The sequence below is a fragment of the Mesoplodon bidens genome (assembly GCF_964165515.1).
Source record: "Mesoplodon bidens genome assembly, chromosome: 17".
NCBI classification, from domain to species: Eukaryota; Metazoa; Chordata; class Mammalia; order Artiodactyla; family Ziphiidae; genus Mesoplodon; species Mesoplodon bidens.
The window spans coordinates 31,126,366-31,198,454 of record NC_138174.1 but is presented as its reverse complement, the minus strand read 5'-3'; positions in this window follow the sequence as shown (position 1 = coordinate 31,198,454).

Sequence of the window (72,089 nt, the reverse complement as noted above, 5' to 3'; positions counted from 1 at the left end):
CGTTGAAAAACCCAACTTTTATATTTTATTTTGAGATGAATCTATGATACAAATTTGATATAATGTCAGTCCAGTTTGGGATTGATATGTATACGCTGCTATATTTAAAAGAGATAATCAACAAGGATCTACTGTATAGCACAGGGAATTCTGCTCAATATTCTGTAATAAACTAAATGGGAAAATAATTTGAAAAAGAATGGGAAAAACTAAAAATAAAAAGTCCAATTATTGTGATGACCACTCAGTTTCATTCCAAAATACCACTCAGTGGTAGTTGCAATATTAATCTTTAGAAGGTATAATGAATTGGACAACTGACAATCACACTGATCTCTATAATATAATTGTAGATGCAACTTAGTATTTATGACAGAAAATATATGATCACATGATATCCTGTAATATTGATTTCATTGTCCACCATTGACCAAATTAAAAAAAAAAAACTATAACACTTGAGAACAAGACGTGTTTATAATTTTATTGTTTTGTAAGTTTATGTATTTTTATATTAATATTTTTATTAGATTGTACAAATATATGGTTTAATAACTGAAATTATAAATAGGCATATAAGTTAAAATTCTCTCTTCTTGTCCTCATATACCTTGCCTTTTCCAAATTTAACATTGTTGTTGATTTACTGGAGATTATTTGCATTCATATATGAGTAAATGTGTATCAAGATATTTTTACCTCTTTTACTATGTAATTAAGTACTTCAAACATCCTTCTGTGCTTTCTGATCTTTTTGTTGTTGTTGTAGTTCACTAAAAAATATACCTTGGGAATTTTCTACACATAAAGAGATTTCTCAAATTTTATGACTTCATAATATTGTGTTATGTTGATAGATAAATATGTGTGTGTATAAAATTAGTGGTCTATTTTTGGATTTCTAGGCTGTTAAAATTCTTTGGCTTCAACAAACACTGTATTATGAGTAAAATTGTACATAAATGATTTTGCCTGTGTGTGAGTATATCTGCAGGATAAATACCTAGAAATGAAATTGTTGGTTGAATGTATACATATTTGAAATTTTGGTAGGCATTGACAACATTGCATTAGAGTGAATACCAAATACACTCCCACTAAGAGTGTATGAGAATTCTTGCTTCTCTATGGTGTCTTATACTAAATGTACTGCCAAAATTTTAGATCTTCCTAATCATAGAGAGATTTGCGTGGAAAAAATAAGATCAGATGATAGAGATATATGGTTGGTATCTGAGACATATGGTTGGTATCCGAGGTTTAATATTACCTGTATTTATTCTCAAAACCTGGTTTGCCTTGCTGGAAATATAGTGCTTTCCTGAAAGTTTATAACTTGACGCAGGCAGAGAAAGCAAATCCAAGGAGACTTGTAGAGACTCAAGATTCACTGTTCTGAAGTAAGCTATTTAAACTGGCAATGCTCTTATTGTTCTCTTCCCTGATGTATCTCAGGGATATGGCACTCTCCTACTAGTAGCAGTGTTTTTCTACAGCAATTAGTCTCAAGTATAGGACGACAAAACATATTGCCATTAGACATACATCAGAATATTTGTGGAAGGATGTGGCAAAGGATACAAATAGAATTTTCTAAACCACGAATCCACACACCTTTCATCATCTTGTGAAGATATGTGACTAGCTGAGTATGACTATCACACTCTGTGAAACTAAATATTTTTAAAAAGAATAGCCATTTACCTACGTAAGCCTGGAAGACAACTGGTCAGTGTAAGCAATAGTATGTTGGAGAACCTGACAGAAATGTGTTAGTGAAGTTACTAACACTGTGGACATCAATCAGTGTAAGAGAAAAAAAAATAATGTGAGTTTCATGAAAATGGGACATTCTTTACTGAATCATCTTCATTGATTAGAATTGTGTCTCCCATACAGAAGTTACTGCTTAAAAGTATTATTATATTTATTTATTTATTTAGAAAAAAACCCCAAAAAGCAAATTGCTATCTTTTAAGACTACCAGCTCATGAAAGTTCATGAACATGTGAAAGATAGTGGAATTTAGAAATAGCAAGTTGAAAATAAAATCCACAGGCAAGAGCAGTGAGTACAAATTTCAGTATAGACACCTTGAAGGATTGATGTTCAGCTGTATTTTTTTTCTACATCTTTATTGGAGTATAATTTCTTAACAATGGTGTGTTAGTTTCTGCTTTATAACAAAATTAATCAGTTATACATATCCATATGTTCCCATAGCCCCTCCCTTTTGCATCTCCCTCCCACCCTCCCTATCCTACCCCTCCAGGCGGTCACAAAGCACCGAGCTGATCTCCCTGTGCTATGCGGCTGCTTCACACTAGCTATCTACCTTACGTTTGGTAGTGTATATATGTCCATGCCTCTTTTGCTTTGTCACAGCTTACCCTTCCCGCTCCCCATATCCTCAAGTCCATTCTCTACTAAGTCTGTGTCTTTATTCCTGTCTTACCCCTATGTTCTTCATGACTTTTTTTTTTCTTAAATTCCATATATATGTGTCAGCACACAGTATTTGTCTTTCTCTTTCTGACATACTTCACTCTGTATGACAGACCCTAGGTGCATCCACCTCATTACAAATAGCTCAATTTCATTTCTTTTTATGGCTGAGTAATATTCCATTGTATATATGTGCCACATCTTCTTTATCCATTCATCTGATGATGGGCACTTAGGCAGCTTCCATGTCCTGGCTATTGTAAATAGAGCTGCAATGAACATTGTGGTACATGACTCTTTTTGAATTATGGTTTTCTCAGGGTATATGCCCAGTAGTGGGATTGCTGGGTCATATGGCAGTTCTATTTGTAGTTTTTTAAGGAACCTCCATACTGTTCTCTATAGTGGCTGTACCAATTCACATTCCCACCAGCAGTGCAAGAGTGTTCCCTCCTTTCCACACCCTCTCCAGCATTTATTGTTTGTAGATGTTTTGATGATGGCCATTCTGACTGGTGTGAGATGATATCTCATTGTAGTTTTGATTTGCATTTCTCTAATGAGTAAAGATGTTGAGCATCCTTTCATGTGTTTGTTGGCAGTCTGTATATCTTCTGTGGAGAAATGTCTATTTAGGTCTTCTGCCAATTTTTGGATTGGGTTGTTTTTTTTTTGTTATTGAGCTGCATGAGCTGCTTATAAATTTTGGAGATTAATCCTTTGTCAGTTGCTTTATTTGCAAATATTTTCTCCCATTCTAAGGGTTGTCTTTTGGTCTTATTTATGGTTTCCTTTGCTGTGCAAAAGCTTTGAAGTTTCATTAGGTCCCATTTGTTTATTTTTGTCTTTATTTCCATTTCTCTATGAGGTGGGTCCAAAAGGATCTTGCTGTGCTTTATGACATAGAGTGTTCTGCCTATGTTTTCCTCTAAGAGTTTGATTGTGTCTGGCCTTACATTTAGGTCTTTAATCCATTTTGAGTTTATTTTTGTGTATGGTGTTAGGGAGTGATCTAATCTCATACTTTTACATGTCCCTGTCCAGTTTTCCCAGCACCACTTATTGAAGAGACTGTCCTTTCTCCACTGTACATTCCTGCCTCCTTTATCAAAGATAAGGTGACCATATATGCGTGGGTTTATCTCTGGAATTTCTATCCTGTTCCATTGATCTATCTTTCTGTTTTTGTGCCAGTACCATACTGTCTTGATTACTGTAGCTTTGTAGTATAGTCTGAAGTCAGGGATCCTGATTCCTCCAGCTCCATTTTTCGTTCTCAAGATTGCTTTGGCTATTCGGGGTTTTTGTGTTTCCATACAAATTTTGAAATTTTTTGTTCTAGTTCTGTGAAAAATGCCAGTGGTAGTTTGATAGGGATTGCATTGAATCTGTAGATTGCTTTGTGTAGTAGAGTCATTTTCACAATGTTGATTCTTCCAATCCAAGAACATGGTATATCTCTCCATCTGTTTGTATCATCTTTAATTTCTTTCATCAGTGTCTTATAATTTTATGCATACAGCTCTTTTCTTTCCTTAGGTAGGTTTATTCCTAGATATTTTATTCTTTTTGTTGCAATGGTAAATGCGAGTGTTTCCTTGATTTCATTTTCAGATTTTTCATTGTTAGTATATAGGAATGCCAGAGATTTCTGTCCATTAATTTTGTATCCTGCTACTTTACCAAATTCATTCATTAGCTCTAATAGTTTTCTGGTAGCATCTTTAGGATTCTCTATGTATGATATCATGTCATCTGCAAACAGTGACAGCTTTATTTCTTCTTTTCCAATTTGGATTACTTTTATTTCCTTTTCCTCTCTGATTGCTGTGGCTAAAACTTCCAAAACTATGTTGAATAAGAGTGGTGAGAGTGGGCAACCTTGTCTTGTTCCTGATCTTAGTGGAAATGGTTTCAGTTTTTCACCATTGAGGACGATGCTGGCTGGGAGTTTGTCATATATGGCCTGTATTATGTTGAGGAAAGTTCTCTCTATGCCTACTTTCTGCAGGGTTTTTATCATAACATGGTGTTGAATTTTGTCGAAAGCTTTCTCTGCATCTATTGAGATGATCATATGGTTTTTCTCCTTCAACTTGTTAATATGGTGTATCACCTTGATTGATTTGTGTATATTGAAGAATCCTTGCATTCCTGGAATAAACCCCACTTGATCATGGTGTATGATCCTTTTAATGTGCTGTTGGATTCTGTTTGCTAGTATTTTGTTGAGGATTTTTGCATCTATGTTCATCAGTGATATTGGCCTGTAGTTTTCTTTCTTTGTGACATCCTTGCCTGGTTTTGGTATCAAGGTGATGGTGGCCTCGTAGAATGAGTTAGGGAGTGTTCCTTCCTCTGATATTGTTTGGAAGAGTTTGAGAAGGATGGGCGTTAGCTCTTCTCTAAATGTTTGAGAGAATTCGCCTGTGAAGCCATCTGGTCCGGGGCTTTTGTTTGATGGAAGATTTTTAATCACAGTTTCAATTTCAGTGCTTGTGATTGGTCTGTTCATATTTTCTATTTCTTCCTGAGTCAGTCTTGGCAGGTTGTGCATTTCTAAGAATTTGTCCATTTCTTCCAGGTTGTCCATTTTATTGGCATAGAGTTGCTTGTAGTATCTCTCATGATCTTCTGTATTTCTGCAGTGTCAGTTGTTACTTCTCCTTTTTCATTTCTAATTCTATTGATTTGAGATTTCTCCCTTTTTTTCTTGATGAGTCTGGCTACTGGTTTATCAATTTTGTTTATCTTCTCAAAGAACCAGCTTTTAGTTTTATTGATCTGTGCTATTGTTTCCTTCATTTCTTTTTCATTTATTTCTGATCTGATTTTTATGATTTCTTTTCTTCTGCTAACTTTGGGATGTTTTTGTTCTTCTTTCTCTAATTTCTTTAGTTGCAAGATGTTATTCGAGATGTTTCCTGTTTCTTAAGGTGGGATTGTATTGCTATAAACTTCCCTCTTAGAACTGCTTTTGCTGCATCCCATAGGTTTTGGGTCTTCGTGTCTCCATTGTCATTTGTTTCTAGGTATTTTTTAATTTCCTCTTTGACTTCTTCAGTGATCACTTCGTTATTAAGTAGTGTATTGTTTAGCCTCCATGTGTTTGTATTTTTTACAGATCTTTTCCTGTAATTGATATCTAGTCTCATAGCATTGTGGTCAGAAAAGATACTTGATACTATTTCAATTTTCTTAAATTTACCAAGGCTTGATTTGTGACCCAAGATATGATCTATCCTGGAGAATGTTCCATGAGCACTTGAGAAAAAATGTATATTCTGTTGTTTTTGGATGGAATGTCTTATAAATATCAATTAATCCCATCTTGTTTAATGTATCATTTAAAGCTTGTGTTTCCTTATTTATTTTCATTTTGGATGATCTGTCCATTGGTGAAAGTGGGGTGTTAAAGTCCCCTACTATGATTGTGTTACTGTCAATTTCCCCTTTTATGGCTGTTAGTATTTGCCTTATGTATTAAGGTGCTGCTATGTTGGGTGCCTAAATATTTACAATTGTTATATCTTCTTCTTGGATCGATCCCTTGATCATTATGTAGTGTCCTTCTTTGTCTCTTCTAGGAGTCTTTATTTTAAAATCTATTTTGTCTGATATGAGAATTGCTACTCCAGCTTTCTTTTGGTTTCCATTTGCATGGAATACCTTTTTCCATCCCCTTACTTTCAGTCTGTATGTGTCTCTAGGTCTGAAGTGGGTCTATTGTAGACAGCATATATATGGGTCTTGTTTTTGTATCTATTCAGCCTATCTGTGTCTTTTGGTGGGAGCATTTAGTACATTTATATTTAAGGTAATTATCGATATGTATGTTCCTATTCCCATTTTCTTAATTGTTTTGGGTTCGTTATTGTAGGTATTTTCCTTCTGTTGTGTTTCTTGCCTAGAGCCGTTCCTTTAGCATTTGTTGTAAAGCTGGTTTGGTGGTGCTGAACTCTCTCAGCTTTTGCTTGCCTGTAAACATTTTAATTTCTCCATCAAATCTGAATGAGATCCTTGCTGGGTAGAGTAATCTTCATTGCAGGTTTTTCTCCTTCATCACTTTAAATATGTCCTGACAGTCCCTTCTGGCTTGCAGAGTTTCTCCTGAAAAGTCAGCTGTTAACCTTATGGGGATTCCCTTGTGTGTTATTTGTTGTTTTTCCCTTGCTGCTTTTAATATGTTTCCTTTGCATTTAATTTTTGACAGTTTGATTAATATGTGTCAGCGTATTTCTCCTTGGATTTATCCTGTATGGGACTCACTGTGCCTCCTGGAATTGACTGACTTTTTCCTTTCCCATATTAGGGAAGTTTTCAACTATAATCTCTTCAAATATTTTCTCAGTCCCTTTCTTTTTCTCTTCTTCTTCTGGAACCTCTATAATTCGAATGTTGGTGCGTTTAATGTTTTCCCAGAGGTCTCTGATACTGTCTTCAGTTCTTTTCATTCTTTTTTCTTTCTTCTGCTCTGTTGTAGTTATTTCCACTATTTTATCTTCCACGTCACTTATCCGTTCTTCTGCCTCAGTTATTCTGCTATTGATCGCATCTAGAGTATTTTTCATTTCACTTATGTTGTTTTTAATCATTGCTTGATTCATCTTTAGTTCTTCTAAGTCCTTGTTAACTATTTCTTGCATTTTGTCTATTCTATTTCCAAGATTTTGGATCATCTTTACTATCATTATTCTGAATTCTTTTTCAGGTAGACTGCCTATTTCCTCTTCATTTGTTAGGTCTGGTGGGATTTTATCTTGCGCCTTCTCCTGCTGTGTGTTTTTCCGTCTTCTCATTTTGCTTATGTTACTGTGTTTGGGGTCTCCTTTTTGCAGGCTGCAAGTTCGTCGTTCCTGTTGTTTTTGGTGTCTGTCCCCAGTAGCTAAGGTTGGTTCAGTGGGTTGTGTAGGCTTCCTGGTGGAGGGGACTAGTGCCTGTGTTCTGGTGGATGAGGCTCGATCTTGTCTTTCTGTTGGGCACGTCCATGTCTGGTGTTGTGTTTTGGGGTGTTTGTGGACTTTTTATGATTTTAGGCAGCCTCTCTGCTAATGGGTGGCATTGTGTTCCTGTCTTGCTAGTTGTTTGGCATAGGGTATCCAGCACTGTAGCTTGCTGGTCATTGAGTGAAGCTGGGTGATGTTGTTGAGATTGAGATCCTTGGAAGATTTTCGCCGTTTGATATTATGTGGACTTGGCAGGTCTCTTGGACCAGTGTCCTGAAGTTGCCTCTCCACCCTCAGAGGCACAGCGCTGACTCCTGGCTCCTCAATTTGGGATTATTTGTTTTCTATTCATGTATTCCACAGATGCAGGGTACATCAAGTTGATTGTGGAGCTTTAATCCACTGCTTCTGAGGCTGCTGGGAGAGATTTCCCTTTCTCTTCTTTTTTCTCACAGCTCCCAGGTCTCAGCTTTGGATTTGGCCCCGCCTCTCCATGTAGGTTGCCGGAGGGCATCTGTTCTTCGCTCAGACAGGACTAAGTTAAAGTAGCAGCCTCTTCAGGGACTCTGGCTGACTCAGGCCATGGGGGAGGGAGGGGCACAGAGTGCGGGGCGAGCCTGCAGTGGCAGAGGCCGGTGTGATGTTGCAACAGCCCAAGGCGTGCTGTGCATTCTCCCAGGGAAGTCGTCCCTGGATCCTGGGAACCCCAGCAGCGACAGGCTGCAGAGGCTCCCCAGAAGGGGGGTGTGGACAGTGACCTGCGCTCACATACAGGCCTCTTGGTGGCAGCAGCAGCAGCCCCAGCATCCCACGCCCGTCTCTGGGCTCCGTGTTTTCAGCCGCGGCTCACGTCCATCTGTGGAGCTCCTTTAAGCAGCGCTTTTAATCCCCTCTCCTCGAGCACTAGGACCAAAGAGGGAAGAAAACGTCTCTTGCCTCTTTGGCAGCTCCAGAGTTTTCCCGGACTCCCTCCCAGCTAGCTGTGGTGCATTAGCCCCCTTCAGGCTGAGTTCTCACCACCAGCCCCTGTCCTCTTCCTGCGCTCCGACTGAAGCCTGAGCCTCAGCTCCCAGCGCCGCCCACCCCAGTGGGTGAGCAGACAAGCCTCTGGGGCTGGTGAGTGCTGGTCAGCAATGATCCTCTGTGCGGGAATCTCTCTGCTTTGCCCTACTCAGGTACGTGGGGAGTTTCTTGCTTTTTTGGAAGTCTGAGGTCTTCTGCCAGCGTTCAGTAGATGTTCTGTAGGAGTTGTTCCACGTGTAGCTGTATTTCTGGTGTATCTGTGGGGAGGAAGGTGATCTCCGTGTCTTACTCTTCCACCATCTTCCCCGGAAGTTGAAAAGTATTATTAAAGAATGACTTTTTGATCATGCTATATAGTACAGTAGAAAACAAAGACTTTTTAAACAATACTGAAATGGGTTCTAGTCCTGGATCTACAATTTTCTAAGTGTGCCAAATAAGATACCTTAACTCCCTGGGTGTTCGATGCTTATCTCTAAGATGAAGGTACTAATAGCTGTATTATAGAGTATTCATTAATTATATAAATAAAACTTCATCCTGCAGTAGCCTGAGGTTCCAGACTCCTGAAGTTGAAGAATCACATTAAATACCTTAGGACCAAGCAGATTTACCAGAGCTCTTCAAGTGGAGGGTAAGAGCACTCTTCCTGCCCTAGTACACCAAACAGCTCCATCCACAATTGTATTAATGTAATCGGGTAAAAAATTAACAATATCAACATCATTTTTTGTTTTTAAAATAACTGATTGGATTTTTTATTCCCTGGGATGACTGTTATGGTCTAAGCATTCCTTCTTTGGTAATGCAGCTTTAATTGGCTTAGTACAAGCTTTCCAAAGGTTTTCACTATGCTTAACCTTCTAAGGTCTCCCTAACTATTTTCACACATTGTAAATAAGTCTCTGGTATACTCAGACCCAAGAGTATACTGACTGAGGTTCATTTTAAGAAATAATCTTGATTTTTCTTGAAGTACTAAGATGGCTTACAAAACCTTATCTTTTCTCTTAAATAAATACCATGCATTTTTAGCCTTATTCCCAGTCTCCCAAGACTAAAGAAATTAAATATCAAAATTATATTTAACTGACATTAAGGCTTCAACACATATCAGCACAATTGTTTAACTGTCTTAGCTCTCATCTTTAAAAATCACATTTAAAGGTATTAACCTAAAATATAGCATCAGTTATTATTAAAATTTTCCTTAATTTATATATTTAGTATTATTTAGAACTTACTGTTTTCATCCAATATTTTCTCTATATAATTGTATATTTGGTGTTCAATTAAGTTATATAGAAATTGGTAAGAAAAAACAGAAAATAATATTGAAAAATGACTTAGAAAATAGAATATGTTTCAAGTAAAACCAAGTACTTCTGATAAATAGGAGTGTGTACTTGAGAAACCCCAGTAGTAAGAAGAAGCAGGGTAAGAATTGCTTTCACATTTAGCATTATCTTTATTTCAAGATGTCTGTGCTTTGAGCCTATAAGACAAAGATAATGTTTTTATCAATATGCTGGCATTGAAATAATCTCAGATATTTAAAAGAATATATTCAGAAAATCCCATGATTCAATTTTTTTTTTGTCCTCCTTGGTGCACAGAAAAGCAGAATTTTCATTAAACTTTATAAAATGATGATTTTCTGGATATAAAAATAGTAAAACTGCACAAGTCTACCCATGGTCCATGATCTCCATTTGAGATTCTCAAGTGCTTTCAGAGCCTATTTCATTTTAAGTCAATTATGTGTATCACTAGTGGCTCAATCAATTAAAAAAAAAAAAGTTCCTGCTGCTCTGTTCCTGGTTGTCTGCCCAAAGAAAACTCTTCTTTTTGCTTGGATTCCCTCTTGGTATGCACTTAATCAAATTAACTCCTGGTAGAAAAAGTGATATAAAGGTATAGAGATCAAGGGAAAATGCTTAACTATAAATTACCCGCATGTCTATTGGAAAAGGATTACCTCCCTTTAGATCAACTGTAGAAGGGTTTTCTTCCCATATACCCATTTTAAATCTGCCATGTAATTTTCATACCATATCAAGAAGACGATATGGAAAAATACAGTCAAAAGCTGTCTCCTAGGGCCTCCCTGGTGGCGCAGTGGTTGAGAGTCCGCCTGCGGATGCAGGGGATACGGGTTCGTGCCCCGGTCTGGGAGGATCCCATATGCCGCGGAGCGGCTGGGCCCGTGAGCCATGGCCACTGGGCCTGCGCGTCCGGAGCCTGTGCTCCGCAACGGGAGAGGCCACGACAGTGAGAGGCCCGCATACCGCAAAAAGAAAAAAAAAAAAAAAAAAAAAAAAAAAAAAAGCTGTCTCCTAGTTGCTGATTTTTCTCTAGGTAGTAGTTATCAAGATGCATGAGATAATTTAGGAAATGGCAAAAAATATGAATAAGATCTATATTATAGATTATATAATAAATTTACAGGATATGATGTGATCATACCTTACTTTTGTTTTGATGAAATTAATTGATGTAGTCTGAATTTTTTGGAGACCAGGGAATATTATGAGACTGTTTTGTATAAACTTGTTTGTGACAACTTTTGTGTTGCTTTTATTTTCATACAAAATGTGTTGATGTCAGTACTTTTCTTCCTGGTCAGATGCCCACATTCTCAGTCTACCTCTATGATTGACACTTGTTGGCAAGTCTTGTGGCCGTCACAGCTAGGAGATAAATTATTGCTGGACACAGGTGTTACATACAGGTTAGGGTTAAAGCACTGAGTTTGGAATCTATGCTACCATTACATTTGTGTTCACTGTGTTTCAAGAAAGGAGGATCCAGAATTTCTAGGCTGTCAATTTAAAATTATTCATAAGTATTATATTCTAAATTAGATATACCATTTAGTGACTTTTCTATGTAACTATTAGAACTAACAATGTCAAGATGAATTTTGTACGTCATCATTATCATAAACATAATATAAGGTTTGAAATCCTTTCTGGCATACAATTAAGAGACATTGTTATTCATTTACACAAAGTATGCTAACAACATGATCCTTGTTCCTTGACACAAACTCCTACTTGAGTAGGTGATATTGGCACAAACACTCAATGGTGTGGGAGTTTCAAGAAGAATGACACAGGTAATTGATCTCCAGACTTGGGCTTTACTCTCTGGGAGATTTTACTCTCCTAGCTTGGCCTGCAAATTGTCAAAGAAGAATTTCCCTCACCTTCCTTTCTCTCTATAAAGTACTTAGGAAAACCTCAAGTTTAAATTGAGGCTACAAGAATCATACAATTATGACAAGAGGGGAAAGTGAAGCTTTGGTGGCATAAGTGAAGGTTTGAGCTTCTTTATTTCTAGTTATCGTTTTTCTTCATTTTAAGAATGGTTTAAAATACCATGGTTTTAAAAGATATCTCATGTAGTAGGAGTAACAATGATCAAGGTGTGTATCAAAGAATAAAGAAACCTAGTACATCTCTAGAGCTAGCTCTTGAGGTTTCTACTTTGTTTAACTTTCTCGCCAGAGTAAAAAATGAGACAGGTATTCAGAACAAAGCCCTGTTAAAGTATGGTAGTTGGAAACCTAGACAGATCTAAATACCCTTTTGAATTGTACTCTAGCCACTTAAAACTGTGTGAACTGAGGCAAGAAATTTAACTCCTTCAAATTCTTATTTTCCCAATCTGTATAATGGAGATAATGTCACCTCACGATTTTGTTATGAAGACTATATGAAATATACAGAGAATAATACCTAAAACATCAGAAGTGATTAATAAATTGCAGCCAATATTATTAGTTATGAAAAAAAGGAAAAATGTGTCTTGCAAACAATCATTTTCCTTCAATATCATATAGCTCACAATACTTAACTGTGATGGCTTATAAATTGATGAAGTTAAGCAAGTTATAAACAACCAATTCCACAGCTTTCATAAGAAATGGAGAATTGTAATAACAAAGCTTCTTATTTTGGTTGGTGAATTCTTTATTGTGGCTTTCATATTAGTTTCTTTTTTATATATTTTATAGAAGTATAGTTGATTTACAATGTTGTGTTAATTTCTGTGTACAGCAAAGTGATTCAGTTATACACATACATTATTTTTCATATTTTTTTCTATTATGGTTTATCACAGGACATTGAATCCAGTTACCTGTTCTATACAGTAGGACCCTGTTTTTTATCCATCCTATATATACTAGCTTGCATCTGTTGATCCCAAACTCCCACTTTATCCCTTCCCCACTGCCCCTTCCCTTTGGCAACCACAAGTCTGTTCTCTATGTCTTGAGTCTGTTTTCTGTTTTGTAGATAAGTTCTTTTGTGCTATATTTTGGATTCCACGTATATCAGCATATGGTATTTGTCTTTCTCTTTCTGACCTATTTTGCTTAGTGTGATCATCTCTACATCCATTTTTGTTGCTGCAAATGGCCATTTCATTCTTTTTTATGGCTGAGTAGTATTCCATTGTGTGTGTGTGTGTGTGTGTGTGTGTGTGTGTGTGTGTATTACATCTTCTTTATCCATTCATCTATTCATGGACATTTAGGTTGTTTCCATGTCATAGCTATTGCATAAAAAAGCTGCTATGAACATAAGGATGCATGTATCTTTTCAAATTAGAGTTTTGTCTGGGTATCTGCTGGGGAGTGAGATAGCTGGACCATATGGTAACTCTTATTTTTAGTTTTTTGAGGAAACTCCATATTGTTTTCCATAGTGGCTGCACCAATTTACATTCCTACCAGCATTGTAAGAGGGTTCCCCTTTCTTCACACTTTCTCCAACATTTATTATTTATAGACATTTTAAGGATGGCCATTCTGACCTCTGTGAGGTAGTAAAAACTTTAGGAATGTGTAATTTGTTTACTTTCATGTCACAATTAAAAAAAATTTAAATTAAGATACTCATAAATCTTAATCTGATAAAGTACTATTAGATTGGTATATCGGATGTCATTTTTATTTAATTATCTCCATTTAGGTATGGCATAGAACTCAAGTACCATTAAGAGTTGAGGGTTTTTTGTCATCTGCCTCATAAATATTATAAACATTAACTTTGATCTTCACCCTTGCATTCTTTCTCTTCATATATATGATATATATATATATATATATATATAAACATGTGTATTACTTATTAAGCTTGAAATACCATGTATCTTTTTATTTAAGAGCTCATGATTTCTTCAAACATGGTATCAGACTTAAAAAAGTTCAAGTGAAAGATTAAAATCGATGTTCTCATTATTTTTCTTTATGTGATTTGTTTTACAGATGGCAAGTTTTTCAACAAATATTATATTCTTTGATCTATCTGTTAATTAAATACATAGACATTTTCTTTATTACTAGAACAAACAGTCAAGAAAGACAGTTGAAAAAGAACTGGGGGCTGGTTATTCATGGCCCAATGGCAAACAAAGAGCCAGGTTTTATATGGAATTTTCCAACAATAGTTCTGAATACACCGATATAAAAAACAATACTTGATAGGACTGATCTGTCTGAAAACTATGAAACTATGTCCTTTACCTATGTATCTATATAATTTTTGATCCCTCATATTTTTCATTAAAAAACGTCCTCAAGGCATTTCTTAGAGATATTTAGAATTACATAGAATTATTAATAAATTGCATACTTGCACTACCACTATATCAATGTATTATGTACATTACAAATTGCAAACAAATAGTAACTAAAACTGTATGAGAATCAATACTTATAGGAATTTTAATAATTTTCTCAACTACCCCAATATATCCCAAGTATGTGCATATCCCAAACTGGATACTAATCATTTGATAATGAAGTTTTCTATTGTTTGTTTGCTACTTGTATAATATCCTTAAATTCCAAAAATTCTAGATCTGCTGTAAATAAAAAGACGTTAGAATTTTTCCCTCTGTGTAAATATATATGTATACACATTTTTTTCAAGAAATATACCTTGAAAACATAATATAATTATCATTAGGTAAGTTGTTTTAAATACAATGTGCAAGTTGTTGCACATTGGATTAAAATGTGCTACAATCTAATTAATGTTTAAAAACTAATTTCAAAATAGAGCCTTTGTACATATATTTTTCTTCAATGATTTTTAATGTATACTTACCTATGTCATTTAATGATGGTTGACATTTATGAATTGACATAATACCTTGCAACTATCAATGAATTTTAACAGTATTTTTCATTAATTACATATTTATTGGTATTCTGGTAAAGATAAACAAAAATATAAAAAAAACAGTAGACAAGTACAAACTGGTCAACAATTACCATATCATTGGAATACAGATGTATAAAATAGAACTGGGAAAAATTAGATAAGTTTATATTACTTGTAGATAATCTGTGATTTAATAGTAATAGACCTCACACATTTTCAAAGTGACTTTGCTTTTAACTCATGATTCCTACATATTTCAGATGTCAGCAATCAGGAATTCACGAATATTAGGGCAGCCACCTCAAGAAGTTTGATTGACAAAGATGTGCTTCCAAAAAGAATGATATTTATTTAGTCATAAATAACTGCCAAAGTGTTTAACATCATTCAAGTCTTGGTAGCTTTATTTCTACAAGCTGCTGGTGTAGTATATTTATAGCATACCAAAAATTGCCTCACATTTATCAGAAAATCATTTTAAATTTCAAGAATGAGAACTGGGAAAACTACAAGAGAAAACACAAATATATTTCTTATATGCTTTTATAAGTGCATTCTATTAAGAAGAGGAATGATCCCTCTAAACTACAAGATCAGTGTTGCTTGTTTTAATCTCAGTTTTTGATGTTGCTTATTTTGTATGTTAATTTTCTTCACATTATTCCATTTATTAGCAGTTAAAATGATATTGTTGTATGTTAAACAAAACAAAACCAAAAGGAAGAATAAATCTTTCAGTATGTGGGACTTTTTTTTCCAGTTTATTTATTTATTTATTTATTTATTTATTTATTTATTCACACACACACACACTTCATGTTATTTTTACAAGAGATAGACTGACACCAAGCATTGTAAATGGACGACCACAACAAAAGCAACAATGATTGCAATTACCAAACACGAAACACACTCATACTATGTCATGATATTGACATTCAGTCCAGTAATCCTCCACTGTAACAGCTCCTTTACTTTGCAGTGAAAATTGATTTGTATATTTTTTGCCTCTGAGTCCTTGTGGGATTTTTTTTTATTCAAACAGAAAGTCACAAAAATTATAATCATCCTCATCAGTTCACTCAGTCCCATGTAATTAATTTTTTTCCATCGTGATCTTTTGTTAGCACTTTTATGAGTTCATCAGTTTTCCATTAGAGTCTGATAATGCTTATTTATTCCATTCAGCAGTATATTCAGTTACCAGAAACCTGTACTTGTCAGAGACTTTTCCATGAATTCCTTGAAGATGAAACCCTTTTATAGGAACATATTTCAAAAAGCATCAGACTACACCCAGAACTGTCTGTAAATGACAAAAGACTTAAAAATGACCATGGTTAAAGATTTGATGAAAGTTCATAATAATGCAATTGACAAGGAAATTTAGTTATTTCTGAGATATACATTTTAAAGTAATATCTAGAATTATGACTTATAACATTATACCAGAACATATAAGATTTTTAGAAATTTCATGTAAAGTCTGAAGCATTTATATTAACATATTTCCATACAAATAACCCAAAGAAAGTTTAGTATTAGTTGTTTTGTTTCTTTGTTTTTTTTGTTTGTTTATACTGCAGTTTCTTATTAGTTATCAATTTCATACACATTAGTGTATGTATGTCAAACACAATCACCCAGTTCAGCACAGCACCATCCCCACCCCACCATGGTTTTCCTCCCTTGGTGTCCATTGGTTTGTTCTCTACATCAGTGTCTCAACTTCTGCCCTGCAAACCAGCTCATCTGTACCAATTTTCTAGGTTCCACATACATGCGTTAATATACGATATTTGTTGTTCTCTTTCTGACTTACTTCACTCTGTATGACAGACTCTAGATCCGTCCACATCTCAACAAATGACTCACTTTCATTCCTTTTTATGTCTGAGTAATATTCCATTGTATATACATACCACCACTTCTTTATCCATTCATCTGTCGATGGGCATTTAGGTTGCTTACATGACCTGGCTATTGTAAATAGTGCTGCAATGAATATTGGGGTGCATGTGTCTTTTTGGATTACGGTTTTCTCTGGGTATATGCCCAGTAGTGGGATTGCCAGATCATATGATAATTCTATTTTTCGTGTTTTAAGGAACTTACATACTGTTCTCCATAGTGGCTGTATCAATTTACATTTGCACCAGCAGTGCAAGAGGGTTACCTTTTCTCCACACCCTCTCCAGCATTTGTTCTTTGTAGATTTTCTGATGATGCCCATTCTAACTGGTGTGAGGCGATGCCTCATTGTAGTTTCGATTTGCATTTCTATAATAATTAGTGATGTTGAGCAGCTTTTCATGTGCTTCTTAGCCATCTGTATGTCTTCTTTGGAGAAATGTCTATTTAGGTCTGCTCATTTTTGGATTGGGTTTTTTGTTTCTTTAATATTGAGCTGCATGACATGTTTACATATTTGGAGATTAATCCTTTGTCAGTTGACTTATTTGCAAATATTTTCTCCCATTCTGAGGGTTGTCTTTTCATCTTGTTTATGGTTTCTTTTGCTGTGCAAAAGCTTTGAAGTTTCATTAGGTTCCATATGTTTATTTTTGTTTTTATTTCCATTACTCTAGGATGGGGATCAAAAAAGATATTGTTGTGATTTATGTCAGAGAGTGTTCTTCCTATGTTTTCCTCTAAGAGGTTTATAGTGTCTGGTATTACATTAAGGTCTCAAATCCATTTTTTTTTTTTTGGTATGTGGGACTCTCACTGCTGTGGCCTCTCCCATTGCAGAACACAGGCTCTGGATGCACAGGCTCAGCTGCCATGGCTCACGGGCCTAGCCGCTCTGCGGCATGTGGGATCTTCCCGGACTGGGGGACGAAACCATGTCCCCTGCATCGGCAGGTGGACTCTCAACCACTGTGCCACCAGGGAAGCCCCTCAAATCCATTTTGAGTTTATTTTTGTGTATGGTGTTAGGGAGTGTTCTAATTTCATTCTTTTACATGAAGCTGTCCAGTTTTCCCAGCACCACTTATTGAAGAGACTGTCTTTTCTCCATTGTATATTTTTGCCTTCTTTGTCATAGATTAGTTGACCATAGGTGTCTGGGCTTATCTCTGGGCTTTCTATCTTGTTCCATTGATCTATATTTCTGTATTTATGCCAGTACCATGTTGTCTTGATTACTGTAGCTTTGTAGTATAGTCTGAAGTCACAGTGTCTGATTCCACCAACTCCGTTTTTTCCCCTCAAGAATGATTTGGCTATTTGGGGTCTTTTTTGTCTCTGTAGAAATTCTAAGATGATTTGTTCTAGTTCCATAAAGAATACCATTGATAATTAGATAGGGATTTCACTGAATATGTAGATTGCTTTGAGTAGTAAAAATCATTTTCACAATGTTGATTCTTCCAATCCAAGAACATGGTATATCTCTCCATATGTTTGTATCATCTTTGATTTCTTTCATCAATGTCTTATAGTTTTCTGCAAACAGGTCTTTTGTCTCCCTAGGTAGGTTTATTCCTAGGTATTTTATTCTTTTTGCTGCAATGTAAATGAGAGTGTTTCCATAATTTCTCTTTCAGATTTTCATCTTTAGTGTATAGCAATACAAGAGACTTCTGTGCATGAATTTTGTATCCCGAAACTTTACCAAATTCATTAATTAGCTCTAGTAGTTTTCTGGTGACATTTTTAGGATATTCTATGTATAGTATCATGTCATCTGCGAACAGTGACAGTTTTACTTCTTATTTTCCAATTTGTATTCCTTTTATTTCTTTTTCTTCTCTGATTGCCATGGCTAGGACTTCCAAAACTGTGTTGAATAATAGTGGGGCGAGTGGAACTCCTTGTCTCATTCGTGATCTTAGAGGAAATGGTTTCAGTTTTTCACCATTGAGAATGATGTTTGCTGTGGGTTTGTGGTATATATCCTTTATTATGTTGAGGTAGTTTCTCTCTGTGCCCACTTTCTGGAGAATTTTTATAATAAATGGGGGTTGAATTTTATCAAAAGCTTTTTCTGCATTTATTAAGATGATTATATGGTTTTTATTTTTCAATTAGTTAATATGGTGTATCACATTGATTGATTTGTGTATAATGAAGAATACTTGCATCCCTGAGATAAATCCCACTTGATCGTGGTGTATCATCCTTTTAATGTGTTGTTGGATTCTGTTTGCTAGTATTTTGTTGAGGATTTTTGCATCTACATTTATCAGTGATATGGGTCTCTAATTTTCTTGTTTGTAGTATCTTTGTCTGGTTTTGATATCAGGGTGACAGTGACCTCATTGAATGAGTTTGGGAGTGTTCCTTCCTCTGCAATTTTTTGGAAGAGTTTGAGAAGGATGGGTATTAGCTCTTCTTTAAATGTTTGATAGAATTCACCTGAGAAGCCATCTGGTCCTGGACTTTTGTTTGTTGGAAGATTTTTAATCACAGTTCAATTTCATTTCTTGTAATTGGTCTGTTCATATTTTCTGTTTCTTCCTGGTTCAGTCTTGGAAGGTTATACCATTGTAAGAATTTGTCCGTTTCTTCCAGGTTGGCCATATTATTGGCATAGAGTTGCTTGTAGTGGTCTCTTAGGTTGCTTTGTATTTCTGTGGTGTCTGTTGTAACTTCTCCTTTTTCATTTCTAATTTTATTGATTTGAGTCCTCTCCCTCTTTTTCTTGATGAGTCTGGCTAATGGTTTATCAATTTTGTTTATCTTCTCAAAGAACCAGCTTTTAGTTTTACTGATCTTTGCTATTGTTTTCTTTGTTTCTATTTCATTTATTTCTGCTCACATCTTTAGGATTTCTCTCCTTCTGCTAACTTTGTGTTTTGTTTCTTCTTCTTTCTCTAGTTCCTTTAGTGTAAGGTTAGATTGTTTACTTGAGTTTTTTCTTGTTTCTTGAGTTAGGCTTGTATAGCTATAACCTTCCCTCTTGGAACAGCTTTTGCTACACCTCATATGTTTTGGATCATCATGTTTTCATTGTCATTTGTCTCTAGGTATTTTTTGATTTCCTCTTTGATTTCTTCAGTGGTCTCTTGGATATTTAGTAATGTATTGCTTAGCCTCCATGTGTTTGTGTTTTTTACTTTTTTTTTCCCTGTCATTCTTTTCTAATCTCATAGCGTTGTGGTCAGAAAAGATGCTTGATATGATTTCGATTTTATTAAATTTACTGAGGCTTGATTTGTGACCCACGATGTGATCTTTCCTGGAGAATATTCTCTGTGTACCTGAGAAGAGAGTGTAATCTGATGTTTTTGGATGGAATATCCTATAAATATCAATTAAATCTATCTGGTCTATTGTATAATTTAAAGCTTCTCTTTCCATATTTATTTTCATTTTGGATGATCTGTCCATTGGTGTAAATGAGGTGTTAGAGTCCCCCACTATTATTGTGTTACTGTCAATTTCCTCTTTTATAGCTGTTAGCAGTTGCCTCATGTATTGAGGTGCTCCTATGTTGGATGCATATATATTTATAATTGTTATATCTTCTTCTTGGATTGATCCCTTTATCATTATGGATTGTCTTTCCTTGTCTCTTGTAACATTTTTTGTTTTAAAATCTATTTTATCTGATATGAGTATAGCTACTCCAGCTTTCTTTTGATTTCCATTTGCATGGAGTATCTTTTTCCATCCCCTCACTTTCAATCTGTATGTGTCCCTAGGTTTGAAGTGGGTATCTCGTAGACAGCATATATATGGGTCGTGTTTTTGTATCCATTCATCAAGGCTGTGTCTTTTTGTTGGAACATTTAATCCATTCACGTTTAAGATAATTATTGATATGTGTGTTCCTATGACCATTTCCTTAATTGTTTGGGGTTTGTTTTTGTGGGTCTTTTTCTTCTCTTGTGTTTCCCACTTAGAAAAGTTCCTTTAGCATTTGTTGTAGAGCTGGTTTGGTGGTGCTGAAGTCTCTTAGCTTTTGCTTGTCTGTAAAGCTTTTGATTTCTCCATTGAATCTGTATGAGATCCTTACCAGGGAGAGTAATCTTTTTTGTAGTTTCTTCCTTTTCATCACTTTAAGTATTTCATGCCACTCCCTTCTGGCTTGTAGAGTTTCTGCTGAGAAATCAGTTGTTAACCTTATGGGAGTTCCCTTGTATGTTATTTGTCATTTTTCCCTTGCTGCTTTCAATAATTATTCTTTGTCTTTATTTTTTGCCAGTTTGATTACTATGTTTCTCAGCATGTTTCTCCTTGGTTTTATCCTGTGTGGGACTTGCTGTGCTTCCTGGATTTTGGTGGCTATTTCCTTTCCCATGTTAGGGAAGCCTTCAACTATAATCTCTTCAAATATTTTCTCTGGTCCTTTCTCTCTCTCTTACCCTCTGGGACCACTATAATGCAAATGTTGGTGCATTTAATGTTGTCCCAGAAGTCTCTTAGGCTGTCTTCATTTGTTTTCATTCTTTTTTCTTTAGTCTGTTCCAGAGCAGTGAATTCCACCACTCTGTCTTCCAGATCACTTATCCGTTCTTCTGCCTCAGTTATTCTGCTATTTATTCCTTCTAGTGTAGTTTCCATTTCAGTTATTGTATTGTTCATCTCTGTTTGTTTGTTCTTTAATTCTTCTCGGTCTTTGTTAAACATTTCTTGCATCTTCTCGATCTTTGCCTCCATTCTTTTTCCTAGGTCCTGGATCATCTTCACTATCATTATTCTGAAATCTTTTTTCTGGAAGGTTACCTATTTCCACTTCATTTAGTTGTTTTTCTGGGGTTTTACCTTGTTCCTTCATCTGGTGTATAGCCCTCTGCCTTTTCATCTTGTCTATCTTTCTGTGAATGTGGTTTTTGTTCCACAGGCTGCAGGAAGTAGTTCTTCTTGCTTCTGTCATCTGACCTCTGGTGGATGAGGCTATCTAAGAGGCTTGATGGGAGGGACTGGTAGTAGCTATAACTGACTGTTGTTCTGGTGGGCAGAGCTCAGTAAAAATTTATTACACTTGACTGTTGATGGGTGGGGCTGTGTTCTGTCCCTGTTTGTTGTTTGGCCTGAGGCAACCCAATACTGGAGCCTATCTGGGCTCTTTGGTGGGGCTAATGACAGACTCTGGGAGGGCTCATACCAAGGAGTACTTCCCAGAACTTCTGTTGCCAGTGTCCTTGTCCCCACGGTGAAACAGAGCCACCCCCACCTCTGCAGAAGACCCTCCAACACTAGCAGGTAGGTCTGGTTCAGTCTCCCCTGGAGTCACTGCTCCTTCCCCTGCGTCCCAATGCACACACTACTTTGTGTGTACCCTCCAAGAGTGGAGTCTCTGGTTCTCCCAGTCCTGTTGAAGTCCTGCAATCAATTCACACTAGGCTTCAAAGTCTAATTCTCTAGATGTTCCTCCTCCTTTTGCTGGACCCCCCGCCTCTCAAGCCTGATGTGGGGCTCAGAACCTTCACTCCTGTGGGTGGACTTCTGTGGTATAGATGTTCACCAGTCTGTGAGTCACCAGTTATGGGATTGTATTTTACTGTGATTGTGCCCCTCCTACCATCTCATTGTGGCTTCTCCTTTGTCTTTGGATGTGGGGTATCTTTTTTGCTGAGTTCCAGTGTCTTCCCGTCAATGATTGTCCAGCAGCTAGTTGTGATTCTGGTGTTCTCTCAAGAGGGAGTGAGGGCACTTCCTTCTCCTCCACCATATTGGTTCCTCCTCTGGAGGAAGTCTTTCTTGGGATTTTTTAATAGTTGGGAAATGCAGTTGGGAACAAGATTGCTTTGAGGTAAGAACTGGACCTTGAGCAGTCATATTGGCTGTACTTAAGTAACGTATGAGGTTACACCATTTTCTTCCATGAATAACCCCAATAATTTCAGTTGGATATATCAGATTAGCTACAGGTCTGTGATTAATTTTCTTTCTTTTCTGGGGAAAAAAAGAGATTAGCCAGTCAAAATTCTTTGTAAGACACTCTACTGGAACATACACATGTATTATTTGCTGCAGGAAGATAATGGATAATTCTTACCTTTAAAATGCTTTTATCCCAATATACCTGGTCTCTGTGTAATGTAAAGGAGCCTACATCTTATGAATTTATGAAGAATGGACTACTGGAAAATGTCACATGAATTATGTGATTAATAGGATATAAAAAAGAGATTTTTCATAACTGAATGGGTCCCTCTATTCTGACAATGATCCACATGCATTGCTTATACTCACATCTCAAAATCTGCACCAGAACTTTTCCAAATGTCAGAGAGAAATAATAGTTGGTAATTCCATTGACAGAGTCAAGTCTCTCTAGGGGGAAAAATGCTTGGCCTGAGTCTTGCTACTTCTCTGCCTTTAAATCATTAATGAATTCGATTATGTATAAGATCTATCATTTGTGTTGAGGATGATTCAACAATTTGGGCCTTTTTATAATTTTACCAGTCAACATGCTCTCTCCTCTTCCAAACAATTCAAAAAATGTATTTTGTGTGTCTGATTCTACTTGTTATTTTCCTGATTCTGTTCTTGTTGGCTGGCTATTTTATATTGGCAACCTGTTGGTGAATATGTAAATTTTGTTACACCATCTGTATTGATAACTCTTTAACCTAAATGTAAGCATATAATAGGTGCTGAAATATCACATAGGCAACTGATTTAAGTTTTCAAAGGTGGATAAGTCCAATTACAAAAATCGCTTTCATCACCCTGATACCAAAACCAGACAAAGATGTCACAAAACAAGGAAAACTACAGGCCAATATCACTGATGAACATAGATGCAGAAATCCTTAACAAAATACTAGCAAACAGAATCCAACAGCATATTGAAAGGATCATACACATGATCAACATGATCAGGTGAGGTTTATCCCAGATATGCAAGTTTTCTTCAATATACACAAATCAATCACAGTGATAAACCATATTAACAAACTGAAGGAGAAAAACCATATGATCATCTCAATAGATACATAAAAATCTTTCGACAAAATCAAATAGACATTTATATATATATATATATATATATATATATATATATATATATATATATATATATATATGTATATATATATATAAACCCTCTAGAAAGTAGGCATAGAGGGAACTTACCTAAACATAATAAAGACCATATATGACAGAACCACAGCCAATATCGTTCTCATTGGTGAAAAAATGAAACCATTTCCTCTAAGATCAAGAAAAAAGGAAGGATGTCCACTCTCACCACTATAATTCAACATAGTTTTGGAAGTTTTAGCCACAGCAATCAGAGAATAAAAATAAATAAAAAGAATCCAAATTGGAAAAGAAGTAAAGCTATCACTGCAGATGACATGATACTATATATAGAGAATCCTAAAGATGCTACCAGAAATCTACTAGAGCTGATCCATGAATTTGGTAAATTAGCAGGATACAAAATTAATGCACATAAATCTCTTGCATTCCTAAACACTAATGATGAAAAATCTGAAAGAGAAATTAAGGAAACACTCCCATTTCCCACTGACACAAAAAGACTAAAATACCTAGGAATAAACCTACCTAAGGAGACAAAAGACCTGTATGCAGAAAACTATAGGACACTGATGAAAGAAACTAAAGATGATACAAACAGATGGAGAGATATTCCATGTTCTTGGACTGGAAGAATCAACATTGTGAAAATGACTATACTACCCAAAGCAATCTACAGATTCAATGCAATCCCTATCAAACTACCAATGGCATTTTTCACAGAAGTAGAACAAAAAATTTCACAACGTGTATGGAAACACAAAAGACCCCGAATAGCCAAAACAAACTTGAGAAAGAAAAACGGAGCTGGAGGAATCAGGATCCCAGACTTCAGACTATATACAAAGCAACAATAAATAAGAGAGTATGGTACTGACACAAAATCAGAAATATAGATAAATGGAATAGGATAGAAAGCCCACAGATAAACCCACGCATATATGGTCACCTTATTTTTGGTAAAGGAGATAAGAATATACAATGGAGAAAAGAAAACCTCTTTAATAAATGGTGCTGGGAAAACTGGACAGCTACATGTTAAGGAATGAAATTAGAACACTCCCTAACACCATACACAAAAACAAACTCAAAATGGATTAAAGACCTAAATGTAAGGCCAGTCACTACAAAACTCTTAGAGGAAAGCATAGGCAAAACATTCTATGACATAAATCCTTTTTGACTCACCTCCTAGAGAAATGGAAATAAAAACAAAAATAAACAAATGAGACCTAACAAAACTTAAAATTTTTTGCACAGCAAAGGAAACCATAATCAAGGTGAAAAGACAACCCTCAGAATTGGAGAAAATATTTGCAAATGAAGCAACTGACAAAGGATTAACATCCACAATTTACCAGTAGCTCACATGCAGCTCAATATCAAGAAAACAAACAACCCAAACCAAAAATGGACAGAAGACCTCAAAAGACATTTCCCCAGAGAAGATATACAGATTGCCAAAAAACACATGAAAGCATGCTCAAAATCACTGATCATCTGAGAAATGCAAATCAAACCTGCAATGAGGTATCACCTGACACCGATGAGAATGGGCATCATCAAGAAATCTACAAACAATAAATTCTGGAGAAGGTGTGGAGAAAAGGGCCCCCTCTTGCAGTGTTGGTGGGAATGTGAATTGATATAGCCAATATGGAGAACAGTATAGAGGTTGCTTAAAATCTAAAGATAGAACTACCATATTACCCAGCAATCCCACTACTGGGCATATACCCTGTGAAAACCATAATTCAAAAAGAGTCATGTATGATAATGTTCATTGCAGCTCTATTTACAATAACAAGGACATGGAAGCAACCTAAGTGTCCATCAACAGATGAATGGATAAAGAAGATATGGCACATATATACAGTGGAATATTACTCAGTCATAAAAAGAGAAAATTCAGTTATTTGTAGTGAGGTGGATGGACCTAGAGTTTGTCATACAGAGTGAAGTAAGTCAGAAAGAGAAAAACAAATACCATATGCTAACACAATGTATAAGGAATTAAGAAAAAAATGGTTCTGAAGAAACTAAGGACAAGACAGGAATAAAGACACAGACATAGAGAATGGACTGGAGGACATGGGGAGGAGGAAGGGTAAGCTGGGATGAAGTGAGAGAGTGTCATGGACATATGTACACTACCAGATGTAAAATAGATAGCTAGTGGGAAGCAACTGCATAACCCAGGGAGATCAGCTTATTGCTTTGTGATTACCTAGAGGGGTTGGATAGGGAGGATGGGAGGGAGACAAAAGAGGGAGGGGATATGGGGATATATTTATATGTATAGCTGATTCACTTTGCTATAAAGCAGAAACTAACACACCATTGTAAAGCAATTATACTCCTATAAAACTTTTAAAAAGTAACAATAAAATGAATTAAATGGCATGAACTGCATGAGTATATGATGGTAAGAAAAGTGATGAGTTAGATAACTGTAGCAAACCTTATGTTCTTATATCTGAGAGGAAGGGAAAGCTGATTATACTGATCAGAACAGATCTTCCTCATAATAAGGATAAAGGTCATCTTAGTGGATAAAATAATCTATTTAAATCAAATAGTCTTCCAATTGTTAATTTTGCTGTGGACAACAAGTTGGAAACATTGGTCAGGGTTTACACAAAGACTACTTTAAAAAAAACAAAAAGCAGTGTGAGTTGATGGAAGGAAACAAATGAACAGGCAATAACCAGGAGATCCTACCTGGTGCTATTAAATATAGATATAAACTTTCTAAATCTTTTAAAAATCTTTTGAAATTTGATATCATTATATGAAGTTAAATTCAAAATTGTAATCTTGTGCAATAAAACACTGTTCAAATTTATTCCAATCAGTGTACATAGAAAGGTTTTACCAAACTAAACTAAAAAAAAAGACCTATTTCAGAAAATAATCATCTATCAAAACTATAGCTATATTTTATGAATTATTATACTCTATGACAGTTTTTTTAGTATAATTTTCTGTCCTACATTGCCAGACTCTTAGTAACATCTTTTCAGTTATTTCTTCTCTGGATAGAAAAGAGCACTCTTTAGGTACAATGGTCGCTCAGTACACGCTTTAAGAATAAATAGAGGAACACAGACATTTACTTTGTGTGCCTTTATAATAATACCTGAAAAAAGGGTCATCACTGTAAAACTATGTGTGGAATATTTAATTTATAAACTAAAAAAATATAAATTTATATGTTTAGATAACTCTGTCTAAAAGATAGTCCATGGATTATTTGCTGTTAATTGTGAGAAGGGTTTTGTGCACAGGTAAATTTAAGAAATTTCAATCTTTGTCATTACTGCAACATTTTCAAAACATTTAACATGCTAATATATATTGAGAATGATAGAGGAATGTAATATAAGTTAATTTACAACCTTATGTACCTTGGGAAACTCTTAAAATTCTTATTCTGTAGAACACAATTTTCAGAACTCTGGTTCAACAGTGGTCTGTGCACAAGAAAATATTTGTAATAGTTTCTTTATTGAAATGCATGCAGAATGAGTATTTCTTGACATTTTCAACAATGTTTTTAAACAGTGGCAATTCTGAAGGTAGGTAAGAGGAGGTAGTGGAGTCTAAGACTTTACTATGACAATGGGAAAATATTTACAGTAGGAACCCAATTAAACTGATTGCCACAATAACAATTTGCTTTAAGAATATCATAATTCTTTTCCATTCCCAAGGATCATGTAATTATCAGTTATCCAAAAATTTATGGAATTTACAGTTTTAGGCCTAAAACTTGTTGCTATCTAGTCTGGGTGGTTACTGTTGAGTTACAAGCCATCATTTAAAATAATTTTCAATCTCTCTATAAAACTGAGACTTTGACTTTTTTTCAACCCCATGTTATTCATGAGGTTTTTGGAATTGTGATTTCATATTAAAAAAAAGTCTCTACAAAATTAAACATTATTTTACCATGTTATTTTACCATACTAGCAATCTCATTCCTTGGTAATCACTCAAAGTAATGAAAACTCATGTTTACACAAAAATCTGCACATGAATGTTTATAGTAGCTTTATTCATAATTGCCAAAACTTGGAAGAAACTAAGATGCCCTTCAGTAAGTGAATGGATAAATAAACTGTGTTACATCCAGACAATGGAATATTATTCAATATAAAAATAAATTAGCTATCAAGTCATATCAAGACATGTAGAAAGCTTAAATGCATATTACTAAGTGAAAGAAGCCCATCTGAACAGGCTGCCTATTGTATGATTCCAACTGTAGGGCATTCTGGGAAGGGCAAACTATGGCAACAGTAAAAAGCAGTGGCTGCTACGGATTAAGGAGGAGGGTGAGATGAATAAGCAGAGCACAGAGGACTCTTAGGGCAGTGAAACTATTCTGCCTGACACTATTATGATGGGTACATGTCATTATATATTTGTCCAAACACATAGAGTGCACAACTTGATGATTTGTAAACTATGAACACTAGTTGATAATAATGTCAATGTAAGTTCATAAATTATAGCAACTCTACCACTGTAGGAGATTCTCTACTAGGCATTAATTTTTTTTTTAACATCCTTTTAGTTCAAGAAACTATCTCTGTGGGAAAAATATATATATACTCAAAGGAGATTGTTCTTGGATTAGTAACTTGCAGATGGAGCATGCAAAAGGAACTAGGAAAAAGTAATAAAATTAAGAGTTTTTTAAGTGCCTGATTGGAATCAGTACCACATTCACTGGCTGTTTCTCTTTTTATTGAAGTTATTTATGAAAAGTTGTCCAGAAACATAGGGCTTAGAGTTTTACTTAAATACATCTGAAAATTTCAAACTGATGATTAAATAACTATTTGCAATTTCCATCTTGTAAAGTGATTCTGTTAGTTGATAACATGTTAACAATGTCAACAATACTTAACCATTGTGCATAATAATATTTATTTTCTTTACAGTTTTACATTAAAATAATTATTTGATCTGGTGTTTACTGAAATCTCTTAGAACTAATTATTTTACAGATAAAATTTCTTCATCACAGAGAGATTGTTACAAAACCTAGAGGGTTTTACAATTGGAATTAGAAATCATGTGTTTTGACTTTGAATATTGTGATTTTTAATATATTCTCCAGATGAACAAAAGTCAACTGCTCCATAGAGCTAAAACTGACACTGAGTCATCACTTCAGTCCTTCTCACGAGCTTAGCTGATACCCCTAGGCTGTGTCCATTCTCTGACTTACAATACACACAATCCTATCTCAACATATGGGGGGAATTTTTTTGGTGAAGCCTAAGCTAGAATTGGAATTTTACTTTTTTTACGTGGAGATGATCTTAAGAAATGGACAAAGAGAAATCCTAATCAGTTCTAAAAATTCACTTGCCACTTTCAGTGGCAAACAGGGTGAACACTGATCTGGTTGATTCTTTCAACTGTATCCTGAATTTTCTGAATGCAAGTGGGGGAAAACTTATTCCAATTCCTAGAGTAAACCCAAATGACCTAAGCCAATCACTGTTTTCCATAGTCTACTACTTCAGACATAGAACTAATACAATTTAATCTGTAGCTTTTGAATGAGCTAGTGTTGAGGTACAAGCTTTTATCTTTACTGTAGGATTTGAATTTAGAAACATGTTGCCATAGAAGAAATTCTCAGTTACATGATGTAATTTTTTTATTATTTAAAGTAATATATATATATAAAGTAATATATATATAAGGTAATATATATATAAAGTTATATATATATATAGATATATATATATATTACTTAAAAGCGCTCTAGTTGACACAGCAGAATATAGTATAAGCATATATTCGGTTTCACTTAAAGTCAAAAGATGCTTCCAAATCTTGGTAGAACAGTAACTTATACTCTCTTTTATCAAACACTTGATTAAATCAAAAGTATAAATTAACTGCCATTATTATTTACATTTATTTACATTCATCTAGCAAACTAAAAATGTGGAAAGCTAATACATTTAAGTTTTCATCATTTTTTAAGAAACTGATCACTGATAAAATGATATTCCTCAAGGATGAAACGTTCAGATTCTTTTGGATTGTACCATCTCTTTTCTTTTTTTATATTTAGTTTTTATTTTATATTGTAGTATAGTTGATTTACAATGTAGTGTGAGTTTCATGTGTACAGCAAAGAGATTCAGTTATACATACACATGTATCCATTCTTTTCAGATTCTTGTCCCATATAGATTATTACAGAATATTGAGTAGAGTTCCCTGTGCTATACAGTAGATCCTTGTTGATTATCTATTTTAGATACAGTAGTGTGTATATGTTAATCTTAAACTCCTAATTTATCCCTCCTCCTACCTTTCCTTTTGATAACCATAAGTTTGTTTTTGAAGTCTGTGCGTCTGTTTCTGTTTTGTAAATAAGTTAATTTGTTCCATATTTTAGAATCCACATATAAATATCATATGATATTTGTCTTTCTCTGTCTGACTTACTTCACTTAGTATGATAATCTCTAGTTCTATCCATGCTGCTGCATATGACATTATTTTGCTCTTTTTTATGGTTGAGTAAAATCCCATTGTGTATATATATATATATATATATATATATATATATAATCTTTTTTCAGTATTACTGTTTTATCAATATGCTCTCACTATTATATAATACATTTATACTAAATTGCTTTCTTTTTTTTAATTGGTATAGTGTATTAGTCAGAAAAGGTTGACATTTTTGTTTAAAGTGGAGGTAAAACCATTATTTGCCTGACATGTAAATTCTATACTCTAAACTTTAACAATTAGTTTCGAAAATTTTATAGTGAATCTGTCATATTTGGATTAAAATTTCTCTCATTTATTAGTGCTATAGTAATCAATTACTAATGCTTTAAGTATTTTTTCTCACTAGAGTAAGCATTAGGGTAAAACAAAATAGTACTTGAGAATGTAATTGAATATTCAAATGTAGGCAGCATAATCAAGTCAAAGTATACTGTTTTAGGTGTCTGAAAACCTACATGTGGAACAGAAATTTGGATGTCAACTCCACTGGATCAATTTAAAAGTAGTCAATTGATTGTCTTCTTGTAACTGCATTATTGGATGTTATAATATCTTTTCAAAAGGGAGATTCTGTTGTGTTGGCATTACCTTGGCTCTGGGCGTATCCTAAAAAACAGATTTTTTTTATTTCATATTCTGGATTATAAGACATAAATTTGAAATACTGGGTTGGGGGGATGATTGCTGTGTAGTTGCATCAAGCACTGGAAGCTGGGAATATGTGCAAGAATTGAGAGAAAGATAAAATGAAGCTCTATCAGAAGAGCTCTGAGTAGGCTATGTGGAGTCACAGCACAGTTGTTAATGTGGCAGAATACTCAGGAACCTCAGCCAGCAATACATGAAGTGACATTATTATGCTAACGTATCCTATAACATTCCCCCTCTTAAGAAAGGACAAAATTCTGGTCTTACACAATTCTGGGCACGCAGGACAGTGTGTATGTATATGTGTGTATATGCATGTGTGTCTGTGTCTGTTAATTTCTGTGTGTGTATTTGTTTATCCCAGATAGAGTGATGTATGTTATTTCATTCCATTTATAGTTATATAAAATTCATTTTTGTATTTATTTATATAAAACAAAATTTACTTAAAATACCCTATGAATATAATGAAATTTACCTCTAAATTTTTCTGTCCTAAGGATACAAGAGTACACTTTTACTTGGATACTTAAATGATAACTTATTGTTAATATTTAGGTAGTTTTGTATTTTATGATGTAATAAGTAATGCCTCAATGATACCCTTATGATACTTTAACACACATACACTTTTCTGCATATTCCTGCTTGGTTCCTGAAGATACATTCCTGGAAGTGTTTTCTCTCTTAAAGGTATGACCAGTTTTATGGTTCTTGATATAAGCTGTCAAATAACCTCCAAAGTGTTTGAACTAATTTATGCTCATGGCAGTTGCATAGTAGTGTGTCTGTTTATTGTGCCTGTGGAAAAACTGAGTTTTAGCTAACAAACATTTGCCAACTTGATGTATAAAAGTATATCCTTTTTATCTGCGTTTACTTGGTTAGCAATTGGATTGAACATTTCTAAATTTTTAAGTGATACTATTATTCCCAGACACTCCACCAAACTAGAGTATGTGTTCCTTTCCTCAACACCATTGTCCATTGGGATGCCAAGTACTCTTGGCAACTATTTTTGTAGCTTAAGAATATCATAGGGATATTTCAAAACAGAAATATTTAATTGGGCACAGAATGGTTTCTAAGTAAGGACTGGACTTCCCTGATGGGTTATCCATGGATGAATTCCAAGCTAGTATTGAGGTAAGACATGAGATAACAAGGATCTTGACTTTACCACCAAGGTCTCTTCAGTTCTTCTTTATTAGCAATCATGGCCTATGAACTTGGGCCCAGCACCTTTCATGTCATCTGTTGCTTAGTAGTCTTTTTGAATTGATCCCACTTCTGTCCACATTAGCCCCTCAGGTCATTTTCTCTTGTATCCACCATCAGATCTTCTTTAATGTTATGCTTAAATTCCTCTCCCCCTAGCACAAGTGACCCTTCTCAATTAGAATTGGATAATTTTGTTTTTTATTATTCTCTTTGCAATTTAATATATAACACTAACTCTTTACCTTGTTACTTTCAGATCCAATTTGGAGGTAAAACAAAAGAAAATAATGAATAGCATTATTTTTGCTTTTCCATTTCCACTGTAGTAATCCTGTAAATGATCTTTGTAGAAAAATAAGTTTCAAAGAAGGAAATGAATAAAAGAGAATTACAAAATATATATTTTCTGGTTGTCTCATTACAAATTTGTTATTTATGCATCTTCTTTTGAGAAATGTCTCCTTATCTTTGCCCTTATTTTTTTAATATTAGAGAGAACTAAATTAATTTTAAAGAGAAATTATTAGATTTTGACTTGGATCCCTCATTTTTTCTTTTTGTTCGCCAGATCACCTACTCTCCAAAAAAGAGAAATTTTCAGTCAGTTCAAAAGCTCCTGTTGCTTAGAACTTTCCCACACTACTTCTGTTATCAGTCAAGACTGGATCATAAACAGAATCCCTCTAGGGATTATGACAGTATCTTCATTTAGTCAGAGATGTGTCAAACACAGATGTAAAAAACAACAACAACAACAACATCAAAAACATGGTAAATGCTATTATTTGAGTCACTACAGTATAAAATGTATCTTCTGAAATGATCCCAAGCCTTAAATTATGTATTACTCTATAAACCTGAAATTCTAAATTTCTATAAAAATAGTGAATCCTTTAGGTTGTCCTTGACATATCAAAAACGCAAACATTTCAAGGTTCCTTTAAAGCATTTAGAAGGCATATCAGACCCAGGATTTGTTTTCACTCTGGGGTTCTCATCTGAAATAAGGATAGGAAGCAGTTGAGGTAATTTGTATTCAGGTAATTTGTAAATAGATTAGTGCTATGGAGTGCTAATTTCTTCACTTATGAGAAACAGAGATACAAAACCTTGTAAACAAATATCTTAAAATAAAATACAGTACCAGAACAAACATAAAAATGTAAGAAAAACAAGTGTAGATTTATATTAACTTTTTGAATTTGTGACTCTATGCCATACCCCAGTCAATACAACTATTAAGGCAGTAAAGTAACACAAAACTAGTCTCCATGGATAAAACTGATTGGATTGGATTGATAGTTTTAATAATCCAAAAATTTTCTGAGCAAAGTTGGTAGAGCCCAAAATCAAGTGATAGATTTATATGATTATGTGAACAACTCATCCAAGTTGATTATATTTTTTCACTTTGCGTCTACATGTTTGCAGTAGTATTGACAAAACTTCTAATTTTCCTGGGAAGTATGATAAGTGTTCCCACACAGCAGGGGAAAACAGGAAAATTATAAGAAAACAAATGAAATGTGTATTATAATTTACATTTTAACAAATGGTCTCATTTTGTTCCCATTGTGCATTATTCCATAAATTCATAAGAAAAGAGATCTGAGGGAATGATCATCATTGTTTTGTTTACTTTGATAAAATATAATGATGAAGGGCATGAACAGTATCTTATTACATACCATATCATTTCTTAATAGGACTGTTTTCAATAGATAGCAGATGCTAAATAAATTTGTGTTGTATAAATCACCAATGTATTTTTTGGTAAAGCAATTTAGGGAAAAAAGAATCAATTAATAGTAAATATTGAATAGACTAATATTTTAATTTGATCAAATATTTGTTCAAGTAACTCATGCATACAGAATCTTAAAGACCATACTCATATTTTAAAATACTTTGCTAATAGTATTGTAACTCATATTTTAATTCCATTTATACATAGAATAATTTTCTTCGATATCTACAAAAAGAAAATAAATTTCAGATTTGGTAGGTCTTATAACAGATTTTCTTAATACCAGAAGAGAATCACTCTAATCCATTTTTTTTCTCCAAGGTTTTCCATTTGACTTCATTTAGACTAGTTTCCAATCACTTGTCCCTTCCTTTTAGAGACATCAAAGATGTGTGACTTGCAACTTAGCTGCACTAGACTGATCATGTGCTGAGAATGGATGGCATAAAGATGGCTCAGCAGTTATCTTATGGTAATCTGCAGAAAGCCAATCATGCACTAGACACACAGGGATATGTTTCCAAGATGCACAAAGAGAGTGATTTCAAGAGTAATAATACTAATGTCAGTTCTGGGGAAGTTACTGTGGCCATACAATATTTTCATTTATTTTGAGCAACTATGACATCATACTGTTTGTGGTACATAAAGCAGGGACTAACATAATTGCATGCCTAGCAGGAAGCAAATGTTATCATGATGAAAAATAATGTAAGACTTTAAAAAACAACTTATTGTTAGGAATATGGATGTTCAAGCCACAGAAGTAAAATGTAAGGTAACAGAGGATAGATGTGGACTGTTGCAACACATATGAAAGAAAAGATTAGCTAACAATTGAGGATTTTCTTTACAGTCTTAATATCAACATTTTCCAAGCATGTATTGAGTTTCTAATGACATGTGACTTAAAACATGCAAAAATGAATATATAATAGAGACATAAAATTCCATTGTGTAAAACTTATGAGTGCTGCTTTTGGGTGTGTGTACTTGATAAGAACACATAACATGAGGTCTACCTTCCTAACAAATTTTGAAGCACACAATATCATATTCTTGTTCATAGGTACTATGTTGTACAGAAGATTCCTAGAACTTATTCATCTAGCATAACTGAAATTTTATACATACTGAAAAACAACTTTTCATTTCTCCCTGATGATAGTACCAGAGGTGTCTGCATATGTCCAAACTCATCAAATTGTACACGTTAAATATGTACAATTCTTTGTACATCAATTTACCTCCATAAAGCTGTTACATATGTATATTATATACATGTAACTTTGTAATAATATTTTGTAGAGACTATATAAGTTTATATTTTATATATATGTGTGTATATAATAGACACATGAAAATCTTCTATTCAGGTCATCTGCCCATTTTTTGATGGGTTTTTTTTTTTTTTTTTTTTTGATATGGAGTTGTATGAGCAGTTTATATATTTGGATATTAACTCCTTATGGGACATGTTATTTGCAAATATTTTCTCTCATTCAGTAGGTTGTCTTTTCATTTTGTTAATGGTTTCCTTTGCTGTGCAAAAGCTTCTAAGTTTAATTAGGTTCCATTTATTTTTGTTTTTGTTTCCTTTGCCTGTGGAGACAGACCAAAAAATAATTGCTATGATTTATGTCAAAGAGTGTTCTGCAGATGTTTTCTTTGAGGAGTTTTATGGTTTCCAGTCTTCAATTTAAGTCTTTAATCAATTTTGAGTTTATTTTTGTATGTGGTGTGAGAAAATGTTTTAGTCTCATTCTTTTACATGTAGATGTCCAGTTTTCCCAGCAGCACTTATTGAAGAGACTGTCTTTTCTCCATTGCATAGCCTAATTAATAATACGTGCTTGGGTTTATTTCTTGGGTCTGTATTCTTTTCCAAGGATCTATGTGTCTGTTTTTGTGCCAATACCATACTGTTTTGATTACTGTAGGTTTGTAGTAAAATCTGAAGTCAGGGATGGTGATACTTTGTTATTTTTCTCAAGATTGTTTTGGCTATTTGGGGTCTTTTGTAGTTCCATATATTTTTTAGCACTATTTGTTCTATTTCTGTGAAAAGTATCACGGGCATTTTTTTTTAATTTTTTAAATTTTGGCTGTGTTGGGTCTTTGTTTCTGTGTGAGGGCTTTCTCCAGTTATGGCGAGCAGGGGCCACTCATCATCATGGTGCCCGGGCCTCTCACTATCATGGCCTCTCTTGTTGCAGAACACAGGCTCCAGACGTGCAGGCTCAGTAGTTGTGGCTCATGGACCTAGTTGCTCCATGGCATGTGGGATCTTCCCAGACCAGGGCTCAAACCTGTGTCCCCTGCATTTGCAGGCAGATTCTCACCCACTGCACCACTAGGGAAGCCCCCATGGACATTTTATAGGGATTTCATTAAATCTATAGACTGCTTTGGGTAGTTTGGACATTTTAACAATATAAATTCTTCCAATTCATGAACATGGGATATATTTACATTTACTGTGTCATCTTCAATTTCCTTCATTAATGTTTTATAGTTTTGAGAGTATACATCTTTCACCTCCTTGAATAAGAGTATTCCAAGTTATTTTATTTTTTGATGCAATTTTAAATGGAATTGTTTTCTTGCTTTCTCTTTCTGATATTTCATTATAAGCGTATAGTAAAGTAACAGAATCTCTATATTAATCTTATATCCTGCAACTTTACTGAATTCATTTCTCAGTTCTAATAGTTTTTGATGGAGACTTTAGGGGTTTCTATATATAGTATCATGTCATCTGCAAATAGTGACAGTTTTGCTTCTTCCCTTCCAGTTTATATACCTTTTATTTGTTTTTTGTTTTTTTGGTGTTTTTTTTTTTTTTTTTGTCTGGCTGCTGTGTCTAGGACTTCAACTACTAGGTTAAACAGAAGTGGTGAGAATGGGCATCTTTGTATTCTTCCTGATTTTAGAGCAAAAGTTTTCATCTTTTCACCATTGAGTATGATGTTAGCTGAGTGTTTGTCATAAATATCCTTTATTATGTTAAGATATGTTCCCTCTATATCAACTTTGATTATAATTTTTATCATGAATGGATGTTGAATTATGTCAAATGTTTTTTTCTGCATCTATTGAGGTGATCATGTGATTTTTACACTTCATTTTTATAATGTGGTGTATCACATTGATTAATTTTGGGGACATTGATCCATCCTTGCATGCCTGAAATAAATCCCACTTGATCATTTTTATATATTGTTGAATTAGGTTTGCTAATATTTTGCTGAGAATTTTTGCATCTATATTCTTCAGAGATATTGGCCTCTACATTTCGTGTTTTTAAATGTCCATGTCTGGTTTTGGTATCAGGGTAATGTTGGCCTCATAGAAGAAATTTGGGAGTGTTCTCTTCTCTTTAATTTTTGGGAATAGTTTGAGAAGGATAGATATTAACTCTTCTATATATGTTTGATAGAATTCCTCTGTGAAGCAATCCAATTCTGGACTTTTGTTTGCTGGGATATTTTTGATTACTGATTCAAATTAACTACTAGTAATCAGTCTGTTAAGATTATCTATTTCTTCCTGATTCAGTTTTGGAAGATTGTGTGTTTCTAGAAACATTCATTTCTTCTAGGTTGTCTGATTTGTTTGCATTTGACTGTTTGTAGCATTCTCTTATGATTTTTTGTGTCTCTGTGATATTGGTTGTAATCTGTCCTCTTTCATTTATTATTTTGTTTATTTGGGTTTTGGGGGGAGCAGCACTGGCAGGAAAGGGGACAGAAAGGATGTGTGGAAAAGGTTTGCTTGTATGCTGGGAAGGTCCTGCCAAGTAGGTCAGAAACCCAGGCAGTTTTCAATCTGCTGCCTCCATGTTTGTGAGGGTAATGGCTGTCTTTTCCCTGTTCAGAGATAGGGTCTTGTCCAAGTTGGCTCTGTTCTCTAATTGTGCTCACTCTAATTGGCAAAGGCAGCCTTTGCCCTAGTGGAGAGCTGCACTGGAATAAGAGAGACCGGAGCAGACACACTGTGTGGGCTGGGGTCATATAAAATGGCCAGAACCCCAAGAAGTTTCAATCTTCTTCCTCTGTGCTGTTCCCAGAACTTCAGAAGCATGTGCGCACATCCTTTACGATCAGAGTCTCAGTTTCTTACAGCCCTCTTGTAAGTCTCACTGGTTTTTGAACCAGCTAAGGAGACTCCTCTTGCCAGTGTTGGACCTCAAGGCTGGGGTGCCCAATATGTGGCTACAAACCCTCAATCCCCAGGAGAATCTCCACTCTTGTGATATCCCCCTCCACATTTGTGTCCCCTGCTAAGGGTGAAGATTCCTACCTGTTTGCTTCTCCTCCTTTCCTACCTGACTCCCTGTAGATCTTTCTTTACAGCCTTGGTTGTGTAAGGGTTTTTCTGCCAGTCTCCAGTTGTTTTTCAGTGAGAGCTGTTCAACATGTAGGTGTATGTGATGTGTTTGTTCACGGGAGGTGAGCTCAGTATCCTCCTACTCTACCATCTTGATTTCCCTTAGTGTGATCAGTTTTTCTTTGAATAATGACAATATGGAAGACAAAAGAAGAGGGAACAATCCATGGACAGTCAACAAATCAGTTTATCAGTAGAAAACAATGGAATAAATGGAACAGGTTACATTCCGAAAGGAGCAAAGGAAATGGAAGAGGAACTGAATAACTCCTGCATGGTGGAAAATGTCCCCAAGGTACATTTCCAGCAGAATCAGCTGATGAATCTCATCACAATTATTCCTGATGATTCTTTTCAGTTTTGTTTTACAGGACATTGTTCATCTATGTTGTCTGCAAGCAGTACCCTATACTATTTCATTACCTATCTAAACCCTTCTCAACCATCAAGACAGCTTCACAGATGAAATTTTCTTTGGCCTCATCAGGTAACATTAATACAACTTACTTTTTTATCCTTTCAATATGTTTCTTATACTTCTATTTAGGGCTTCTGTAATTCTATATGACGTCTGAATTAGTTATGTTTGTTTCCTTCCACTAAATGTTAAACACCTTAAGACAAAGACAGATTTTAACAGAAATTTTTATTCTCATAATGCCCAGAACAGTTAATTATAAAAAAGTAGATATCAAAGAGTTAATTGAAATAAAAGACTAAAAGTGAGTGAATACAGAATTATATAGTGAAGGAATTCATAAAGGAGACTAAGGATGCTGATTCATAGCATAATGGTAATTCTCTAGGAAATAAAAGTAAAAATTCATGTGACTATGTGACAATATCACAAGCATAATATTGAGCAAAATAATCCAGCAACACACACTGTGTTCTCCCTTTTATATGATATACAACAATATTCAAAAGTAATCTCTTAGGTTAGAATTCATGATATTAGCACCTCTTGGGAGGCTGTGACTAAAAGAAAGAATTAGGGTCTTCTGGCTTGCTAGAATATTCTGCTACTTTATTTGATGCTGATTAAACAAAAGTGTTCTAGTTGTGAAACTGAGCTGTAGACTTTGATTTGTTTGCTTTTCTGTTTGTATGTTACACTTTGATGAAAATTTCTGCATCAAAGTGTAGGCTTGTGGAAAGTTTTGTTGGGAAATCACGCATGAAAGCAGTGATGAAAGTGCTATGACATGATTCTGGGAAGAATCTTGATGAAAGTCTCAATTCAGGATATAACAGCCACAGAGATGTTGAAAGATGTAGAACTGGGAAATATTATGTGTTTCTTATTTTTGTTTACATTTTATAATGTAGGAAGAATTTTGGAATGTCACAAACTGGTGGATTTCTCAGGCCTTATAAGAGGCATCCACACCATAGTTTGCAATTAATACAATGGGTTCTATTTGAACAACATCACAAAATAATAGGATACAGGTGGTGAAAACATATTGGTAACTTTCTTTGCTATAATTTGAAATAAAATAAAAATTTGTTAGAATTATGCAGATAGAAATTAAAAATTAAAAAAAGTAAATAAAGAAAAAAGAGCTTGTCACAAAAATTGGATTTTGTGGCTACATGTGGACATGAGCTGTGAGTCACCAGTAACATTTGTCACATTCAGGCCATCAGACCAAATTGTACACCACATGGGAACTGAATACAGTAGTTAAGCTTGTTTTCAATATACTAGGAATTCAATTTTATTTTCTACATCTGTTGTTATATTTTATTTCTGTTTCACCATTTAAAACTAAACTGAATACCATTGTGTTTGTTTTCTAAATGACCAGTAAAATATGTGTGTTAAAATCTCAACTCTTGGTAGAGAAAAGAATAAGTCCAATTGCCTTGATTGAACTTTCCTTCCATTCAAAAAAAAAATAGGTGAGTTTTATACGTTTCACTCTAAACTCACAACTCATCCCTGACTGCTTATGCTTGAAGTGAAATTATATCTCTGAAGAACTGAATACTTCTCTAGCTAACTCCCCAGTGCATAGTAATTCTACTTTTATTTTCCTGAACTGAGGAGTTGCTATTGTGTAATGCATCTGAAGGTCATTAAAATGAAAGTTGGTAATTTCTGAGCATGGGGCTGGTAATAAGATTTGCTTTGTTTTATGGATAAGTTTTTATATAATTGCACAGTTATTTCAGATGAATTTTCCAAAAACTGAGTCTAAATGTTGGCATTTGATAGCCAGGCTAATGTGGCATTTACAGAAGAGGTACACAGGCATGCTCTGTAACATGGCACCTAAAAATGCTGCAAATAAGGGAAATAGTAACTTTTCATCCACAAATGGTTCAGAGATACTGTGAACTGTTGAAGACTGTCTTGTTTGAACTTTATTCCTCTTGAATTGCTTACTTCTAGGCAGCATTGTGCTTCCCAGAAGTGCTGAGTGCTTATCAGAACTTCTGATGACATTGCAGGGATTGGTAGATGGGACCAATTAATGATTATGATTTTCTAATCTAAAATTTGGAGATCTACTTGGGATACATCTTCACATATTTTGTTATAAAAAAGATGGGAAAGGTAATTTAATTGTTGCAGTTATCTGGTAATAGAAAGAGTAGTAGAAGAGTTAAAGTACATATTTAAAAATTTTTCAACTTGACTTTACATCTAGTCCATGATACTACTCGGGGGTTAGGAAACTTTTGTATAAAGGACTGGAAAGTGAATATTTTAAATCTGGCTTTGTAGGCCTTGCAGGCTCTGTCACTAACTACTCACTTCTGCTGTAGTGGTACAAAAGCAGTCATAGGCAATTCATTAATGAATGAACCTGACTGTGCTCCAATAAAACGTTAGATACTAAAGCAGGGAATGGGCTGGATTTGGCCCACCAGCAAGTTTGGGAACCCCAGTACTACTAGACAAATGAAACCATTAGTGTGAGAGGTATTGAAGTTTTTTCTGTTCTTTGACTTAGCTATCCATCTCTGCTCCTTTCCCTTCTTTTTTGTTTCATCCAAATTTCCTAAAAAAATATATGTATATATTTCATAAACAAGGCTCCTTCTTAATGGATGTATTATCTGTGCAGCCCCACTGGACCCTACAGGTTTAACGCTCTGCAACTGTCATCTTAAAATTTGTAATGTTTTTGAACAAGGATTACAGTATTTCCATCTTGCTCAGGGCCCTACAAATTATGTAGCTGGTCCTGACATCTATCACACCTAAGCTTGCACGTGGCACTCAATATCTGTGTTTTACAGGTATACACAAATATGATGACATTTATAAGGTGCTATTATGTTGTGATGGATATGGTCTGAATGCTGGGCAGAGTATTCATGTTGCTATTTAAGTCCATAATCAAAATAAATAACTCATTTGATGGCAAAAGTCAATCATGACAAAGGAAAACTTCCTTTCAGGACTTTAACATAGTGCTTTAAAAGTAATATTTAGACTTGTGTAGACAGTCCCAGGAGTGCAAGTACCAGAGTTCAAATTCATGCATTTCAAAGGATATTATAGATTCAAGTGAGTGAAAAGCTGAATCTGGTTTGAATACTATTGGGCAATAAACATTGGTTTAGCTGTTAATCTTTACAAGTTTTATGAGTAGTTATTTTTTATATACAGCTCTTTTAAGGAAAAGAAGAGATGTTTTTCTATTTTTTTTTTTTTTTTTTACAGCATTCAGGAAGAAATTTCTACTCTTGGTAGCTGCATGTTGCACTAAATCAGTGGCTTTCAAATTTGAATGCACATTAGAATAACCTATACAAATTTATTTTTGAACAGAAATTTAATTTCATTAATTTATTTTTTAAATCTCAACATTCATTGACTTTATTTTTTTAATTTTTATTTATCTATTTATTTTATTGAAATATAGTTGCTTTACTGTGTCAGTATCTGCTGTACATCAAAGTGAATCAGCCATATGTATATATGCATCCCCTTTTTTTTGGATTTCCTTATTTAGTTCAGCACAGAGCACTGAGTAGAGTTCTCTGTGCTATACAGTAGGTTCTGATTAATAATGTATTGTATACACAGCAGTGTGTATATGTCAATCCCAACCTCCCAATTCATCCCACCAACCCTCTTCCCCATTAGTATCCGTACGTTTGTTTTCTACGTCTGTGTCTCTATTTCTGCTTTGCAAATAATATCATCTGTAACATTTTTCTGAATTCCACATATACGCATTAATAACTGATGTTTGTTTTTCTCTTTCTGACTTACTTTGCTCTGTATGTCTGTCTCTAGGTCAATCCATGTCTCTGAAAATGAAACAATTTTGTTCCTTTTTATGGTTAATATTCCATTGCACATATGTACCATATCTTCTTTAACCATTCCTCTGTTGATGGACATTTAGGTTGATTCTGTGTCCTGGATATTGTAAATAGTGTTGCAATGAACACTGAGGTGAGTGTATCTTTTTAAATTTTGGTCTTCTCAGGGTGTACGACCAGTAGCAGGATTGCTGGGTCATATGTTAGTTCTTTCTTTGGTTTTTAAGGAGCCTCTATACTGTTCTCCATAGTGACTGTATCAATTTACATTCCCACCAACAGTGTAAGAGGGTTCCCTTTTCTCCACACCATGTCCAGCATTTATGGTATGTAGATTTTTAAAAGCTGGCCATTCTAACTGGTATGAGGTGATTCCTCATAGTAGTTTTGATCTGCATTTCTCTAATAGTTATATGGAGCTTCTTTTTGTGTGCCTCTTGGCCATCTGTATGTCTTCCATGGAGAAATGTCTATTTAGGTCTTCCACCCATGTTTTGATTGGGTTGTTTGTTTCTCTGATATTGAGCGGCATCAGCTGCTTGTATATTTTGGAGATTAATCCTTTGTCAGTTTCTTTGTTGGCAAATATTTTCTCCCATTCTGAGGGTTGTCTTTTCATCTCGTTTATGGTTTCCTTTGCAGCGCAAAAGCTTTTAAGGGTAATTAGGTCCCATTTGTTTAATTTGTTTTTATTCTCATAACTCTAGGAGATGGGTCAAAAAGATCTTGCTGTGATTTATGGCAAAGAGATTTCTGCCTATGTACTCCTCTAAGAGTTTTATATTGTCTGGCCTTACTTTTAGGTCTTTACTCCATTTTGAGTTTATTTTTGTGTATAGTGTTAGGGAGTGTTCTAGTTTATTTTTTTTATATGTAGCTGTCCAGTTATCCCAGCACCACTTATTGAAGAGGCTGTCTTTTCTCCATTGTGTATTCTTGCCTCCTTTTTCATAGGTTAGGTTACCATAGGTTCATGGGTTTATCTCTGGGCTTTCTATCCTATTCCACTGGTCTATATTTCTGGTTTTGTTCCAGTACCATACTGTCTTTATTACTGCAGCTTTGTAATGAAGTTTGAAGTCAGGGAGCCTGATTCCTCCAGCTCCGTTTTTCTTTCTCAAGATTTCTTTGGCTATTTGGGGTCTTTTGCGTTTCCATACAAATTGTAAATTTTTTTCTTCTAATTATCTGAAAACTGCCACTGGTAATTTGTTCGGGATTGCATTGAATCTGTAGATTGCTTTGGGTAGTATAGTCATTTTCACAATACTGATTCTTCCAATCCAAGAATATGGTATATCTTTCCATCTGTTTGTATTGTCTTTGTTTTCTTTCATCAGTGTCTTATAGTTTTCTGCATACAGGTCTTTTGCCTCCTCAGGTACGTTTATTCCTAGGTATTTTATTATTTGTGTTGCACTGGTAAATGGGATTGTTTCCTTAATTTCCGTTTCTGATATTTATTGTTATTGTATAGGAATGCAAGAGATTTCTGTGCATTAATTTTGAATCCTGCAACATTACTAAATTCATTGCTTAGCTCTAGTAGTTTTCTGGCTGCATCTTTAGGATTTTTTATGCATAGTATCATGTCATCTGCAGACAGTGACAGTTTTACTTCTTCATTTACAGTCTGGATTCCATTTTTTTTTTTTTTTTTTTTTTTTTGTGGCATGCGGGCCTCTCACTGTTGTGGCCTCTCCCATTGTGGAGAACAGGCTCCGGACATGCAGGCTCAGTGGCCATGCATCACAGGCCCAGTCGCTCCACGGCATGTGGGTTCTTCCCGGACAAGGGCACGAACCCGTGTCCCCTGCATTGGCAGGTGGACTCTCAACCACTGTGCCACCAGGGAAGCCCTGGATTCCTTTTATTATTATTATTATTATTATTATTATTATTATTATTATTATTATTATTATTATTATTATTATTTCTTCTCTGATTGCCATGGCTAGGACTTCCAAAACTATGTTGAATAATAATGGTAAAAGCAGACACACTTGTCTTGTTCCTGATCTAAGAGGAAATGCTTTCTGTTTTTCACCATTGAGAATGATGTTTGCTGTGAGTGTGTCATTTATTACTTTTATTATGTTGAGGTAGGTTGCCTCTATGCTCCCTTTCTGGACAGTTTTTATCATAAATGTGTGTTGAATTTTGTCAAAACCTTTTTCTGCATCTATTGAAATGACCATATTTTTTTCTATTTTTCAATTTGTTAATATTGTGTATCTCATTGATTGATTTGCATATATTGAGGAATCCTCCCATCACTGAGATAAATCCCACTTGATCATGGTGTGTGATCTTTTTAATGTGTTGTTGGATTCGGGTTGCTAGTATTTTGTTGAGGATTTTTGTGTCTAGTTTCATCAGTTATATTTTTCTGTAATTTTATCTTTTTTTTTGGTAGTATCTTTGTCTGCTTTTGGTACCAGGGTGATGGTGGCCTCAAAGAATGAGTTTGGGAGTGTTCCTTCCTCTGCAATTTCTTGGAAGATTTTGAGAAGGATAGGTGTTAGCTCGTCTCTAAATGTTTGATAGAATTTGTCTGGGAAGCCATTTAGTCCTGCACTTTTGTTTGTTGGAAGACTTTTAATCACAGTTTCAATTTCATTACTTGTGATTGGTCTGTTCATATTTTCTATTTTTTCCTGCTTCAGTCTTGGAAGGTTGTACTTTTCTAATAATTTGTCAATTTCTTCCTGGTTTTCCTTTTTATTGAGATATAGTTGCTTGTAGTAGTCTCTTATGATGCTTTGCATTTCTGCAGTGTCCCTTGTAATTTCTCCTTTTACATTTTTAATTTTATTGATTTGAGTTCTCTTCCTCTCTTTCTTGATGAGTCTGGCTAAAGGTTTATCAATTTCATTTATCTTCTCAAAGAACCAGCTTTTAGCTTTATTGATCTTTGCTATTGTTTTCTTGTTTCTATTTCATTTATTTCTGCTCTGATCTTTATGATTTCTTTCTTTCTACTAACTTTGGGCTTTTTTGTTGTTGCTGCTCTTGCTCTAGTTGCTACAGGTGTTAGTTTATGTTGTTTATTTGAGATTTCTCTTGTTTCTTGAGGTATGAATGTATTGCTATATACATCCCTCTTAGAACTGCTTTTGCTACATCCCATAGGTTTTGGGTCTTCGTGCTTTCATTGTTATTTGTTTCTAGGTATTTTTTGATTTAATCTTTGATTTCTTCAGTGATCTCTTGGTTATTCAGTAGCATATTGTTTAGCCCCATGTATTTGTGCTTTTTACAGTTTTTTTTCTAACTGTAATTTATTTCTGATCTCATAGTGTTGTGTTCGGAAAAGATGCTTCAAACGATTTCAATTTTCTTAAATTTACCAAGGCTTGATTTGTGACCCAAGATGTGATCTATCCTGGAGAATGTTCCATGTGCACTTGAGAAGAAAGTGTCTTCTGCTGCTTTTGGATGGAATGTTCTATAAATATAGGTTAAGTCTATCTGGTGTAATGTGTCATTTAAGGCTTGTGCTTCCTTATTAATTTTCTGTCTGGATGATCCATCCACTGGTGTAAGTGGAGTGTTAAATTTCCCCATGATTATTGTGTTTCTGTCGATTTCCCTTTTATAGCTGTTAGCATTTGCTTTATGTATTGAGGTGCTCCTATGTTTGGTGCATAGATATTTACGATTGTTATACCTTCTTCTTGGATTGATCCCTTCATCATTATGTAGTGTAGGGACACTTGTAACAATGTCTTGTCTCCTGTAATTGTCCTCATTTTAAAGTCTATTTTGTCTCATATGAGTATTGGTACTCCAGCTTTCTTTTGATTTTCATTTGCATGGGGTATCTTTTTCCATCCCCTCACTTTCAGTCTGTATGTGTCCCTAGGTCTGAAGTGGGTCTCTTGTAAACAGCATATATATGGGTCTTGTTTTTGTATCCATTCAGCCAGTCTCTGTCTCTTGGTTGGAGCATTTAATCCATTTAATTTAAGGTAATTATTGATATGTATGTTCATATTACCAGTTTCTTAATTGTTTTGGATTTGTTTTAGTAGGCCTTTTTCTTCTGCTATGCTTCCTGCCTAGAGAAGTTCCTTTTGCATTTGCTGTAAAGCTGGATGGTGGTGCTGAATTCTCTTAGCTTTTGCTTCTCTGTAAAGCTTTTGATGTGTCCATAGAATCTGAATGAGTTCCTCCCTAGGTAGAGTGATCTTGGTTGCAGTATTTCCCCTTTCATCATTTTAAATATATCCTGCCACTCCCTTCCTGCCTGCAGAGTTTCAGCTGAAAAATCAGCTGATAACCTTATGAGGATTCCCTTGTATGTTATTTGTTGTTTTCCCTTGCTTCTTTTAATATTTTTTCTTTGTATTTAATGACTTTTAGTTTGATTAATATGTATCTCAGCATGTTTCCACTTGGGTTCATCCTGTTTGGGACTCTCTGTGCTTTCTGGACTTGATTCACTATTTCTTTTCCCATGTTAGGGAAGTTTTCAACTATAATGTCTTCAAATATTTTATCAGACCCTTTCTTTTTTTTTCTTTTTTTTTTTCTTCTGGGACCCCTATAATTCGAATGTTGGTGCTTTTAATGTTGTCCCAGAGATCTCTGAAACTGTCCTCATTTCTTTTCATTCCTTTTTCTTTATTCTGCTCTGCAGCAGTGATTTCCACCATTCTATCTTCCAGCTCACTTATCCATTCTTCTGCCTCAGTTATTCTGTATTGATTCCTTCTAGTGTTGTTTTCATTTCAGTTATTATGTTGTTCATCACTGTTTGTTCTTTAATTCTTCTAGATCTTTGTTAAACATTTCTTATGTCTTCTTGATCCATGCCTCCATTCTATTTCTGAGATCTTGGATCATCTTGACTATCATTATTCTGAATTCATTTTTAGGTAGATTGCCTATTTCCTCTTCACTTATTTGGTCTTATGGAATTTTACCCTGCTCCTTCATCTGTAACATATATAACTTATTGTGTTTATAGTCTCCTTTCCACAGGCTGCAGTGTTGTAGTTCCTCTTGTTTTGTTGTTTGCCCCCTGGTGGGTGAGGTTGCTCCAGGGCTTGTGTAGGCTTTTTGGTAGGAGGTACTGGTGTTTGCTCTCTGTTGGGTAGAGCTGAGTCTTTTCCCTCTGATGAGCAGGGCCCCATTTGTTGGTGTGTATTAGGTGTTTGTGAGCTTAGTACAACTTTAAGCAGCCTGCCCACTGATGGGTGGGGCTATGGTTCTGTCTTGCTGGTTGTTTGGTGTGAGGTGTCTAACCCTGGAGGCTGTAGGCAATTGGGTGTAGCCGGGTCTTGGTGTCAAGATGGATACTTTTTCCTGCCTTCCACAGACTGTCTGCTGCATTCTCCTTCAATCTCCTGAAGATCCGTTTCTGTCACAGCTGATTTCCCCACCATGAGGGAGAGTTTTTGTGAGTGTGGGAACCTCTCCTCACCTTCAGCTTCTTGCCAGCATCGTTGGTCCCTTTTTGATTCATATTTTCTTTTTTTCTTTCTTTCTTCCTATCTGATTGAGAGAGGATTATTTTCTTGTCCTTTTAGGTGTCCGAAGTCTTCTGCTAATGTTCAGCAGGTGCTCTGTGAGAATTGTTGCCTTGTAGATGTATTCTTGATGTACTTGGAAAGAGAGATGAATTCCTTGTCTGTGTATTCCACCATCTTGACTCCTCCTCTGAATAGAACTTTTAAAACTTTATTTCCCTGTAAAACTTTTAAATCACAAAACATTGAGCTCCACTCCCAGAAATTCTTATTATTTGACCTTGGGTGTGAGGTGTGCATAAGTTTGTTAGCCTCTTTCTAGCTGGTTCCCACGTAAGGCAAAGGTTGAAAATCACTACAACTGGTTCATTATTGAAGGGTCCCATGCAAGAATTAAGAAGTTCTCAAGTCTTTCATATTGCTTTGTATCAACATAAATTATACTTTTTAGGTTACCTGCTCTTAGAACTGTTACATTATTTTTATTCTCTAGTCTATTGCACCTATTGAAAAAAATTTACCCTTTCATTTCCCTATAACTATTCTCTTACAGGAGCAATATATGACAAATAATTTGAATTTTCAGAGGAGAATGTGAGGTTTATTATTTTAAGGGACATGAAAAATTGCTGAACCAATGATCTGAAAGTTTCTTCTTTAGCCACATGGCTCCAGGAGACCATGTTCCACCTAAAGAGCCCAAGTACCCGGGTGCATTGTTGCATCACCACATGATTAAAGCTTTTCTGTGCAGACAAGTGGTAATTTCCTCACTTAGGGAGAATCGCCAAACCATGGCTTCTCCTGCCAATTCATCAATTCCTTTGGACTTGGTCCTGACAGTCTTCCAGAAATGCCTTGCCCCCTAATTTCTAATATTTCCATAAGTGATCATTTAAACTTCTGATCACCACCCTGATATGTTTAATTATTTTCATCATTCCCCCTAGCACTTTGAAGAAGGATAATTTTTTCCCCCTCTTCTTGAAGGTGAATAAAGAGGCACAGATGATTCAGGAGTCATTTGCTGCTATGTAATAGTCAGCAGCAGAGCCAAGGACTTAAGATTCTACGTTTTCTAGCTTCTGGTGTAATACACTATAGACCAGATCATTTCTGCCTCTCTCTAGTAATAGAACACTCAAATAAGACATCTGTTTAATATTGTATGTGACAAAATTTCATATAAATACTCTTTGGCTTACTAGGAACATTTTTAATACTAACATATTTCATGATATAATGTGAAAGAAATACAGTGAAATGTATATTTTTGTGATAGAAATTTTCAATTATTTTTTATCATTTTTACTGGAGATAATGAATAGACAGAATATGTTGCCTGTAAAGCATGGAGAACACAGTCTATTCTGTATATAAGAAAAATAATAGTAGAAGTTTATTAACTCCTTTTAAAACCACTATTCTGTGAAGCTGGGAGAAATATATATAGATAGATAGATAGATATAGATAGATGGATATTCTTAATTTGCTATTTTGAAAGACAATCTTACCTACTTTTCAGAGCCAAGAGGCTGAAATTTAAGGAGAAACACTTTTACTTGTTAAGAAGAACCTCATGGAATTTTATTCATTGGTATTGCATTCTAGAGCCCATTGTAGATCCTACACAATATTATCCATTGACTTAGACTTACAGTGGGCAGCACATTCTGTGAGAGCAACAGTGACCAATATCTTCTACACATACTTTGTGTGAAGAAATGATTTGAGGTGTTCTGACTGCTTCCACTTTTCCTCAACAATGACCCTCTCAACAAAAGATCCAATTGACTAAATGGAGATTATTGTACTGAACTGTCACTTGCTTTTAAGGCAAGTGTATTGCATCAAAAAAATATTCTCTTCTTTTTGAAAACAAACTCAATAATTGAACCTAGGGATGGCATGTTTTTGGGGTTTTTTTGTTTTTTTGTTTGTTTGTTTGTTTGTTTATATAGTTGGCTCTTCCTAACTCCTTCCCAGACTCTCTTAAGACCAGGTGCAACACAATTATTTTATAAAAATAAAATCATATAAGAAAGGTATTCTGTCTTTACATATGCTTATAATGGCTCAGTCCTCTGGTGCAAGTGTACAGAAAAGGGCAAAAACTTTATTAATTGTTTTTTTCTTAAGAAAAGATTAACCCTTGGAAGAAGACACCTCTTTCTTTCTTTAATCCTTTGGGCAACTTTATCTTTTGGGAATAGCTGTTTTCCAGTCCCATGAGCCTTCATTTTGTCCCAAGGAGCTGGAAATCTGACCTCACTTGACCACAATAAAGTAGCTCAGAGTTGCAACCACAGGAGTCATCTCCAAGACATTATCTGGACAAACCTAAGGCAAGTGTTCTCTTCATTTCAAAATTCCCCTATCAGGGCCCATGTAAATATAGAGCTGCCACTGGCCATGGTAGCCATTTCTAGGAATGAAGGTAATGCAGAGGAGCTAGAGATGAAAAAAATGGAGATAAAATATATGTTGCCTAATGTACACTCTACAAACACAATTCCATGGATATATTGAGTATTTTCTTGACTCACCATGCTTATTTTATTACTTTATTTGCATTTCAGGTATAGAAAAGTAAATATATATAACTAAAGGGCTAAATCATGTAAGCATAGCATTGATGTTATCAATATATTTGGAGGCAGTAACTACACATACTGGGATATATAATGAGCATTCTTTCTAATTTCATTTCCTAGACTACAAAAATATCTGGGCATACAAGTGTACTTCCTTAAGTTGGGGCATGAATTCGATTTAATTAGAATGGTGTTTGGAGAACAAGAACTGGGTGAACTCTTCAGTTCAATAAATAAAATTTTCATCTCATAAATTAGTATCAAAAAGAAAGAAAATATGGAGCAGTTTATATCTGGACGTTGCTTTCATTTTAGCACATTGTGTAGATAGAATAGGCTCTATTAACAAGTCATATAACATTAAGTTAGGTTTCTCTGCATATCGATTTTGCTTTAAAATAATTTAATAAATATTCCATGCCTATAGTGCACTTGCTGATTTGGTAAATTACTGGAGGTAGAACAAAGAGATAAAAGAGATGCTTGCTCCTAGTCTAATAGAGAAGACAGGCATTAATCAAATAATCATTTACTATTTGAGTATAAACTAGATTTCAAAAGCTTATACGTTTAATTAAACACCTTTTATTTTATTTTTTTTATTTTCATTACTCTAGGAAGTGGATCAAGAAAGGTCTTGCTGTGATTTATGTCAGAGAGTATTCTGCCTATGTTTTCCTCTAAGAGTTTTATAGTATCCAGTCTTACATTTAGGTCTTTAATCCACTTTGGGTTTGTTTTGCTGTATGGTGTTAGAGAATGTTTTCAATTATTCTTGTACATGTAAATGTCCAGTTTTCCCAGGACCACTTATGGAAGAGACTGTCTTTTCTCCATTGTATATTCTTGCCTCTTTTGTTACAACAAAGATTAGGTGACCATAGGTGTGTGGATTTATCTCTGGAATTTCTATCCTGTTCCACTGATCTGTATTTCTGTTTTTGTGCCAGTACAATACTATTTTGATTACTGTAGCTTTGTAGTATAGTCTGAAGTCAGGGAGCCTGATTCCTCCAGCTCCATTTTTCTTTCCCAACATTGCCTTGGCTAGTCGAGGTCTTTTGTGTTTCCATACAAATTTTAAAATTTTTTGTTCTGATTCTCTGAAAAATGTTGTTGGTAATTTGATAGGGATTGCAATGAATCTGTAGATTGCTTTGGGTAATATAGTCATTTTGACAATGTTGATTCTTCCAATCCAAGAATTCTTCCAAGAACATGGTATATCTCTCCATCTGTTTGTGTCATCTTTGATTTTTTTCATCAGTATCATAGTTTTCTGAGTAAATGTCTTTTGCCTCCTTAGGTATGTCTATTCCTAGGTATTTTATTCTTGGAAACCATCAATGAAATTAGAAGAAAACCCACAGAATGGGAGAAATATTTGCAAACAATGAGACCAACAAGGGATTAATCTCCCAAATATCCAAAAACTCATGCAGCTCAATATCAAAAAAAAAAAAATCGAGAAATGGACAGAAGATCTAAATAGACATTTCTCCAAAGAAGACATACAGATGGCAAAGAGGCACATGTAAAAAGATGCTCAATGTCACTAATTATTAGAGAAATGCAAATCAAAAACAGAGTGGGGTATATCCTCATACTGGTTAGAATGACAAACTAAAAATAGAGCTACCATATGATCCAGCATTCCCACTCCAGGGCATATATCCAGAGAAAACCATAATTCAAAAGGATACATGCACCCCAATGTTCATTGCAGCACTATATACAATAGCCAGGATATTGAAGCAACATAAATGTCCATTGATGGAGGAATAGATAAAGAAGATGTGGTACATATACACGATAGAATATTATTCAGCCATAAAAAAGAATGAAATAATGCCATTTGCAGCTGCATGGATTGTCATACTGAGTGAAGTAAGTCAGATAGAGAAAGACAATTATGATATCACATATGTGGAATCTAAAGAAATGGTACAAATGAACTTATTTACAAAACAGAAGTTGAGTCACAGATGTAGAAAACAAACTTGTGGTTACCAGGGGTAAGGCAGGGGGAGGGATAATTTGGGATTGACATATACACATTACTATGTATAGAATAGATAACTAATAAGAACATAGCAAATAGCACAGGGAACTCTATTCAGTACACTGTAATGACCTAAAAGAGTGAATATATGTGTATGTATAACTGATTCACTTTGCTGTACAGCAGAAACTAACACAACACTGTAAACCAGCTATCCTCCAATTAAAAAATAATTAAAAAATAAGGAATAATAGACTGTGGTCCTGGAGGATTTGCTGTGATTGCCTGTAGTATGGGTCTGGGCTTTAACTGGGAGATGAGAAAATGGCAGGGAAAGATCCTTGATACAATTCTTGGGAGTTTTTTCTTTTCAAATATGAATCTCGTTTTCCTTTTTCCCTGTTTAACTTTGCTCATACCATGGTGCTGTTATGTTCAACTATAAATCCCTGGCAGCAAAAATATAAAGCTATACATAAAGAAAAAATACTGTTTTTTCTATATGCCATGGCTGTAAGAGCTGGGTATTAGCATACTTCTGTTCACATACCATCCAATTATTGTAGAGACAAAAACACCAGAAATTTGTATTTTGTTTTAACAATAGCGTAAAATCTATTTGCTGATCAACTATGTGAAAATATTGAATGAAGAAAGCAAAAGTATTAAAGATGGTAATGATATATGCACTATCAATAAGTGTTTTTTTATTTTCAAAATGAAATACAAAGAAGCTTTCAAACTTGAGAAAATCAAACATCTTTGCATATATAACAAACAGCTTTTCTTTCTTTTTGTTAAGTAATTTTGAAAATTATTTAGTCTATTTTCCTTGTTAGGAGGGGAGATTTGCAAGAGTAGCAATTATGATTTTTAACCAGGCTTTTACAGATTTGGCAAAATTATACTAGAATCCAGGGGTCCTAGATAGTATCTTTCCTATTAATGCATACTATCTCATAAATTAGAGTTATACAAAATTAAAACCCATTTGATTTATTTGAATATACATGTCTGTGATTAAAAAGTGCAAGTCTTTGTTTGCAGTAATGATCAGAAAAACTGGTATGTTTTAAAAGAAGTTTAACTTTTATTATTAATTTAGTGACTACTGATACTTCCAAATTTGCTGAAAGTGATATTGGTTGGTTTATGCCCATGTATAAAACAATTTTATATCTAAGCCTAGAATGTTGAAATTGAGTCAATTTCAGAAATAGTAAAGTTTGGGAAGAAATACATAATTCTATTTCAGCTACATTTTCACCTATTATTATCCATCCCAAATATTCTATGGAGCCCCCAACAGTACAGATTAATTGATTTTATGAAATACTTGCTTAATTGGAAGATGACAGTCACACTATGAATTACATAATTAATGTCAAATTTGTGATACACTCCTATAAAATATTTTTATTTGTGTGAATATCAATAGCAGGTTTTCCTTCTATTTTTCATTTTGTCTCTCTGTGCTTTAAGTCTTTTGCCAACAGTTGATTTCTTTTCTCTCTTTTTTTTTTTTTTGCGGTACGCGGGCCTCTCACTGTTGTGGCCTCTCCTGTTGCGGAGCACAGGCTCCAGATATGCAGGCTCAGTGGCAATGGCTCATGGGCCCAGCCACTCCGTGGCATGTGGGATCTTCCCGGACCGGGGTACGAACCTGTGGCCCCTACATCGGCAGGCGGATTCTCACACACTGCCCCACCAGGGAAGCCCCTCTTTTCTCTTTTTTTTTTTTTTACTTTTGTTACCAAAACCAAATACAAAGAATTTTACTTTTTTTCCAGAGAAAATTAGTTACCACACAAGATTATGAAAAACTTCTCTCCTGTTTGAGACAGATCTAAATTTTTTGTTTGTTTATTTAGGCCTTTCTGGGAGAAGCAGTATAGTTGTGATAAGAACACAGGTGTCAGAATCCCACAGGCTTGTGTTCCCATCAGCTATAGGTATCACTGATCTTTTGTCCCAGCATGGAACATCCCTAGGGACCATATCCATCATGCCTGGTTGCCATGGAGCCATTTGCCTTCATGTGAAAGTTCCTAGCATGGTGACCAACATGTGCTTAATAAAGCAAGCTTCATTAAACATTCATAATAATCACTTCTGAACATCTCAGAACATTTCTACGAGCCTTTATGTTTTAAAGATATTTATTATATCAAAGAGTGAGAATTTATTTTATAAGATTATAAAAAGGATTATGTCATCCCCTAGCTTGAAATTTGACATTGGTTTTAAATAATGCATCAAAAATACCTTTATAATTGTTATCTATTAAAAAGCGTGTTTAGTTAAAAAGAGAGTAATCAAATGACTTTGATAACAAGAAATGACACAAAAACTGTTCAGGTATAACTTGGCCCTTTTAATGATACTCCTGATAGTTTACAATTTTATATATTAATTTTTATACCTGTGAGTCTTTAAAAATACACTTTGCCATCCATAGGGTGAGATAAAATAATATGGAGCAATTCTGATGATTTTTACTATTTTAATTTACTTAAAATACAATTTTGACTCTTATCCTAAGTATCTCTTAATGCATTATAAATAAACCTATTTACATACCACACACAAGTCTAACATTTTCAGGGTGGGTGGAAAAAAAAATAACTCTTTCTGGAATAAATATGCATTACTGCCCTGCAAGGGGGAATGGGATTCTGAGTTCTTGCCAGGGAGTAAATTAAACACTTGGAGACTCTTCATTTAATGATCTCATGCATCCTCATAATATTCCTTGTGAGTTAGATGACAAGCTGTATTAGCTCCACTTGTAGTACAAGAAAAATGAGGCCTGAAGTTGTTGCAAAATTTCAGCACATGGATTGAGATATGTGTTTCTAACACGGTACAGTCTATAGTATTATATCGTACATGTGTTATAATTACTTTGTACATCTAGAACTACATTTGGGGCCTCTTCAAATTGAATTTATATCCTTTTGCTCTGTGTTTTATATCTTTTTATATATCAATAAGCACCAGGTACTCAAATCTTTTCCCAAGACTTGTATTTTTGCATTTGTCTGAGTATAGAGGCTTTCCTGTTTGCAGAAATGGCTATGTTAAAATCTTCCAGGAGACAGCCCAATCCTCATAGAAGATCAAATATTTTAGTCCTGAGCACTACTCAGACTCCTTTTAAAATATCAATATTGCAAGGGGGTCATGGAACAATCATTTAAGTAGTTCTGTAAGTAGTGGTAGTACTATCGTTTATAGACTGTTGTGCAAAGACATTTCTTTAGAGATCCAGAAACAAGGAAGACAAAGAATCTTGGCTATGGAAAGTTTGCTTATGTAGTTCTACTTAACAAAGCATTGAAAAATGGAGAAAGAATGCTGTGATTAAATGGGAAAAATATTAAACAGAAACAATTTCATTTTGAACTGCCATGCCATTTGCTTTTACATAATGATACAGTCCCTATGGTCTTTTCATTCCTCTCTGAAGGTAAATGTTCTGGTGAAGCCTCTCTTTGATCATGGAGACATAATTTAAAATATTAGCTCTTACCAAGTTTTAATTATAGTCTCATTTTTGCCATTTTTGAGAAAATAGTTTGGATAAACTATTTTATGAGTTTGATTTGCACATTTGCTATTACTTATTACAGTGGGCTCTAAGATGGAATTTAGTATGGCTTTGATGTTCTATGCATTCATACCTTTCTAAGAAGAAATATATTGAGCATTTTGGAATGGAGATCTCACAGAAGTGCATGTAATTTACCTTGTTCAAATGGATAATTAGTTGCCTTTCCATTATCTCCACTGAGACACCTATTAGTTTGAAGGATGTGGCAGTATAATATTACCCAGTATGACATTTTCCTGCTTCTGGTCACATTCCTTAAGAGAGCTCTTCGGGTTCTGTAAAAGATATTCCCTTCAAAATCTAAGAAAATAAAAAGTGGCCATGAGAAGAATTAACAGTGGACTAGTGTCACAAAGAGTAATGACTTCAGAAAAGAAGAACAAAATAGATATATTTGTAACATGTATGTGAAATAATTAAACTGATGTGAAGTAATGCATAACAGTTATTACCTCTAGGAAGGGATAAAGAAGACATGAGGTGATGATTAAGGAGACCATTAACTTTTTGCTACTATATTATTTTCTTAGAGTAAAACTAAAAGCCAAAACAAATAGTTAATAGCAGTTAATTCTAGAGTGTGGTAATATGATTGTGTGTTTTTACATTAACACTTTGTGCTTTCTGTATTTTATTAACTTTATTAAAAAGTAAATTTTAGGAAGAATTTCTTGGAAGGAAGTAGGAAATAAAGATGAAAAACATGGTTTGAATGATGGTTTTGAATCCTGGTTAGTACTTTTCCCATGACTATGAGAAACATCTTGATTCCTTGTGCCTCTGCTTCCTCATCCATTAAGTGGCAAAAATAAATATCACTCAGAATTGCTACAAGGAGTCAATGAAAAAAATGTCTGAAAAGCATTTATCACTCTACCTGCCAATTGGCAAGCTCTCATTGAATTATTTATATTTTTGGTATAAGGCAGAGGTACTATTTTTTAACGTTTAGAAATTATCCATGTATGGATTCAACGATCTTGTTACAATGTATATTTCCATGAAGATATATGTCTAATAATTCTCAGGTGTATTTTATATTAAATTCATTTCCATTTAAGTATGTGAGCATTTGTGTTTGCATGAGTATGTAATATAAATTGTGGGTAATTTAAGGCAGAATATGCAAAGATTGTGTGGAAAATGAAAGGTTCTTACTAAGAAAAAATTATTAATTTGGGTCTTAAAGCATTGAAGGAGAAGATACAAATGTGCATTCATATAAGGTTAGAAGGTAACTTATGGGAAAAAAAATGGAGAAGTATGAAGAAAAGGACTCAAGTTATAAAATAACTGTAAAGAATAAGTATTCAAACTAGGTTGGAAACTTTAGAATTTATGTGTTTTTTTATTCCCCCCTAAATTCTTTCTATTCACCTTGTTATGTTATTTTCTTTACTTCTTGGTTTTAAGCATTTATTCTTTAGAGGCTTAAGTTTCCATTTTTCTATGATACATTTCTAAAGAAAAGTGATAAGTGGTATAGTAGAAGACTCAAGACAATTCCATTCTTTCATTTATTTTTATTTATATTAAAAAAATCTGAAATAGAAAAAAAATTCTTTCTGTTATAAAAAACATTGAGTCGGTGCTCAGTGAATAATAAATCATCATAATAAATGAGATGACTAGATTTCTTGCAGAGTTGTTGCATTTTGTTTTCAATATTGTTAGAGGATGTGTGTATCTTGTCCCATGTGTTACTGCAACTAATTTAAGAAGGCCACCGTATCTTCTACAGAAAAAAAAAAAATATATATATATATATATATATATATATATAGTGCTTTCAATAAATGTATGAATTCTGAGCAATATGTCACAAATATATCCTTCATAAACTTTTTTTCTATTTTTATAAATATAACGTCAATATCCCTTTCTCCTTCTTTGGGAAATATTTTTGGTCTTTTTGGTTGTTTACTTATTTTTCTTAGAGCCATCAATTTTGCATCAAGGCCTTGCTTTTCTTCTTTTTCTTCAATTCTATTATCAGTAGGAATAGTCTCTGTTCCAACTCTGTTTATGGTGCCATCTTGCAACATTTTGATTCTTTCTAACCCATGTCACTCTCTGGTCTTTTTAAAGTTTCATTTCTATAATAAGATCACTGCAGTATATTACAGCTGAATATAAAGTGAAGGCAGAAATAATGACACTGCCACACTGCTCTTTTTCTTATGACATCAAAAAAATATATCAAACATGTCTCAAATTACCCTACTCTCTCAGCTTGCCATTTTAAAAAAATGTGAACAGGAAATGTATCGATGTTTTATTATTTCAGAATGTTCTGCTATGTCTTTGATTCTCAACCTTATCAAATTCAACAGTCTTTTAATAACAAATGTAAAATGAGTTTTAAAAATCTCTGCAATAAAAATAATGGATAATAAAATCTACTTATACATGTAATTTTGTAAAATCAATACAATGCCCTAAATGTGTGAAAGAGAAATGAAAGGAAAGAAATGTATAATAAGACAGTACACATTTCAATCTGCAAATACACAAATATGACCTCACTACAAGATGAGATAAAAGAGTCAGTTTTGTGCACTGTATTTCTGATAGCTACAAATGCAGACAGATACAAACAAATTTGTAATGACTCAAATACCACAAGTGGTAATTGATTGGGGATGTCATCTTCTGAAATCATGAACAACCCTTGAAGGAGTTTCAAACCAAATGTATATAGTCCTTTCTGGATTTACACAGTTTTTGCATTTCTGGAAAATTTAGCATATATAAAATTAATAGAACAAATATTGTGTGTTTATATGTACAATGGTTAGATTTCAGGTTCAGTTAATTATAAACAGTTTTAATCTAAATAAAAATTGTGTGGCATTAACATGTTGTGTGGGGTGTAGGAATATTCTTCATTGTGTAGGACTGTCTCACCCAGACCATTCTCTACTAAGTGCCATTAGTGTCCCCTAATCATTATGACAACAAAAATTTTACAAAATTACCACAGTGCACTCTGGAACACATTGATAAGTGATTCTCAAGGGAATACCTATGCTAAGGAACCATCAACATTGAAATATCCTAATAAGTCTATAAGAAAATGTTTATAGTTTCTATAGGTATCTGTAGAATGCTATCATAACACTATAATTCCACTAATTTCTTTTTCTTTCTACATTTTCCACTTAGGTGATTGAGTATATCCTGCACAATGAATAGAGACAACAATGGGAACAATAATATTCCCTTTCATAAAGTTTACTTAAGGACTTTTAAAAAATCAATACTCCTTTTTTTTAGTAGCCTAAAAGATGCAAATTAGAATTTCAACTGTGCAACTTAAAAAAATATATATATAGTTTCTTAAATCCTAGAAATACTACTTTTCTATGCAATTTCCCCCTGTTTTACAGGTAGTGTCTTTTATAATATGTATAATTAAATGAGAGTTAAAGATATCCTCATATTCACTAGCATGAGCCATGAAATATAACTGGTTATACATTTTACTATCATTGCAAATAAGAGTTTTTGAAAGAACTTATGTTTCAACCAAGAGGGGATTTATAAATACAGAAAGATGGTCACATAGTGGCATAGCCATCAAGGAAAGTGAAAATTTGATAGTACTCCTCATAGCCATCTGAGTAGGCTGACAAAAGGGACAATCATGATGCAAACAGTTAATAAAAGAATGGATGGTGAAAAAGTGGAGGTAGTGTTTGATGTTACTAATTGTTTGAGGATAGCTGAAAGTAAAAGGATTGTAAGAAAGTAGATAATAGTTTGTCAAGTAACCGTTTTGATTTGTGTAATTTTGTTTTTGCTGAAAGCTGCCTATTTTTGTAAATTAGCATTCTCTGGAGATGTTAAAAATTACAGTATTAGACTGATTGAGGACAAAAATAGGAAAGAAGATCTACAATTAACAATATTGCAAATTATATTATATATATATATATATATATATATATATATATATATATATATATATATATAAATATTTTATCTCTGGAAAGGTCAAGATTGAAAATCTAAGGTTGACTATTATTTTAATATTATGGATAAAACATTTTACTCAGTCTTCAAAAGAGGAAAGACTACATCAAAATTATTCCTTATACCAAGTTTTTTAAATGAAAATATATCTAATTTGTACAAAAATAATTTCTCAGACAGCATGTCATTTTATCTCCTCATACCTATGCACAGAGGCAGAATGTTAATGTATTTAGACCTTTTGATTGGAGACTTAACATTTACACTGACATAAAACATTAATACTATCATCCAAGCATGAAAATTTCAAATTAACAGAAACCAATACTGCTATTCAGGCAAAGTGGGAGCTACTGTGAGAAATGGAAGCAATTATATAAAACATGGGTAGTAGGATATTAGGAATCTAGGTTTAAGCTTTATTTTTCACACATGGTAAGAAAAGTCATTAACCCACCTACTATCTCTGCTTTGAATTATATGCCTTCATTCTATGAATTTAATATTAATACCTGCTAATGATGCCAGGCTCTGGATCCAGACACTTTGGCTTCAAATCTGGCTCTGCTGAATCACAAGTTCCTCCAAAATTCTGTGCTTCAGTTTCCTCATCTTTAAATGGTATAGTAATTGTGCTGTCCTCCAAGAGATGACGTCCCTGTCACAGGAGAAGCAGTCAGTGAATGTAAGCAATTTTGTTAAAAACAAAATATTTGATTGAAAAGCCCAAAATGATTAATGCTAATCTACAAGAATAAATGAAAAAGTACTTGTATAGGTAGAAACTACTATATATTAATAAATTAAAATTTTATCATTTAAAATTAATAGTAAACATAAAAATTACTCTTTCTCTAAAATTGATGGACAATGTCATTTTGCTATATTTAAGCACATTTTTCTCTTTTTATATCTCAATTTCAGCAATTTTAGTCAGCAATTTTGTGATCATGTGCCTTCAATATCATATATATTATTTATATTCATTTTACACATTTGAAATTCAACCATTAGATTTTGTGTTTGCAATACTTTCTCTGTGTACTCTTAGAAAACTTATGAATAGCCAAAGTACCTTTGCTCTCAAAACTTTAGTTTGCAATGATGAAATCACTCTGAGCCAGGCATCTAGTCCACAGGAAGGGAAAGCACTAATGAAAATTAGCATTCCAAAAGAATCTTCTGCAGCTGTCATCATAAAAAGAAACTGATTAGTGGTTTGGCCGGTGCTAACTCTGTAAATTATCAAACAAAATACTGCAGAAGCATCCACTTACGTATATGAAAATTACAATTTTAACATCACACTTAGAGCACATTAATCAACTTCATTCTTTGTTTTTATGGGTAATGAGGCTTTGCAGAAAGGTAAACAGGCAGCTAAATAAAGTTGCATTGGCAAACTAAATTAAACATATTCATTCTTAAAAACAAAGAAATGTGCTAAGCGATGTTTCAATAAAGGAAGCATCCTCCTGGTCATTTATTTCTATTTTTATTTCCTACTTCAAATTTCCCCCCTTCTGGCTTCTTAATTTTTTGTCTTCTTTGCATTTCAGTGTACCATAGTCAACCTATCCGTAATGTTAAATATGACTTTTAGAAATTGATTAATATATTCTACCACCTTTTATTTGTTATCTAACAATATAACCTTAATTAAAATATACTGGTTTCCTAAAGCTACTCAGATTTTAGATATTTGTTGTAGGGCTGCAGAAGTAACTATTTCCTGTGATGGAAATGGGATGATTTTTTTCTAACTTTTCCTGTCTTATATGTAATAATTTGAATAAAGGAAAACTTCTCTCATGGGAGTTGTATTTCTAGGGAATGGAACTAACATTGAATATGACTAAGTTTATGGTTCAGATAATCTATGTGGAAATGGATTAGGAAGATCAACAAACCAAACATTCCCATAATGAAAGATCATTATTTCTTTAAACATTTATTGAATACCTAATATACACTAGGTATATTAGATTTAGCAGGGGAAAACATTTAAATGATTGACAAATGTTTTAATAAGTGACACTTGCTTCTCTTGATCAATGATGGACAACCATGGAGAATTGAGAGTCCAGCAAGTACTAGGTGTCAGTGAACATGTTAGAGGGTTTTATATCAAATATGGAAGAAATTTGTAATGTAATTTTTTTGTCTTGATAAACTTCTGTTTTATAGTGGATTACAGGGTGACACTTTAGCCTTTCTGTCTTATGTGTCAATTGCATGCATTCCAATATGACGATTGCTTGAAAGCCTCACTCTACTTTTCTTGGTTAATGTTTTCAAATTTACCTCAGGCTTTCTAATTATAGTCTCTTAATTATCATTGCTACCTAAATAAATTCTTCAAGATCAAATTCTGTCAACTCTTCACTCTGATTTTCAAATATCTTCCCACCAGCACCACTTTAGAAAAATTCAAGAACATCAAAAATTGACACATGTATTTGTATAAAACAATATTCTTCTAGTGTTTGTTTTCATATGAGACAATGTTTATTGTCACATAAATTATTCAAGAATACATAAGAGACATAGTAAAATTAAGGTTAACGATTTTGGTAGTCCAGTTTGGAGAAATTGGATGGCATTGTGTTGGATAAAGAGAAATTATACTCAGTAGGGGAAAAACAATTTTAAGTTTTGCAGAAATATATTGACAACTTTATGGGTTACCAGAGACATTTTAAATTTTTAATATTAATTTTTAATATTTATTTTAATATTTATTTAAAATTTTTAATATTAATCATACAAATATTTTTCCATTAACCATAGCCAAAATTTTTCCATTTTCCTTTTGGGCCTTGGTGTTCCCAGACCCAAAAAGAAGAAAAGGAACGTTGGCAATGCTTATTTTATCCTTTTAGCCCATAGTGATTTTTATGTGCAAAATTGTCGTCAGCTTCATCAACTGGTCTGTAGATGCAGAGGCACAGAATTAAATAACAAATATGCACTTGGATCTTTTACATTTTTTTGACTCATGTATTATATTTCCTTGAAATAGTATATGTGTATAGGGAACATAAAACAAATATCACTCACTGGTACTAACACCTGCCAATTTTTAATATGTTTTTCTTCAAAGACCTTCTGTCTTTAAAAGAATTTGAAAATACTTTTGTCTGTCACACCATTAATCAATGATGATTTAGCTAGCAACTTTATATATTATAGACTGTATTCCAACTTGATTTTCTAAAATTATACCTTGTCAACATCAAAGTGAACAGACTATTTGGTGGTGGTTCCTTCCATGATCAACATTATACATGCATTTTCACACACCAAAAAAAAAAAGTGTTTTTTTCATATGTCATTTTCATTATGCAGTTCTACAAAAAGATCTTTCTTTTCCTGCATACCTTTACTTAATAATTCCTTCATTGTATGTAATCACAATTTTCTATTATATTTCTAGTGTTGAGAATTAATGTTGTTGCTCTAATTAGGATACAGTGACTTTAGAAATAGTGCTCCATGTAGCTATGAAGACATAGGAGACATTTAGTTAATGAAAAGACAGTGATATAGGTGTAGTGGTTCTCTCTGACTTGTTTTTCTTCCTTTAACAGCTAAGGAGTAAGAAATCTGAAAAAACTGAAAATTAAATTTACCTTCATATAATTACTGAACACTCTTACAAGCCAATTATGGACTTAAATTGCAAATGTGGAGTTATTATTCTGTCTTCTGTGGAGAATCGTTTCCTGAAGCTCTTTGAGTGTTTTCACCTCTACTATGCTCATCCCTAGAAGTACACACCCCCTCAAAGAAAATATGTTTTCCGTATTAGAGATATTTCAACTTAAATTCTGACATTTTTGAGTGAGACTTATAATGCAGGAGGAACTATTAATCTGTGGAATAACTTGAGTCCATCATGCTTTAAAATGCTTGTCTTATGTAGTCTTTTACAAACTTTTGCCATACTATTATCTTTTTTTATAATGTATATTCCAGTTTCTCAAGTATTTGCCTACTTGTTTGTTTTGCTGTCTTATTTGTTTCTTGGCTTCAGCATGAAAGTTTCTATCAATCAATTTTGGTTAAGTTATGGCACAGTAGTACCCAAATCCTAAATCTCAGTAACCTTTGATCACAACTTCCTCATCAGATTTTTGTCTCTCCTGGACTGAATGGCTTCTGTTCCACATTATCTTCATTATTGGACTCAGGCTAAAGTCACATCCCATATCTGGAACATTATAAATCTCAAGGAAAAAGGAAACAAGGCCATGATGAAATCATGTAATTGCTCTTAAAACTTTGGCTGAAATTTGTTCCCATCGCTTCTGCTCACAATTATTGGCTAAAGCAAGAAATTGTGAATGTCTGATACTAATGGGTAATATATTTCCAAAGTGAAAGGAAGTGAATAATTTGATCAGTAATGCAATTTACAGAGGAATTAAAAAGAAATAAAGAAACTATATCAAAAACATAATTGTCCAAGACCTACATGAGAGTAAGAACTTCTGGAAATTGTCTCCATTTTATTGAGATATATATGATGTATAATACTGCATAAATTTAAAGTATACAATATAATGACTTGCTATATGTTTATATTGTGAAAAAATTATCACAATAAGTTTAGTTAATACATATCACCTCACATGTTTATGAAAATGTTTCTCTTTGTGATGAAATCTTTTAAGATCTACTCTTAGCAACTTTCAAATATACAGAACAGTATTGTTAGCTATAGTTATCATGTATACATTACATCCCCAGAAATTATTTTTCATATGACTGGAAGTTTGTCCATCTTGATCATCTTCACCCAATTCCCCCAATCTCCAACCCACACCTTTGGCAACCACAAAATCTGATCTCTGTTTCTATGAGTTTGGTTTTATCAGATTCCACATATAAGTGGAATGATACAGTATTTGTCTTTGTCTGTCTGACTTATTCATTTACATAATGTCCTCAAAGTCCATTCATATTATCTCATTGACAAGATTTCCTTATTTTTATAGATAAATATTGTATATATATATATTCACACACACATATATACACACATACATATTTTCTTTACCCATTCATCAGTCATTGGATATTTTGGTTGTTTCTGTGTCTTGGCTATTGTAAATAATGCTGTAATAAACACAGGGGTTCAGATATCTCTTTAAGATAATGATTTTTTTTCCTTTGGATTTATACCCAAAAGTGATATTGTTGGATAATATGGTAATTTTATTCAGAAACCTCCATACTGTTTCCATACTGGCTGTACCAATTTACATTCCTACCAACAGTATATGAGGGTTCCCTTTTCTCTAAATTCTCACCAGCACTTTTTATCTCTTGTCTTTTTGATGATAGCCATTCTAGCAGATATGAGATGATATCTCATTGTGGTTTTTATTGCATTTCACTAATGATTAGTGGTGTTGACCACCTTTTCATGTACCTGTTAGCTATTTGAATATCCTCCTTGGAAAAAACTATCTATTTGTGTCTTTGCCCATTTTTAAAATTGGGTTATTTGTTTTTTGCTACTGAGTTGTACACTTTTCTTATATACTTTGGATATTAACCCCCTATCTGAATATGTTTTGCAACCAAATTCTCCCATTCCACAGGTAGATTGCCTTTTCATTTTGTTGATTGTTTCTTTTTCTCTGCAGAAGCTTTTTAGTTTGATGTAATACCACTTGTTTACCTTTTATTTTGTTACTTGTGATTTAGGTGTCATAATTTTTTTTTTAAATTGCCAAAATCTAAGTCAAGAAGCTTTTATTATCATTACTTTTTCTTCTAGTTTTATGGCTTCAGTTCTTACATTTAAGTTTTTAATCAATTTAGAATTAATTTTTGTGAATGGTGTAAAATAGGGGTCAAGTTTCATTCTATGCATATGCATATTTAATTTTTCCAGCACCATGTATTGAATAGATTGCCTTTTCTCCATTGAGTATTCTTTGTTTTCTTTTCATATATTAGTTTACCATTTATGCGTGAGTTTACTTCTAGGTTCTTCATACTGTCCCATTGGTCTATGTGTCTGTTTTAATACCAGTACCATACTGTTTTGATAACTATAACTTTGTAATATAGTTTGAAATCAAGAATTGTGATGTTTCCAGCTTTGTTCTTCCTACTCAGAATTATTTTGGCTATTCATGGTCTTTTGGAGTTCCATACAAATTCTAGGATTGTTTTTTCCACTTCTGTAAAAAATAGCAATGGAACCATAGTAAGGATTGCATTGAATTTATAGATTGCTTTGATTTGTATGAATATCTTAACAATATTAATTATCTTCATTCATGAACTTGGGTTATCTTTCCGGATACTTGTGTCTTCTGCAATTTCTTTCAACATCTTATAGTTTTTATTGTAGAGATATTTCATCTCCTTGTTTAAATTTATTCTTATATATTGATATTTTACTGTTTTTGATGCCAAATGAGACTGTTTTCTTTATTTCTTTTTAAAATAATTTATTGTTATTGTATAGAAACACTACTCATTTTTGTATGCTGATTTTGTATCCTGTACCTTTACTGAATATGTTGATTACATCCAACAGGTTTTTTTTTTTTTTGTATAGTCTGCAGAATTTTCTCTATATAAAATTATATCATGTACACATACAGACAATTCTTCCTTTCCAATTCTGATGCCTTTTATTTCCTTTTCTTGCCTGAGTACTCTGCTTAGAACTTTCAGTACTATGTTAAATAGGAATAGTGAGAATGGGCACTCTTGTCTTGGTCTTGATCATGTGAGAAAAGCTTTCAAACTTTCACCATTGAGTATGATGTTAACTGTGGTTATCATACATGACCTTTATTATGTTGAGGTACATTTTTTCTATACCCATTTTGTTGAGTTTTTTTTTTTTTATCATAAATGGATGTTGAATTTTCTCAAATACTTTTTCTGCTTCTTTTGAGATATTCACATAATTTTTATCTTTTATTAGATTAATGTGGTGTATCACATTGATTTATTTGTATATGTTGAGCCACTGTTGCATTCTAAGGATAAATTCCTCTTGATCATGGTACAGTCCTTTCAATGTGCTGCTAATTTTGATTCACTAGTATTTTGTTGAGAAGTTTTGCACCTATATTCATCAGGGAAATTGACCTGTAATTTTCTTTCCCTATTGTGTCCTTATCTGCTTTTATATAAGAGTAATGCTGGTCCTGTAAAATGAGTTTGGGAGTGCTCCCTCTTCTTTGATTTTTTGGAAAGGTTTCAGAAGGACTGGCATTAAATTTTATTTAAACATTTGGTAAAATTCACGCTGAACATATTGGCTTCTGGGCTTATTTATTTATTTATTTATTATTTATTTATTTTAGTAATTATTTGACCTTCCTTAGGGCATTGGGTTTTTATGAAGTTCCTCCCTGGACTTATATTTGTCTCTTCTTTACTTTTTATTTATTTTTTTCACATGGAAGGTACTATTTTATTTTATTTTTTAACATCTTTATTGGAGTATAATTGCTTTACAATGCTGTGTTAGTTTCTTCTGTACAACAAAGTAGATCAGCTATATGTATACATATATCTCTATATCCCCTGCCTCTTGATCCTCCCTCCCACCCTCCCTATCCCACCCCTCTAGGTCATCACCAAGCATCGAGCTGATCTCCATGTGCTATGCAGCATCTTCCCACTAGCCATCTATTTTACAATTGGTAGTGTATATATGTCAGTGATGTTCGCAAAACTAAGTTATCTGTAATGAGGTGGATGGACCTAGAGTCTGTCATACAGAGTGAAGTAAGTCAGAAAGAGAAAAACAAATACTGTATGTTAACACATACGTATGGAATATTAAAAAAAAATGTTACTGTTGAACCTAGTGGCAAGGCAGGAATACATTCTCAGATGTAGACAACGGATTTGAGGTCACAGGGGAGAAGGTGAAGCTGGGACAAAGTCTGGGTTTATTTTTGGGGGAGGTTTTTGATTACTAATTAAATCTTGTTACTAATTGTTGGTCTACTCATATTTTTTTATTTCCTCCTGATTCAGTCTTGGTAGGTTGTATGTTTCTAGGAATTTGTCCATTTCTTCTAGGTTGTCCAGTTTATTGTTGTATAGCTGTTCATAGTAGTCTCATATGTTTCTTTGTATATTTGTTGTTATGTCTCCTCTTTCATTTATAATTTTATTTATTTAGGTTCTCTCCCTTTTGTTTTTGGTTGGTCTAACTAAAGTTTTGTCCATTTCATTTATCTTTACAAAGAACCATCTCTTAGTTTTGATAATCTTTTATATGGTTTTCCTGATCTCTAGTTTATTTACTTCTGCTCTAATCTTTATTATTGACTCCTTTCTACTAACTTTGGGCTTAATTTGTTCTCCTTTTTATACTTCCTTTAGGTATAACATTAGGTTTTTTTATTTGACACCTTTCTATTTTCTTGATGTTTACATTTATAGCTCTAAACTACTCTATTAGAACCTCTTTTTCTGCATCCTTTTGTATGTTTCATTTCCATTTTATTTTGCCTCAAGATGCCTTTTTCCCTTTTAATTTCTTCTTTGATTCATTGGTTTTACAGGAGAGTGTTGTTTAATTTCTGTGTGCTTGTGAATTTTCCAGGTTTTCTCCTAGAAAATGTTCCATGTCCACTTGAGAAGAATGTGTATTCTGCCACTGTTAGGTGGAATGGTCTGTATATGTCTCTTAGATTCAAATGACTTTAACTGTTGTTCAAAAGACATTCCTACTGGTCGAAATGACAAAAAGAAAGCACGTTTATCCTGTTTTTGGTTTAGATGTGACATTTAAATATTGATTTCCCCCAATCTAGTGACGTATTGTTCTCTTTGATTAGTTATCCACAAAATGTTATTCTAGAACAAAACTAACATATTCCTATCACAACATCTAGCAATTGTGCTTTTTGGTATTTACCCAAAGGAGTTGGAAACTCATGTCCACACAAAAATCTGCAAACAGGTATTTATAGTAACTCTATTCATAATTGCCCAAACTTGGAATCAACCAAAATGTCCTTAAGTAGGTGAATAAATAAATAATCTGTGGTACCTCCAGACCATGAAATATTATTCAATCCTAAAAAGAAATGAGCTATCAAGCCATGGAAAGACATGAACGAGACTTAAATGCATATTATAAATTGTTTGTTTTCATGGTGTTTCATGAGTCCTGTAGGATTTCTTCACTCTTTTTCATTCTTTTTCCTTTTGGCTCCTCTGACCAGCTGATTTTAAATGTCTTATCTTTATTTCTCTGATACTTTCTTCTACTTGGTTGAGTTGGCTGTTGAAATTCTCTGTTAAATTCTTCTGTTCAGTCATTGTACTCTTCAGCTCTAGGATTTCTGTTTGTTTTTTCATAGTTTCTATTCATTGAACTTCTCATTTTGTTCATGCATTGTTTTCCTAATGTTGTTTAAATTTCTGCCTGTGTGTTCTTGTAGTCCATTAAACTACTTTAACAGGACTATTCTGAATTCTTTGTCAGATAGTTCATAGATCTCCATCTCTTTAGAAGCAGTTATTGGAACTGTATTATTTCCTCTGGTGAAGTCATGTTTACCTGATTTTTTTTGTGATCCATGATTCTTTGCGTTGGTATCTGCACATTTGAATAAGTGGTCTCCTTTTCCAGATTCTACATGTTTGCTTTGACAGAGACAGTCCTTCACCTGTCAGATCAGCTTGGGGTTCTGGATGTGTTAGCTGATAGCATCCTTGGGCATATAGAACTTTCTTTCAGGGTCTATATTTGGGTGAGACCACTGCCTAACTGAAGTCATTCAGTGATGTTGCTGACTGGGTATAGTTGGAGGGGACTGCTACCTTGGCTCCCTTTCATGTGTGGCTGTAGGATATGCTCCATAGTTATCTAGATTCCCTGGTCAGTTTTCCTAGTCAGGTGAGACTAGATACTATACTCAACAGTAAGCAGAGCTATAAATTAGCTTCCCTTCCTGGGAGGGGATAAAGAAAATGTATCCCAAGACCAGCAATGATCATTGTTTACAGACCTAAATTTGGCAGAATGGTGCACCAAATTCCCTGGCCAGATGGGACCATTGGCTTTGTTCTGAATATGGGAAAGTCTTTGGCAGGACTCACCAGTCAAGTGCCACTCTATCAGAGGTGTAGGATGCGGTATGCAACTTTCTGTATGTTCTGGTTAGGCTTCTTGGTTTTTCAGGACTAAAAGTTTTATTCAACAGTGGGCAGGGGTAAAAATTAGCTTCTCTGCCCTGGCAAGGCCTCAGAACAGGCCTCAAGGCTGGCAAGGCTCACTGATTGGGAAACAAATCACGTGAAACTGCACACCAAGCTCCCTGGCCAGATGGGGCTATCAGTTTAGCTCTGCAGGTGGACATAGCCACTGGGCTGGCCTTCTGCTTGAGTACTGCTGGCTGTTTAGTTTTTCTGGTGCTTTGTCCAGGTTTCCTAATTGGATAGGGTTGGAGACTGCACTCAGCAGCAAACAAAGCTATGAATTATCTTCCTTGCTTGGGTGAGGTGGCAGAACAGACTCCCAGGCAGGCAAGGCTCATTTTGGGGGGTCCTGAATGAGACAGAACTATGCATTAAGCTCCTTGATAACTTGGCTCTGCAGAGGGACACAGCCACTGGCCAGGTTCTCTATCAGGTACTGCTGGGCTACACAGATTCCAGGGTTTTCTGGTCAAATTTCCTGGTTGGGTAAGGCTGGGAGCTGTACTCAGCAATAGGAGAGTCTACGAATTAGCTTCCCTGCCTAGGCAGAGTGGCAGAACAGTCTCCAAGGCCTGCAAGGCTCATTGCTTAAGATTCTGAATCAGGCAGAAATGTGCTCAGAGTTCCTTGGCCAAATAGGGCCATCATCCTTATGCTATAGATGAATATCACTGCCAACCAGATTCATCACTTGAGGGCTACTGCATTATGTAGCTTCCCAGGAGCTCCCACCAGGCTCCTGGTTGGGTGGAACTAGGTGCTGCACTCAGAAGTAGGCATAACTATAAATTAGTTTCCCTGCCCAGACTGGGTAGAAAAAGCTCCAAGGCCAGCAAGATTTATTGTTTGTGGTTCTGAATGAGGCAGAACTGTGCCCCAAGTTCCCTGGCAAAATAGAACCACAGTCTTGGCTCTGCAGATGTGCAAATTCACTGGTTGAGCCACTTGGGTACTCCAAGTAGGAACTCAGTCTGCAAAGATGTAAGCACAGGTTGTTCTAAACCCCACTCACCTTCTCTGTCACAACCTGCTCTCCAGTGGTCAAGCCCCATATATTCGCCCTATAGTTCCTGTGAGGTGAGATCCAGGTGCGAGGGTCCACAACACTGGGGAAGCTGGATGTCTACCTTGAGCTCTCTTTTGCCCACTGGAGAAACTGTAAGTGCAGGAGTTTCTTTCTGTGTGGTGCTGTGCTAACCAGGGGGAGAGGCATTAAGGTCAGTATGTAGCCACTCCTCTTACTCTTCTAATGCAGTCGTTCTCAGTCTCTGGTCCAGGGTGTACTTCAGACTCTGTGTTTTAGGATTTTTATAATGATGTCTATGCATAGTTGATTGTTGGTCTTCTTGTGAGGGAGACTGAAGTTGGGAATGACCCGTATCACTGTCTTGCTGATGTCACTCCAAAAGTTTAGTGGGATTGTGAAAACGTTAAATGTTCCTTCTGAGGTTCTCTTCTTTGACAGAGGCTAGTTCCATGGCTTCCTAGAGTTTTCAACAGTGAGTAGCATTAGTGAGCTTAAGCAATTTGGGTTTGTGCTTTATTATCTCAATCTGATGAATATATCTGCTCTTAGCTAGAAAGAAATAGAAGACATTATCTGTTCTTAGGATGGTTTCAGTGGGTGTCTTCATCTTTTTTGTTTGTTTGTTTTACAAGGTATAAAACATATGATATTTCCTTCTTGGAAAGCCTAACTCATTTATTCAATAGATTATAACTGATTCAAAACATAGTTGCTGCCAATTATTAAGAACTGACATCATTACATGTAAGGCTTGTTCCAGTGGCACATTTTAAATTTCATGTCACACCACTAAGATAACTTTAACTCACAGTGCTCATCAAAA